The sequence below is a fragment of the Physcomitrium patens genome, chromosome 6 (genome assembly GCF_059467195.1).
Source record: "Physcomitrium patens ecotype Gransden chromosome 6, ASM5946719v1, whole genome shotgun sequence".
Taxonomy (NCBI): domain Eukaryota; kingdom Viridiplantae; phylum Streptophyta; class Bryopsida; order Funariales; family Funariaceae; genus Physcomitrium; species Physcomitrium patens.
The window spans coordinates 15274806-15346894 of record NC_143415.1 but is presented as its reverse complement, the minus strand read 5'-3'; the positions used below and the strand labels follow the sequence as shown (position 1 = coordinate 15346894).

The following is a 72089-nucleotide window of genomic DNA, read 5'->3' as shown; positions in this document are numbered from 1 at the left end:
GAGTTTAAGTTTGATGGAATAAGTCTTGGAAGGTATTCAATTAAATGAACTAAAAATGCTAAAAATTAAATCATAAAAATATGTAATTAACTTGTTTCTATTGTTAGATTAATTTTGATTATTATATCATTTTATTTTTTTCTATCTTATATATAATTTATATCTCCACATTAATTAATAATATACTCTAATCTAAGTTATAATCTAATTAAATCAAATTTAAGTGAAGGGAGAAAAAACCACTCACAATGCAGCCAACTCATTTTACAATAGGCTAAAGATTGGTCTAAATAGTAGTTGAGTTCTTTTGTGAAGATCAATGGAACAATTGTAAAGATAATACTCTAGAAAAATATCTGTATTTTTCTTTTCAAAAGTATCTTTGAAATTTTGATACTTACTATAAATACCACTTGATATCTTTTCACCATGAGAAATGTGTGTGGCATATAAAGCAAAAGATAAACTTTCTTTTGTAGCATGTATGAAAGCTCTCGCATCTACCAATAGCAATTTGGATGTATTAGACTTATGTATTTCTATTTAACTAACAAGATTTTAGATTAAACTATCAAAAAAATTAAGATTATAAAAAATCCAATCTATTTGAGGATTATACTTTTTTAAGCAAGATAATTCTCAAATAATCAAATTAGATAGAGATCTTATTACATTAAATATTACTATGCTATTATGATATTTAATTGTTACATCTAAAGGAACAGTCTCATATATAATATCTCCAAAAGATAACAAATGACCATCTATGACTTCTATATGTATAGATTTAATTTTTTTGACAAATAATTTTTCTTATTTTTTGGCAAAATCTTTGTGTATAAAATAGGCTGAGGCTCCCGAATCTAACAAAGCTAAGAATTTGTGATTTTTTGGTCATAAATAAACTTCTATTATAAAACAAGGTGAGGGATCTAAGGAGAGAATAAGACCTTTACTAGGAGTTATATAAGATTCTAGTGGTATGGTTCCTATTATAGTTGAAGAAACTCTATTCTCGATACATCATCTTCTTTGGCAACCATACTCTTCATTTTGTGGTTATATTATTTCTTTGGACAATATTGAACAATGTGTTTAGCTTCTCTACAATATAAGCATAATCCCTCTTGATGTTGTTGAGTCTTTTGCTGCTCCATAAGAGCTTTAAAATGTACCATAATAATTTGTATTGGTTCTAGCTTTAATAAATGAATTTCTAAAAACTTGAGAGCTATCATCATTATTTGATTTATTTCTCTTTAGCCAAGTCTTTGTTCTTGACATCTTTCAAATAATTGATTATTGCATGTGTGAGTACAATCAAAAGATTCAATGGTTAGTTATAATTAATTTTGTAATATTTTACATATTTTTATAAATTTTAATATTAAGATGATTAATTAATAGATTTAAATTAATTGTTTATTTAATTATGAATTTTATCATAAATTTAGGTTATTAATTAGATAGATACTTCTAATTATTAAATTGATTGATTATTAAAATTTTAAGAATAGGAAATTTAGAAGGTCTATGACTTCTTTCTTGATTTGGTTGAAATTCTCTTTTAGTGCCAAAACTAAAACTTTAGTAGAATTTCTCTTCTAATTCTTAGAAATTTTATCTTGAATTAATCTACAATCTTAATTTTCAACTCTAAGGCTAATTCCTAATTTGGCTATAGTTAGAAAACTCCTCAAATCTAATTGCTCTATCTTCTTAATTAATCTCTTTCCCCCTTTTTGTAAGGTGAAGCCCTACCAAATTGTTTCTAGGCTTTTAATTGAAGGAATTTTCTTCCACTTTATTACTGCCTCGGATTTTTCCTCTTAGTCACTCAATTTTTTATGCTTTTGAGCAATATTCTATAATCATCTTTTTCTAGTCACCAGCTTTTCAACAACACAAGCTACAAGTGATTTGAAGCTTGGACAGAATTTTGGCGAATTTCCAAGTAGAGGGGGTCTATTGCCCTTGGCAGCATTAGACTGCTGACTTCATAAATCCATAACTCAGTGACCTCTTATCCATATTCAATGTGGTTTATTGGAATGAATTCACTCTAAAGTCTAGTCTTCTAAAAAAATCAATTCACCAACTTTCAAGTAACAACAAATTTTCGATGAAGTTTTAGGTGAGAAGGGATCTGCTGCCTCGGCAGTTTAGAACAACTAATTTGGAAAAAAAACAAATCTTAGTGTTTACTTATGTTTTTTTATTGAAATTTTTTGGTAAGTTTTTCTGCCATAATCACCTCCTAATCACATTTTTTTAGTGCATGAATTTCTGGACTAAATCTTCACTTATCTTATTACCACTAATTAATACTACTTAATTGAACCTTTTATCTTGGTTTGGCAATTATTTGGTAATTTTAACTTCCAATTATCTTTCAACCTTCAATTTTTAATCTTATGTTATTTCAATATTTATATAACTTTTAACTTTAAATTTACCTTTTTATCTTCAAATTTTAACTTTTATGTTATTTCATTTTTATTTAACTTTTAATTTTGATTTTACTTTTTACCTTCAACTTTTAACCTTTAGATTATTTCATTCTAACTTAATTTTTAATCTTAATTTATAACTTTTACTTTTTACTTCCAAATTTTAAATTTGTTATTTATTTTTATCTTTTAATTTTTATTTTCTATATTAAAAAAATTATCTCCATATTAATACCAAATTTTAATATTTGAAGCTAATTACGAAAGAATTTCTAACTCTAGATGAAGTTTTGCCATTAAAACTTCATCCATAGATGATTTGTTGGATGTAACTCTAATTTGCATGGTTGATATCATTTTGGAAAGTCCTAGACTAGCACTCTAGTGTGGTATCAATTCTTTTTATTTTTATATTAATTCATAAGTTTCAAAATTCAGGCTTAATCGAGTAATTCTTGGAAGGCATTTACCTAAATGAATTGCAATTGCTAAAAAATAAAAAAATTTGTAATTGACTTGGTCGTGTTTTGTTGGATCAATTGTGATTATTATATTTTTTATTTTTTTTATTTATCTTATCTATGATTTGCATCTCTACATTAGTTTATATTAGACTCTAATCTAAATTATAATTTAATTAAATTAGACGTAAGTAAGGAGAAAAAAAACCACTCATAAAATGTAATGGCTTGAGCAATAAATTATTCTAAAGATTCTATCTTTGGCATTATTAGTAATAAATCTTTGACATTACCTTTCAATCCATATTGAAATTGATTGATAAGAGCTTTGTCATTCCAGTCTATGTCACAAGTAAAGTTTTAGAATTTAATAACATATATGATAGTTGATAGAGATCCTTGTTGTAAAGATAAAAACTTGGTCTTTGTTACTCTTTTTTAATCACTTTTTTTTAATGTGGTTGTAAATAATTTTAGAAATAAATTCAGATCATAAAAGAATTGTAAATCTTTTTTCTATTAAAAATACAAATGAAGAGAGAGCACTCCTTAAATTGAATCTGTTAGTTATTGGTTTTTCATCTCCTAAGTACTAAAAAATCCAAAAAAACAATGATAGAAGATAGAAATCTTCATTGGGCTTACTTTGCTTTATAACAAAGAATTTCTTGACTCTTCATCTTGGTTTTGATAGATATTGTTGATGAAAAGCTTTAACTTTGGCTGATGCATTTGTTAGATTCTTAGATGGCTCTTATGTGCATTCATTAATGTTATATCCATGCTAATGTACTAGATATTTGAACCTATTTTGGCACCGCCTTAAATCTAAGACTTCTTCCACCTCAAATTCTTCATTATTGTGCATTTCTATAGGAGGTGGTGGCATTTGTCTCCTTCCTTGTATATCCATTGTCTTATATGGCTCAAGTAAAGATGCATAAAACTCAAGATGGATTTTCATAGATTTCGGTAGGTGTAATTGATAAGCAATTAGATTGATCTGTTCATAAATGAAAAATGGTCCAAGTCTACAATAATCCAGCTTGTCACAAAGACAAATAGTTTTAATATTACAATAAAGTAATCATACCTTATCCCCTACATAGAATTGAGGTTGTTCCTTATAATAGATATTTGCATTGGCTTTTTGCATATATCTTTGACAATCAATTTTCCACATCTTTTGCCACAAGATTACCAACTTTTAAAAAGTCAAAAGTATCAAATTTTAGATAATAATCATAATTAGCAAAGAAAGGTGTTTGTTAAATAGAAGAATGTATCGAATTATTGTAAGCAAACTTTGTCAATGGCAAAAGAATTGTCCAATCATCTTGTTGATAGTTGATGGTACATCTCAACAACTGTTCTAAAACTTCATTTATCCATTTTGTTTATCTATGAATTTGAGGATAGAAAGCCGAAGATAGTTTTATATCTACTTTCAATATCTTGAAAAGAGTTCTTCAAAGTATTGATAAAAATTGTGTTCTTCTATCTAATATAATATCCTTTGATAATCCATAATAGCGATAGATGTTGTCAAGGAAGAGTTTAGTTATTCCTTCTCTTATGATAGATTTTGTATATGGTACAAAATGTGTCATCTTGATATAAGCTCCAAAGTCTTATTATATCCAAAATATTCTACTACAAGGAAATTGTGATAAGCTTCAAGAGCATGTAATCGTGTTTCTCCTTCTAGAACATATAAGCATTCTTGAAATAGAGCAGGTTCTCCTTAAACTCAAACTTTAAAGTATCTTGAGATTTAGAAGAATTATTTTTAATATCATGAATAACAAGGTCTGAGGACATACTTCTTTGAATCTGCTTGACAAAAGTTAAATCAATAATCAATATTGATTTCATTTTTTAGAGATAAAATTATTTTGGCTTCAATAAAATTATCTTTTATTCATCAAAAACTGCTTCTTCTTCTTTTGGTATAAGATAAGAATGTCTAAAAAGAGCATCACACAAATCTTGTTGTTTTTATGGCCAATGAGTGATATTGAACTCAAATCTTAATAAAAACATGCTCCAATAAGCTTGGTGATGATTCAAAATACATGCTGATACGAAATACTTGAGGTTCTTGTGATCTATTTATATGGTAACTAGACTTAAAGTGCCTTCTAAATAATGATGCCATTCTTGAAAAGAATCCAAGATTATAAGAAGTTCCTTATTGTAGATCTTATAATTAATCTCAATTGTTGAAAATTTTCTTGAATGAAAAGCTAGTATATGAAATTTGTCATTTACTCCTATTTATGACAAGTCTACACTCAAAGCAAAGTGAGATGCATGTATTTTCATAAAAAAATGATTTTGAGAAGTCGACGCAATGTGAAATTGGTGCACAAGTAAAAACTTTCTTCAAAGCTTCAAATGATGCTTGTCCTTCTTTATTCCACTCGAACTTATCTTTACAAGTTAAGTGTGTAAGTAGCACTGTAACTTGAAAAAAGTTCTTGATGAAAATCCAATAGTAATTGGCAAATCCTAAAAACTATTATACATCTCTTACTATTTTTGGAATCTTTCAATCCATGATTGTGTGAATTTTTTTAGAATCATCATTAGACCATTGTTTGAAATAATGTATCCTAAGAAGTCAACTTGAGTAGTATGGAATACACACTTTTTTTTATCTTGGTGTACAATCCTACATCTCTAAGTTTTTATAACACACGACGAACATAAATTTCATATTCTTCTATATTATTAGAATAGATTAAAATGTCATCTAAATAAAAAATAATAAAATTATCTAAAAACTCTCAAAAAATATCATTCATAAGATATTGAAAAGCAATTGATGTATTTGTGAGTCCAAAAGGTATGACATTATATTCAAAGTGTCCATACCTTCTTCAAAATATAATCTTCTATTCATCTCCTTCTTTAATGTGGACTAGATTGTATGCTCTTGGCAAATCTATTTTTGTATATATCTTAGCTTGATTTATTTGATGAAGAAGTCTAGATATCAAAGGTAGAGGATATCTATTTTTAATGATAATCTTGTTGAGTCCTCAATAATCTATACACATTTGTAAAGTTCCATTTTTTTCTTCACAAATAAGATAGGAGATTTTAGAAGAGATTTTGAAAGGAATATAAAATTCTTGGCCAAGTTCTCATCAATATACTTCTTGAGTTCAGCCAACTCATTTTGTCATAAACTATAGATTGGACCAAATAGCACCTGAGTTCTTTCTTTAAGATCAATTGAGCAATCATATGGATGATGCTTCAAGAAAATATTTACATTCTTCTTTTCAAAAATATCATGAAAATCTTGATATTGATTTAAAATTTCACTTGAAATCTTTCCATCATATAAAATAGGTGTGGCATAAATAACAAAAGACAATCCTTCTTTTACAGTATACAAAAAAGCTTTTATACTTACAAGTACAGATTTTACTATATTAGATCCATGGCTTTCTAAAGAATTAGAAAAACTCTTAATGATGTTTGAAAAGAAATCAAATTTATCAAAAATCCAATCTATTACAAGATTATATTTTTTTGCTACGATAAACCTAAAATGACTAGATTAGAGGGAGATCTAATTATATTAAAAATTATGGAATTATTATGACTATTTATTATTACATCTACAGGAAGTATTTCATGAGTAACATCTCCAAAAGATAACGGACGATTGTTTATGTCTTTTATATATACTGATTTAGTTTTTTATACTAATTATATATTATGACTTTTAATAAATTTTTTATCTAAAAAATAAGCTAAGGCTCCTAAATCTAGTAAGATAGAGGCTTTGTGATTATTAGATCCTAAATGCACATCTATTATAAAACAAAGAGAGGATTTTGAAGAGAGAATAGGACCTTTATTAAGAATTATACAAAATTTCGACCGCATGATCCTTATTATAGTTGGACAAATTTGTTTTCCAACATGTTTTCATCTTTAATAGCAATATTCTTCATTTTGTAGTTGCATCATTTCTTTGGACAATATTGAGTAGTGTACTTAGCTTCTCTATAATATAAACATAGTCTTTCTTAATGATAATGAGTCTTTTCTTGTTCAATAAGAAGTTTAAAATGTATTGCATCAATTTGCATGTCTTTTACTTCCAAATATTTAGATTGAGAAGTTGTTGGTATTATCATTGAATTGTAATAATATTGAGGTTCTCTTATACAATTCTTAGATCAAAACTCAAAAAGCCAATTATTATATTTTTTTAGCAAAGTCAATTGCTTGACTCAATGTTTGTGAATCAAGTAAATTCAGCATCAATTTCTTTACTTCATATTGTAATCCATAGAGAAATTGGTTGATGAGTGTTGCATCATTCCACTTGATATTTGTCGCTAATTATTAAAATTAAGAAGCATATAATGTCACTGATCGATTACCTTATTACAAGATACAAATCTTATTGGTTGCAACACAAATTTTACCATGTTTTCCATATATAGATTGAAATTTTGCTAAGAATACTTCCAAATTATCTAATATTAGATCACATTGTTCAAGAAACAATAAAAACCATAATAAAGTAAAATCTAAAAGTAGTGTTCTAATAAACCTAACTTGTGATCCTTAAATTAGATAACTTTGAGGTTGTAGTTCAATCATAAGTTATACCTAATTGATGAATCCTCAAAACTTAGATCTTGTGCCATTAAACTTCTTAAGCAATCCAATTTTTGGTTCCTTGAAACTTGAATGATGTTTTGTTGTAGGAGTAATAGTATGGCTTGGTGTAGATGTTGAAGCAACTCCAATCATCTCTATATCTTCATTGCTTGATAATCTTATTGCTCCTTGTGGTGGTAGACTGAGTTGATGCATTGCAAGCATTAACTCTTTCATTTATTCTTGTATTTGAGCCATTGCTCTCTTCATTTCAGCAAGCTCTTCCGTGCTAGCACAATAAAAAGAAAGGTGTATATTTTCATAGGCTATAATATTCACAAATCAAGAAAAAAATAAAAAATAAATAAAAAAATAAAAAAATAAAAAAACTTCTAGAAATAATATCAATTTAGAAGAGGGTAATCCATAACTTCTAATACGCTTATGTCTTATCAAGAAAAAGGACTAATCCACTCTTAATCAAGAAAGGATAAAGCTTTGATATTATATGTGTACTCTTGTCAATTTGTCAAAGGACACAAACTAAAAGAAGATACATAAATTTGTAGAATCAGTATGAAAAAGAAAGTAACAAAATAGAAGAAAGTATGTATATTCAAGGAAGAACTAAAATGGCTATTGTGAAAGACTAGAAAATATAAGACTCTTGAAACTAGACTAAATACAAAAAAAGAATTGACAAGAGTGAAGAAGGCCTTACTCTTATCTCTATATACACTACTTAACTAAAAACTATGTAGCGACATACTATAAAACTTCTAATATGCGTCCAACTTATAAGATACATGTTTAATTCATAAAGCAAGTTTCCTAGGTGTATGCCATATGTTCAATTTTTACTACAAGTGGTCAACATGTCGACATGTGGCTTCCTTGTTGGCCAAGTTTTCAACCTACCAATCACCTGTAGACATGTATAAAGATAAAGCAGTGTCTATAAAGCTTCTAGAAAGCTTTCCACAAGATATTATCATATTTATCTATTTTGACTTACTTTTATCTATTTTTATTATCTAGATAATTATCAAGATAAATATGTATGTCTGTGACAACAAGTTACCAACATATGCAATACATGTTCAATTTATTGGTTAAATTTATAATCTATCAATCAACTATGAATATATTGAAAATCAAATTCATATCTATGAAGCTTCTAAGATTCTTCTTCATAAGATACTATCAAATCTACTTATATTTATCTTCTATCTAATACTTCTTATTTATATAATTGTATACATCAGTGATACAAGGAAAGTTTTTTTTAATTTTTTGGTCACAAATAAACATCCATTGTAAAATAAGGTGATGAATTTGAAAAGAAAGTAGGATCTTTAATAGGTATTATTCAAGATTTTAACTTCTTGATTCCTATTGTAATTGAACAATTTTTTTTTGACACATTCTCTTTTTTACAAATCATGCTCATTATTTTATAATTATATTACTATTTTAAAAAATATTAAGTAATGTGCTTAGATTTTTTATAATATAAGCATAATTTTTCTTCATAATATTATTGTGTAGTAATACAACCATTAGGTGAAAGAAGAAAGAAATTATTTTATTATAGAATAACTTAATAAAAAGAGGATAAATAATAAAAAGATAGTAAAAACTTTTGTCTTAATATTTTTTTTTTATAGAAGAAACTTCTATTTACTTTGTAGGAATATAAATGAGCGAAATCAAAGTAAGTAAGATATATAATTTCTATATGTATATTTAGAAAAAGATTAGAAATAGGTTTTAATAAAAAATTATGTCAAATATAAAGAATTGATATCGGAAAAAAAAATTGGTTGTGAACCAAGGTTGAAATTAGACCTTGAGGTACAAAGCCATATACCTATAGTGGTTCTAAGGTTTTTTTGTTGATTGAAGAATAGAATTTGAGACCAAACTTGTGAAAAGATTTTTGAAAGTTGATTTCATGTAATTTGAAGGTATATTGAGGTTTTGAGAGCTTTTCATAGTGAGAGGTGTATTCGATGGCTTTGGATTTTAAGAAATAAAAAGAAGTTCACAAATTTGATGATTTTATAAGTATTATAATTTATTTATAAGTGAAAGTTTGTCAATTTGTCATTATGTTTGTTATTAATGTATGTAATAAATTTGATATCAATTGAATAGTTAGCTTAAAGGTTGTAAGAATTTTTGTAGATTATCATCTCAAATAATTGAAATTTAGGATTAATAAGGATTTTTGTGATTATGCAACATCTGCCAGTTTGATTGAAGCAAAAACTGATAAAATAACTTTAGACTTAAATACCTACACATTAAATATCTATACGCTAGATAATTTTTGGAAAAATTGAATAATTTGGTAAAAAAAAATATTTATTGAAAGATCAACATTCAAGTTGGAGAAGGATGACAATCAATATTTGAGAGATTTTAAGAGCTTTTCTTTCAATCAATGAGTTTGATTCTTCTCAAATTTTGTATGGTTATAAGTTACTTGTGTATTAAAGTTTGGTGAAATATTAGTCAAGATCAAAATTTTAATTAATATTTATTGAGGTTTCAAAATAATTATAATAATTAATTATAATTTACTTAGGATTTTTTTGAAGTTATTTAGAATTTGTTTAGAATTTATTTACGACTTGATTAGGATTGATTTAGGACTTCATTAGGATTTTTTTAGGATTTAGTTAGAATTATTTTAGGATTTTATGAAGATTTTTTGAAAGTTATATTAGAATTTGATTAGGATTTGATTAGAATTTCTATTTTTAATATTTCTTTAAGATTTTTTTGATATTTCTTTAGAATTTCTTTATAAAATATATATATATATATATATATATATATTTATATTTATATTTATATTTATATTTAAGGTTAATTTATGATTTCTTTATATTTATTTTGTAAGTTCTTTAAGATTATTTTGAAATTTAATTAAAAATTAATTAATATTGTTATAATTTAAGTAGAATTTGTTCAATATTTTATTAAAATCATTAAAATTTTCTTGTTGCAACTTCTATTTTACCTTTCATAGACAAGTGTCCAATGCATTCTCAAGCAAACTTCACAAAATACAACAACATTAACTCTTTTTTTGCTTTGTAAGTAGTTTAAAATGTATCCTATGAATTTACATAGATATTAGCCTTGATGAATAAGTTTCTAAAAAATTAAAAGTTATTCTAACTTGATTTTTTATTTTTCAACCAAATCCTTATTCTTTGTATCTTTCAAAAAGTCAATTGTTACATGCTATGGCTTGAGCAATAAATTGTTCCAATGAGTCTACGTTTGATATTATCAATAATGAAACTTTGACATTATCTTTTAATTCAAATCAAAATTTATTGATAAAGGCTTTTTCATTTTAATCTATGTTATAAGTAAGGTTTTGGAATTCAGCAACATATGTAGTAACTAATTGATAGCTTTATCATAAAATTAGGAATTTGGTTTGTACTACCTTTTTTCAATTACTTTTTCTTAATGTAGCTTTAAATACTTCCAAGAATAAATTAAGATCATATAAGATTTGTATATTATTTTCTATCAAAGGTGAAAATTAAAAAAGAACACTTTTTAATATGAGTGCGCCTATAAATCCAACTTGAGTATATTTATAAAAATATCAAGAAAGATGAAACATTACATAGAACTTGATTTGTTGTAAGAATCCTAAATTTTATGATCTTCTTCCATGAAAATTCTTTGCCATACTAATCTTTGCATCCCTTATATTTATAGTAGAAAGATTTTTTAGATTCAAATTAGAGGTTGATCAACTTTTTTTTTTTAACTATTCACTACCTTAGCATAAGCATTGAATATCATTATTAACTTCTTGCATAGACATAGGAATAATACCTCTATAGTTAACATTGGTAGTATGTAAAATTTCTACATAAAAAACATTAACAAGCTCATGAAGATTTATAATAGTTTCTAATCTATTTTTACTTTTGCCAAGAATAGTATCAAAATTTCTTCAAAGAAAGATAGTCCACAATCTTTAAGAAAAGAATCAATGTCAAAAAATAAAAAAAAAATATTAGTTTAAAGATAGATAGTCTATAACCTTAAAAACACAATGAAAGAAGTGGAATAATCTACTCTCTTATAAATTAAAAAAATTGTATGGCTAGTATGTTGCCATTAAAATAAGAGACTATGATATGTTTTTACAAATATAGATTTTTAGCAATCATAATATTATAATTAATAGCTATTTTGATGATGTTAATTCATATTAAGTACTTGATGTAGCTACGACTTTCTTTTGTAAATTTTCTATTTTTATAAATAATATTTATATAATATTAACACAAAATTAATATGCAAAGCCTAATAGGTGCAATTGTTGTTATACCAAATCTGATTTCTATACTCCTACTCATCATTGAAAGTTGTAGTTGTCACAATTTATTTTTATGCCAATTCAATGGCAACTCTTTTGTCTATATCTTGGAGTTGCTACTACATTAATGAAGTTTGCAATACACTATTTGCTATGTTTTCATAAAAATACTAAAATTATTATTAATATAAAAAATATTTTTAAGTTAAAAAAAATATTCAAAATTAATTTTTTTTTTTAAATTAACAAAAGAAAGAAAGAAAAGTAAAAGTATTTTTATGCACTTTTTAAGAACTCAAACATTATCCATCAATTGTTAATTTAATTTAATTTAATTTTTGGTAAATAATATCATTATTTTTTATATTTGATTTATTTTTCTTTTTCTTAACAAATCCATTTAAAATATCTCTACATATTTTTACATTTAAATGAAAAAATGACAAGATCAAACCAAAATAAGCTTACACCATCTTCACTACTAATTTGCCAGCATTTTGCAAAAGCATTAACCACCCTACTATATATATATATATATATTTATATTTGATTTGTAGGAATTAGAATTTGATGATAGTAAACAATCCCAATCTGCCTCCCTTCAAAGCACCAAAACGTGAACACTCGACATTCAAGCAGAGCTGCGTAGTACTTGTGCGTTCGTTAAAAGCATCAGAGGGAAGGAAGGTGCCTTGAGGGAATGCAGGCCATGCATGAATAGTGAGTGAGGTCAGGCACTGAGCTGGAGACCTGGAGCAGTGGCGACGCTCAGCCGCATTGTGAGCAAGCATTGTGAGAGGCCGCGAGAGAGTGTGCGAAGCCTCAGCCCATTATTTGCTTAATCTGGCGCACCGCCCTCCGTCGTGGACGCGGAGCGCCGCGCTTCATGCGTCCCATGTTCCGGTTCCCCTTCGCGGGTGCCGCCCTGTCTGTGCCTCCCTCCCCGCTTGCCTCTTACTGGCCCCGATGCTGATCGCACTCTAGTTTCCACACTTGTCCTACGTTGCTGTTGTTGTTGTTGTTGATGATGGATTACGGAATGGATTCAACTGTGCATGAAGTCTAGGCTTGGGATGCAGAACGAAAGACTGAGTCTGTGCAGCCCCTGCTGTCGACTTTTTTTTTGTGGGTGCCTCAGAAGCAAGACGATGATCCTGGTTGTTGACACGGCTGGATTGTGCTTAGATGTGATGGTGGCCGCATTGAGGAGGTCGCATTTCTACGGCTGCCCTTTTGTTGTTGACGCTGCCGAGTAGGGAGAATGTTGTTGAGGCTTGGCAGAATCCCATGTCTGGTGGAAACGGTTTGGACAATTGTTGTTGTACTCGTAATCCGCTGCTATGAAGCTCTTGTCTAGCACGGAGATTGTTCCACGAAGTTTAGCCGAAGTAGCAGACCGAAGTATATGCAATGTTTGATGTAGTGGTGTTACCGAAATCGCGTACGTTTCGATTGGGGACCCGTTCACTGCTGATTTGGAAGCGGTAGGTATTAAGGTAGAGGACTCCACCAGGTTGTTTCCAATGGCATTCGAGCTCGGGGAAAAGACATGAGCCCTCGACAAAAGTCTCCGAGTATTCATGCGGAGAATGCGCAGTTGGAGCACCTGCGCGCGGAGTCGAGCTTTCAATCATGAGAGGAAGAAGAAAACGGCAGATCTGTGTGAATACATGAGCAAACGTGCAACACTGGATGATGTAATAATAGTGAATCTGGCTTCGAATGTGTCGGAGTCACGTATTTTCGAGGTGACGTCTAATCGAAACGAGAGTGGTTAGGGATCAATGGCAGAGCTCTGGGGGTTGCTGCGTCTCGTTCGCTTCGTTTTTCTTGCTTGTGCAATATTGTACTTCTCCAGGTACTCCTACTCAACCTTCAAGGCTACAATTAAATCGTATAGAGGACTGGGCTTTGGTATGACGTTCATTTTCTGTGTCAATGGTGAAGCACATAGTGCCCAGACATCTATTGTCTGTTTTTCAAGAGTGTTGACTCTCTCCAGCCACCTGACTGGAGTAACCGTCAAATGCAGCCAGTTTTTTGAGACGACGGAGGAAGCAGAATTATCGTGTCCCGGGAAGGAAGTGACGGTGAACGTGATAGATGCATCATCTGCTGACTACCCATCCGCTCAACCATGGAAGTCGCCAAGAATTAAATCTGGTAAGAAATGAATCAGTTACCTTCGATTTCAATTTTGTATCGCAAGGGTCAAAGTTTCCAACGCGTCCTCCTTGGGGAAATAGAAGTTGCAGAAATGGGTCTCTCCCTCCCTCGATCAATCTCAAATGCAGATGGTGTGGTATCCCAGCAACTTGTGAACAGCGTAGCTGTGAATTAGGAGAGGTGGTTTCAAGGCGTCTCTTGCAAGGACCATCACAGCAAGTGATTCCTCGACAGCCAAGCCCACCACCCTTGCAGCAGATTCAGGCTCCTGCACAACTCCCTCCTGCCTCCACCCCGCCGCTTCCTCTTCTGCGACCATCCTCCAAATCTCCTACACTTCCAGTACCTCCTCTCCCGGCACCTCAATCACAGCCAAGTTTACCACCTCCGCGAGAGTCACCACCTTTGAGTGCCCTGACTCCATCTCCAGCCCCTTCTAGTGCACCAATTCCAATTCCAGCTCCATCTCCAGCTCCGTCTCTTGAAGATCCTATAGATTTAGAGCGTCAGGCAGTGTTGTACTTCATGAGTGCATTAACAGCAGATCCAACGGGCGTTTTCAAGCAGTGGAAGAACATCATCAATCCTAACCATTGCAACTGGTATGGCATCCGATGTGGTGAGGTCGGGGAGAATGTCGGTCGCGTCATCTCCCTCAGTCTTCCTGAAAGGAAACTGGAAGGGGTCTTGACGAAGTACATACGCCATTTCACTTACATGGAGACTTTGGACCTTGGTGGGAACAATTTGACAGGATCAATTCCGGAGGAAATTGGCGCTCTGAAGCACCTGAAGATCCTTCGTCTCAACGGGAATTCATTCTGGGGTCCGCTTCCGAGCAATCTCTCCTCATGCGTGGACATCGAGGAGTTCAATGTTGAAGGATGCAGCTTCATGGGAGAAATTCCGACATGGTTGGGATGGTCGCCCGCTTTACGGTCCGTTCACATGGGTGGAAACAAATTCAGTGGCAATGTGCCGATTTCGTTGCTGAACTGCACGTCCCTAAGGTTTCTTAACATTTCCTCGAATAATTTGACGGGGTCTGTGGATTCCACGGTGGGGAATTTGGTGCACTTGCAAAGCTACCTCGATGTCTCTCATAATCGGCTCTCTGGATTGATTACCTCAACGCTTGGAAACTTACAAGACCTCATCGGCTTGAACCTCTCGAATAATGCCTTCACTGGAACCATTCCGGAAAGCATTGGCAACTGCTCGAAGCTGCAAAGCTTGGATTTTTCCGACAATAAACTAAGCGGAGCCATACCTCCGTCCCTCAGCTTGCTCTCAAACTTAAAACATACCCTGAATATTTCACACAACAACATCCTTGGGCTGATCCCAAGCAGCTTCGGGATGCTTCATAACCTGACCAAGCTCGATCTATCATTCAACAATCTCTCCGGTCCTGTACCTGAGACGCTTGCGAACCTGAGCTCTCTCGTTTTCTTGAATCTCTCTTTCAATCAGCTCTCGGGGCCGTTACCAGACAATGGCATCTTCGTTAGCCTCTCCTCATCTTCTTTTCTCGGTAACCTGAATCTGTGCGGTAGGCTGGCTGCACGGCCATGTCCAAGCAATATTAACTCCCAACCGCTCCCCACTTATCATGACCATCAACGTAGAGGTGGCCCGACATTGATCACCGTCATTGGTGCTGCCGCGGAAGGGGCGGCCACCATCATCTTCCTTGCCCTCCTGCTTCGCTACCTTGTCCATCGCCGACAACCAGTTCAATCTGAGACGGTGACCCTCTTCTCAAAGTACTTTAAAGCTCTGAATCTCTCAGCGGAAGATGTTCACGCTGCTACATCCGTCATAACAACCCCCAACGGAAGTTTTAGTCGAAGTCTAAGCGGCACCATCCGCCGGGCCGTGGGGTTTAGTAGCATTGAAAAAGCCGTTCTCCCTGACGGCACCGTGTTCGCTGTGCTACAATGTTCCATTGCAAAGTTGGGGAAGAAGGATCGGTCCAGACTGGACGCAGCAATGCTGGAGCTCAGTAAAATCCGGCACCGCAACTTGGTCCGCCTCATGGGATACACTAAAAATCCCAGCAGCCTTTCCATGTTGCTTGAATTTATGCCCAACGGCAGCCTGGATTTGCATCTGCACCCTCCAGGGCACCATACCTGCCTGCTCAAGTCAGTCCTCTAGCTCTTTCAACTTGCTATGATGCAATTTGGTATCAATGCCGTGGCACGCTTTCATCTGGAATGTGGGTAGAATGAGCTTGTATATGCCTTCTAGGTGCTTTTTGAATTTTCTGTGATGGCGTATGAGAGCTTGACGAGGGTGCTGTGGCGATTGCGTGGGAAGCTGGAACGAGAGGTTGCGGATTATAATGGGCGTGACAGCGGGGCTAGTGCATCTCCACCAGGAGACTTGCGGCGATCCGATAGTACACTGTGATTTGAAGGCCGCCAACGTGCTGTTAGATTCAGACATGGAGCCCAAGCTTGTGAATTACGGCGTGGCGAGCCTATTCAAGCGTCGCAGTAGCGGAGACTCCACAGTTACTGCTTGGGTTGGATCCCCTGGTTACGTCCCTCCTGGTGATCATCCATTGAAATCATGCTTCATGAAAATCGTCTGTAATACTGTACAAAGTGCATGGGGCACAATTTAATCGTTCCATTTGTGACTTGGTTTTTAGTGTATAGAAGGTTTACTATTAGCCACACTGTGTGCATGCGGCCACATTTGGAATCCTCTGACACAGTTTCTCTTCATATGTGAACCTTCCTCCCACACAAACGTCTCTTCCCCCTCCCACTGCCTTACACCAAGGGGTGCATTATTTAGTTCCGGTTCTCAATGGCTGACATACTCATGCGTGTGGTGACAGAATATCAGCTCTTCCGCGACCTGACCAAGGCAGGAGATGTGTACAGCTACGGAGTGCTACTGATGGAGATCATAACTGGCAAGAGGCCGACGAGCGAGTGCGAAGTAGAAGTAGGAGTGATGAGTCTACCCACCTGGGTTCGGTCCTTACAGGCGCAAGAGCGGGAGCAGTATGCCATCGACATGAGCTTGTTCCAATCATCGGATGAGTCCCAAATCGCCCAGATATTACACATCCTGCACGCGGCGATTCTGTGTACTAGCCCTGCACCATCTGAGCGGCTCAACATGCTGCAGGTTCTCGGTAAACTCCAAGAGATGCCGCAGTCCACACTTCCACAAGAACTGGTTCCTGTCGATTCCGCCCCAGTGGGCTGCAGCTCTTGCCAGGATGACGGTGAGGACAACTGAATTGCAAATGTTGTTCTGTCCTCATATTCCACTCCATTCGAGGCATGTTCTTAACAAGAAAGAAACATTCCAGGGCGTGGTGGTTGCTTTTCTGTCTTGTTTCCTCTTATGTAGAATTATCCAATTCAGCTTCGTCAAACAGTCACAGTTCGGCGGATACCCTTGTGTAGTGACCGACACATTCATCAGATTCATTTTTAGAGCCCTTTTTAGAGGCTTGTGTAGATTACTCTGACTACCCAATAGCCGGCATTGTTCTCATCCTCATGATCGTAGCCGTGTCACCACCGCTGATAGACGACCTGAAACCAGGTTCCGTCAGTGGCAATGGCTACATCTGATCGATGATTTGTACCATCCACATTTGAAAACAACTTAGTGTATCGTTTGCTTTGCATCTGTAGATCTGCAGCCTTCCTCATCTGTATTCTAAGCTCGTTGTGTAGAGTTTTTGTTGATTTTACAACGGTTTACAGTCACTTTTATGCAGACTAGACAGAGGGGAAATGTAGCAATGGCCGGTGATGGATTTACAAAAACATTGGAACGACTGTTCAACTCAAACTTTGCCACTTATTGGCTGTGGAATACCATGACTGAATGGCTAAATAGACTAGCTCTTAATTTCTTCAAGCAACTATCTGTGTTTTTCATTTTGAGTTGTGGAGGCAATATGTGTTTCTTACATTTTCTTTAAGAGAGTTTATTCTTGTTATTTTCATTATTATCATTATTATTATTATTATTATTATTATGTTCACTTCTGTTGGATTGGTCAAGGTGTCAACTGTGTTATATTTTGTAAAGATTATCAATTCTTGTCATGGTTATGATGATTATTATTATTACTATAATATCATTACTATTATTCTAGATTTTTTTAATAATAGTATATCTTTTTTTATTGTTTATATTTTTATGAGGTGGTAGTTGAACTTTACTTAATTCATTTATATCTTTTTTTTCTTCATTTTCATCTATTAATTTGTTTTTAATTTTAATTTTAATTTTATTATTATTATATTTGACAGATTTTGACCAATGAAAAGAAGCTAGGATTAAAATTTGAGAAGATTCATACATTCAAGAAAAACAAGATTTTTCTTAAATTTTAGCAACAATGTAGTTATCCTATATTCTTCTCTGAATGTTTCTTTTTACTGTTTGTGACTTTTGATCTAAATTTAGTCATTTTGTTTGAAGTGTCAAATTTTGGGGTTGTTGTAGTTACATACTACATACTGCTACAATCCTTAAATATACATAATCTCATTCATCTACTTTAGCTTTATCTGCTAAAGTGTTCTTATTTTATCTTTTGATCATTTGTTTAAACTTTATTTATCTTTGCCCAACTAGAATACAACACACAATTGTAAATAATGTTTCGACTATGATTTCCACCCATTTGGATACATGGTGTTCTAAGACATCTTCACATGGCTCAAATGTTTCCAATCTAAATTTTTATACTCAGAAAAAGTTAAAAGAATCTCTTTCTTCTAAACATATGCATGCACACATTTGTCCATTCCAAGTGACCAAGATTGAAATGCACAACCGCGAGAGTCCGAATCCTACCACCACCAGCAACTCAGCGAATCTCGAGTGCAACATAAGATCAGGTTCAACAATGCAACGGTGTGTCCAACATGTTACCTACCCAAGCCCAGATGCCACACAGGATTTGAAGCCAAAAAAGCTCTAGAACAAAGCCAATGTGCAACTTCTGTGAGAAATTGTCCTGTGAATCCTGCGAAATTAGGTCAAAATGATTTCAAAGATCGACAACCTCAACAATGAAAATGGCAAATGCGACTAGCATGGGGAGGCGCTGGTCCTGTCGATGTCTTGCTGTACCAGGATCGGCTCTACGAGTTCGGTGCATAGAACGTCGGCCTTCCGTGGCCAAAGAGTCTCAGAAATGATCCAAGTTACAGGGATCATGAGTTCCACTGCGCAGTCTTGGAGTTCCAGACGAAAGGCAGTTTTAATTGATTTGGTCGCTGACTCTGGATGCAGAATGTCGATGTTCATGTTCTGGTTGACTTGGATTTTCGGAGGAGCTGCGTCACCCCCGAAGGCTGGCATCCTAGATTCCGACCCGTTCATCAGTGATACTACTACAGTGATTTTGTCTAGATTGCTAGACACTGTGATTGCAAGAGAAGGTGGTGACAGAGTGGGACCTGGGGCGATCAACATCGATCTCATGGACAAAAAGGTGTGGATCGAAAATTGCAATGCTGTAAAAGAAGCCGAATGGCGCAATGGAAAGCAGAAGCTGATAAAATAGATTAAGAATTATACTTGAGAGGATGCATGCTGTCGACAATGAGAATCGAGAGGGGAACATTATCATCATGTATTGGTCTGTTGTGGAAGAGCAGTGCTGTGCACGTCTGTCGGAGATGTTCACTGATAGTTGCAAGACGTTGAGGCTGTCGAATTTGTCCTGAGGGAGCACATGGCTGGTCCACCAAAAAGCTCCTTGAATGTGCTCTGTGCGACATCCTTAAGAAAAAGCAGCGCTTGTTCTTCAACTTGAGCGACTTGGTGGAGCGAAGTGAGGACAAAGACGAAGGCGATGGCCGTGATGGATATTTGAGGAGGGCGGACACGAGGAATATCATTGACACATTCTTGAAGACGCAAAGCCTCCGAGTGGATAGCGGCATTCACTTGCAACGCAAGTACGTCCACAAGTAGGAGGCAACCGCCCCTCCGACCAGATGAACATCTATCGAGGACAAGAAGAAGCAGGGAAGGCTCCACTCGATGCCATTGATGGTGGGGGGCCCATAAGACCAAAGACCACCCTTAGATAAGGTTGCAAGTTCTGGCAAATGAGATCCGATGGGGCAGAGATTCAGAGCTTTGCATCGAAGATGACGTGTTAAAACATGGTAGTAGACATGTGTAAAGGAGTGCAGTAATGAATGGGTTCAACAATTCGTAATGGCCATGTTGTGCCGCATACAAACACCATCCATCGTGGACATCCAGCCCTGTGAAACTTATCTGAATCAGTTGATGCACCCAACCAAAACCCAGTACCCGGAAGCGCTTTGGGAGGACGTGCTTATGTGCAACGAGAGCGATGGCGCGGCTCACTCGTTGGGAAATATCACCAGGACGACGATACAAAAGGCGAGGCTCAGATCGCATAGTAGTTGTCTGGAGTGGCGAAACACACATTTCATCACTGGCAACCTGTAGACCTGTCTGTAACGCGACATAGTCCTTGACCATCAACTGTCCGTAAAACTGTTTCATTGTAACATCAATCTCTCTTCAGTGCAACACTGAGGTGTTTGAGAAGTCGTGGAAAAACTAATTCGAAATGAACTCAGAACTAATCATGCTATTGCATTCGTTTCAGTGCACGATTTCAATGGGGTCCTCGGACCGATCCATGCCGACATGAAGCACGATGGAAGTAGTAGATATAATTAATTGTGTGCTGACATGATTCAGAGCTGCAAATGAGAGTTTTTACAACACCAAGGTCCCACACATGACCATTGAGCCTTCAATGAGCTGCATTCTCTGCAGGTATGGGGAGGGAGTAGAGACAGCAATGTTTGAGGAGCTTGCGGTGCCTGGGCTCAAGCGATTCTAGAATCTGCAATGGAGGCAGACAAGGAGTACCACAGGCCATGCTTGTTCTCTCGGTGCTGAATAGAATAATTGGGTGATTATTTGAGGTTCAGACACACACACTCACAAACAGAGACATTCGATTAACCAAAGCATCTAACTCGCAATTGGGTCACAAAGGAATGTCTCATGGGATGACTTTGCAGAGCATCTAATAGGCTGCAGTGTCTGATAAATTGGATGAAAAAGAAAACATTCATCAATTGGATGAAAAAGAAAACAAAAACAAGTGAGGTAAAGTGTGGGTGGTCAAAAAGGGGTTTTGGTGATTTGAAAGCTTCGTAAAGCACTGTTTAATTGATACATGTGTGGCATCACTCAGGCCCAATTGATACATAATCAACTATGATTTTTATGTAAAGATTTCGAATAGCCACACCATTCTTTTGTCATGTAAAATTAGTTATGATAGATATGGTTTATAACGAACAACTGTAGCCATGTAATTTTTTAGTACTTTGTAGCGGCTATTAATAAGATGTTAAAATGTGATCATTAACTGTTATTTTAAACTTCATATAAAGTTATGTCTCAAAAGAGTATTTTAATCTTAGCATTAATTAAAGCTATAAACAAAAATATTTTTGAGAATGATTATTTTACATTTTTATAGTATTGAAGGGATAAATCATGATTTGCAGAAAATTTTAAAAATAAAAGGATATATATATAGATATATATATAATCCGTATTGCTATATTTTTTTGAAAAGTTCCTGTTAATATTTAACCTGTGCTGTTCATTTTTTCTTGAGAGGTGCCATGACAATCATATAACAAACAATACCGTAGGATAATATGTAGAATTTGTTTAATAAGATACCAAATGTGGTATTTGAAAAATTCAGTCTTATAATGCAATTAACATGCCTTTTGCAAATTTTTATTAATTACAAGATATAAATGCAGATTATATGCACACATATTTTGACTTGCACATTCAGCTAGCAAAAAATGTGTTGATAATATGGTAAAACTTTTTAGTAAAACACAATGTATATAAATTGCTTTTCACATCTAAATATATTTTGATTTTTATATATTTTTAGATAATGTGTTTCAAAACATATATTGTTATTCATGTTATACACATTCAGTTGTATTGCACAAAATAAATTTGACTTTAAATTTGACTTTGAATTTATTTCTTAGTTATTACAAGATTAATTCAAATACAACATTTATTAATTATGGATGTTTTTTTTTACAAGTAAAAAATAATACATGTATTATATAATATTAGAAAAAATAATTTAAATTTTCAAGTTAAAAATTTCAATAATAAAAAGAAATTAAGAAAAAGAATAAATGTTTTATAAGAATTAGTGATTTATGACTTATTTAACATAGAACCAATAAATGGTATCTTACCATTTAGATATTACATAGTATATATTTTCATTTTATTCTAATGATATTAGATTTTTACAAATGTTAGATATCACTTCAAGTATTTTTTGCTTTATCTTATCAAAACCAAGCTCTGTTGGTCTAACATTTGTATTAACTAGGTTATACTTCAATATTGCAAAAGAAAAACTCTTTTGGAAATTTCTTATTTTCTTCTAAAGTTTAATTAATAAGTCAACAAAATAAGAATAATCAATTAATATATTAGAGTTAAATAAAATATCCTTATTGAAAAATATATCTATAATCATTGTACATAAATTTATTTTAAATTTTGATGTTTTTTTTAAAAAATTAAACTACTATTTAAATTCTACTCATAAAATGTCTCTTTTATTAAACTAGATAAAATGCTGGACAAGAAACTCTTACATACCTTCTACTTAGTACATGTTAGAATTTCTTGTTTATTATACATAAAAATATATATGTGTGTGTGTGTGTATATATATATATATATATATATAGTGCAAGTATTATTGTTAGAGATATTCTTATTTATTTCTATTTAAATAATCATAACAATATTTTAATGGTTGTTATTTTAAATATCCTTTAAAACTTCTGTGCTACAGATGAATAAAATTATCTATATTATTTACACATCATTATTAAAAGTCACATACATTTTTCTAAAATAATATTTAGGTTTTTATTTATTTCATTAGAATGTCCATATATAAAACAATATTTTTCATTATAATTTGTTAAATTTTTATATTCCTATTGTTTTCTGCTATAGATGTTTACATATAACATAATTTTTACATATGAGTGATGATATATACAACAATTTAATTTATAAAATATTTTTACATAATTTAAAATTTAAACATAGAATATTTAAAAACAACAATCCACATCAAGAAAGTAATCTTTTATTTATTTTTTCAAAATTAACTATGTATAAATAAGAAAAGTTTAGAAAATTATTTTAAACAACTAATTATAAAAATTTGACTAATTATAAATATCATAAAGTTCTATCAGTAAAAGTATTTCAAAACTGATTTGTTTATTTCAGAAGAAATTTTAAAACCACCTCCATACTTGTAACATGTGGATGAATACCACTTGTGGATTATCATTATTAAGGAATGAGTGAACGAAATTCTTCTTTGCATATTCATTTTGAAATCTCAAATAATAAAATAAACTTCAAAGAGTATGATATAAGTGGTACATAAGAGCCTTATTTCTAGTTACATTTTAAAATTTAAACCTAGTTGTCATTACAAGACTTCACCCTTTACAAACCATAATTTACCATTAATAAAACACCATTTTCAAGTTAAGTATCTTCACTTCAAGCTCATAACCCTTAAAATACCAAGATAATTGTGAGACAATCACCAGATTTTAAATCTGCCATGTGCTTGATTTGATGAACCTGTTCATCTTATTACTGACATCCAGCTTCTACGGATACCAGTGTGCGGGGTAGTTTCGAAGTGACCCATAAAACTATCATATGCTTTGCTGTGAGCAGGTGCAAAGCTGTGAAACACCATTGATTGAGGCATCGTTAACTTACAGATCTTGACAACAGATAGAGACCAGGAGGACAAGGGGCTTAGAAGCGGCAACGGCAGCCCACAAACAAACAAACAAAAAAACACTGGTGTCAACCGCCGGTGGACACAGCGGCAGAAGAAGAAGCCTGTGAATGCTAATTGCTGCAGCTCTCGTGTGTGAGGAGGGCGGTGCCAAGGGCCGCATGATCGTGGACGATAGCTGGGTGATCGTTCAAACTTCCTGTCGTGCCATATTTAATTCGTGAAGATATCAATCCGATGCACCGCAACCGCCTGCAGTAAGTCACCCGATTCCACACCACTCCACCATTTTCCTTTCTGCTCGGACTTTGCAGCCTGTATTTGGGCATTCTCTCATCACTTCGCGCTCAGCACTGTTTCTCGTTGTCTTAGTTTATACTTTTCTGCACTTGTTCGTGAGGCGCGTGAGAGAAATCCAGGTGAGGAATCCTAATCCAGAGGCTAAAAAACGATTCAGGTACACCAGAAACAATGTAGTGGGACTTCCTTACCCAATGCAATCTAATCGATACTGATCGAGATTTTGACCTCTTCGAATCTTACAACTTCTCTTGTTTTTGTAGTTGGTTTTTTATTTTTATTTTTATTTTTTTTGGTGCTTTTTAAACGTTTTTTAACCGACTGACTTTCGGCAAGATCAATGTACACCTGTGCATTCACTTGCTTTTTCGCAGGAAGAGTTTACTCTCCATTATGTGCCAAAGGACGAAACAAACTTCTGTCCTTTTTTAAATTCAGACTCACAAATATTAATCTGATTCTATTCTTTCTTTCTTTTCTTTTTTTTCTTTTGTGTGTGTGAATGTGTGTTGCTTCATCGCAGCATAGCGTGTGATGAAGAAGTATCTTACTGTCTGGCCAGGTTCAAGTGGAGGCACCACTGTTCACGTCTCGGGGGAGGCGCCGTGGTGCTGCTCAGACGTATTCTTCCTCCTGGTTCCTGGATGAGTGGAGGAGCCTAGAGATTTGTTATTTGTACTTGGGGAAGAATCCATGTCATGTGTTGACTCCCATTGCTCAAAGATTGTGTGTGTATCCAAACATGTGTAGAATCAGAGGACTCAACTATTGTGAAAGATATGTACCACCAGGAAGAAGCTGCAGAGTCTGCTTTGTTGATTGATCCATACCATGGCTATATAGTCCAACACCCTAAAGCCTGTAGAATCGGCTCTACCGTCTTCTAACTGAGAAAGTGTACCTCCAGCACCTTATTGACTTGGCTTGGCTCAGTGGCCACCATTATCTGCACATCAGCAGGGATATTTAAAAAAAAAAAAAAAAAAAACAAAAACAAAAACACTAAGACAGACACAAAACCATTGCTTTGCTGCAAATGCTGCTCTTCTCACTCGATCGGTGCGGTCTAGTCGTGGGGCTTTCATTCATCCACCGTCGTCATCCAGATCGATGATTTCTTCTATTTATCATCCACATGCCAGCATCCTCATGGATGATACATTCCAAGTTCCAAGTTTGTTTGTTTTGTTATGTTAATATATATATATACATAACATGGATATGTATATGAATCCATGTCATGTATATACATAAACGAATAAAGGGGATAAAAATGAGTAATTTGGTTTTTTTTTACGAAATAAATTGGCTGCAAAAGGTTGATGAGTTTGAGTTTTTAGTGAAAATGTGCTTCAAAGACAAATAAAGCATGCAAACATGTTTCAAATATTTTAAAATCCCTGACCTTTGAGTTTTGAGTCCTCAATAGTCAGTGTTATATCAATTGTCATATTTAATTAATAATCAACTTCATTATTCTTTTTGTAGTGCAAAATATATAGTATTCTTATTCTTCTTGTTTTCTTGCTTTTTATATTTCCTAACTGGTGCAACAATTTTGTGTTGAGTATCTCAGTTGAACAGTGACGAGTATACTCATATGACCTGTTGATTGCAAAAGTTCATTAAAGTGGTTTATATTTCAAGCATTAATTAAATTTTTAATAATTGAATTTGTATCATATATTTTTACGGACAGTTTGTTATTTTGTATGTAACATGTATCAAAATACAATCTTGTCTAATGACCCTTTCAATCACAATATGTTGAATAAAGATATTTCCTGCATGTACATTCAAAAACATAAAAAATAGTAATAATAACAATAATAATAATAATATAGAATAATCAATTATAAGAAGTAGTTTTTAATATGTAATCATTTAGTGTGTGTGTGTGTGTGTATATATATATATATATATATATATATTCATATATAAAAAAATAAAAAATGAAATTTATTGTGCATCAAATATCTACAAGCTAAAATTTTCAATTCCGAAAAAAATAAAAATAAATAAAAATAAAAAAATAAATGTCTGGGAAATATATATAAATTACTTTTTTAAAACTAAATTTATATTTAAAATAACTATTATATCCCAAATATTTTAAAATTCACGTCATCTATTTTCCTAAAATTATTTATTTTACTTCATTAAAAATAATATATTTTATATAATCTAAGAGAATAAAAAGTTTTATTAAAATCTTTTAACAGATAGTATGTGGTTGGGCATAAAAATTTAAATATATATATATATATATCAAAAAATTAGTACATACTATTTATTCAAATATATAATATTGCAATTAATATAAATTATGTACTAATTTTTTCATTTTAATAGCATTTTTATAAAAAAATCTATGATTTTTGTATACAATAAAAAAAATATAATTATTTCTAACAAAAACCAATTTCTATGTTTGTTAATGTATATTAAGTTCTTACTAAAAACACTAATAAATTAGAATATATGCTACTTAAAAATATTGATCTAATTTGGTATTTAAGTTTTTTTTAATATAATCTATTTCTTATAAGAACAAACTAGTAAATATTTTTCTATGTTGTAGAATTTTTTGTTGTCATAGTAGAGTTCAAACTTGGGCCTTTTTTATGTATTACATCTTCATAAGCACCATCAATTGAAAACTATGAATGTTTTTGTATATTTATTGAGAAATAAGATATATAACTAAAAACATATCTGTAAAAAGTTATCCAAATAGAATAGCTGTTTTATTAAGATTAATTAAACATATTTACAATTGTAGTATTATTGAGCTAGGCATTCAAGTTTATAGACCTCTTGCAGAAAGTTTTCAAGATCTGAATGCCCATCAAATTAGATGTATACTATGCTCCAAGGATGTCACATATAATATCTTTTCATTTTTTTTTCTTTCTTTTATTTTATTTTATTTTTGCTTAGAATCTTGGTAGAGGCCTTTTAAACTAAAAAGAAAAAAGCCTATCTGAATTTATTAGACATAAATTCAAGATATAAGTACAATATTTTTATTAATATCTACTGCCAAATTACTTATCAAAATATTGCAAGTAAAATGCATTCTTATTTCATCTAATCAACATCTTTCAATTCATTTTTATCTTTTAAAATTATTATTTTTAAAAAATAAATAAATAATAATATTTACAATACGAAAATAGTAATTACTTTATATAACTTTGTACAAATATAAGTCACAATTTTTTTATATCAAAGATTTAATTAAAAATATTACCACCACTAAAAAGAAAAATCTTTCTTTGTTCTTTTTCTACTCTAAACAGAAGTATCATATAATGATTCATATGCTTAACTTTATTATATAAACGTAGATGTAAAATAAAAATTTATGAAATCAAAGAAAAATTAATAGTTTATTTTCAAGAATTTATAAAATATTTTTATAAATAAATAAATAAATAAATATTTTTTTAATTTTGAAAATAGCACTATCTACTGAATTTTTGTGAATTATATATAGATATGTTCTTATTAATTTATAATAATAAAGATAATGCTACTACTTATTTTTTATATCTGAAAAATAAAAATAACAAGAACTTTACTATTGACTTTAGAATGTCTAAAAGATACAATAATATTTTAATAAAGGCACACATTTAGAAGTAATTTTATCTTATTTTGATGATATACACTCTAACCAAATTATTTGAATTGGTGATGGAATAATTTGTATTATTTGGCAATCAATTCTTGAATGTAACATAAATTATTAGACAATTGCAAAAAATTAAACTAAAATAAGCATATATATATCATGAGTCTAAAAATAAAAATATATTTATGATGTGTACACATTATTAAAATCATAAAATTATACTATATGAACTAGTGTAATATACAAGTTTTGACATGATACATACATAAAGATTTTTTTTTTCTCTTGTTAAATCCTCACATCTAACATGCATCACCACAACATTGCAAGATGGAACATTTATTGTTACTAGCCAGTATTACACATTTGTTTTTTTGGATTTGTTAACAAGTACTAGTTGCTTAATCAGTACAAATATTCTATCAATCATTTATAACTAATAAGCTATATTTCTTTGATATGTATATTCATAGAGTATTTACTATATTTTGAAATCTAATCTTGTTGTTTTGACATGGACCATACAATATAAATGCATATATATATATATATATATATATATCATGCACAAGAGAACTGTCATAGAAGTATACATGTAGTCCCTTTCAATCTGAGTAATTATTTCTAGAATTGGATTGAACTTTGATCACAAAAATACACACAGTATGACATGTCTGAAATTTGAATATATTTATGAGTAGAATAGAACAATATTTGAAAGACATTACAATTACTACTACCATTACAAATACACAGCAGTTGAATAATTTTGCTGAGACAGACAAACCATCATGCGTCAAATCCTAGAGCTCCATTCTCTGGCCTCCTCCGTTGCTAAAATTGTCAGAACAATCTCTCTTCTATCATGCGGACCAATTCATTTGTCCACAGTAGCCCAAAACAACACAATTGTGAGAAAGCCTAATTCTAAAGGGGGGACGGATGTGGTTCAACTCACCCAATTTGTAATTTTGTCACTCTTTTGATTTGGGTTTTTCTTCATTTATAAAAGATCCTGTGTTGTTAACACTCCATGTATAGCATTTGTGGGTATAGTGTAGAATAGAATAGAATAAAGTAACAGTAATTAGAATAGTAATAATAATAGTAGGAAAAAGAATATCATGTGGATATCATATTAGATTCCAAATCCTACATGAATCCTTGTTGGGCTTGGAACCAGTCTCTGATGCTGTCCTGCTGGGGTTGGTGCTACTGGACTTCCTAAACCTAAAGCCTAAATTGGTTTTTGATTGTGAAATTCAAAAATATTAAATTAAATTAAATAAATTGTAAACAAAAAAAAAAAAAAACAGGCCCGTTGATTCGTTCATGGTTGTGTTTGAATGAAAGATAATGAGAAAGAAAAGAGAGAGATAAGGGTTGGAATAGATTAATGCTGATCATGAGGATTTATTCTATGACAAATAACTTTTGGATTTCCAAACACGTTGCATTCAAGTCTAGATGCTAAATTTGTATTTTGTCTAATATAGATTTTCATGCATTAGAAGGATAGGTCAGAAATAGAATTTGGAAAGATAAATATAGAGAACCTAAATTTGAAAAAAAACGATTGAAAATATTTCAAAATATAACATGGAGTCTTGGTTCTTTTCAAAATATAATAAGATCCCGTGTCATATTTTGAAATGTTGGAGCTATAATAGACTTTATCTAACATCACAAAATAGTCGTTTTTAATCATAGTAATATATGGTTTTCAAGACTTAGACTCTAATTTTTGCAGAAAACATTGCAGTGAGCTTCAATATTTTATTACAGGTTATTTATTTTTCTCAAATTAAACCTTTTCTTGTTTCTTAAGTATAAAATAATTTTCATTTCATTTTGTAATAAATACCTCCTATTAATTTTTAATAGAACATACAAAAACAAAAAAAAAAAACAAAATACTGCGTGTTACAGATTACTAATTATTTGCCCTAGAGCAAAGATCATATCAATTTTATTCAAATTTCTATACTAAAAAAAAATCCAAATTTATTTAATATAATAATAAATAACTTTATCCTAATCCACCATCAATAATTATCTTATTTAATTAGAAGATAAGATATTTGAAATAAACATCCTACAACATATATATATATATATATATATATATATTTACATATTCGTGCTTACAATTAAGCATACAAGCTAGTATTTTAATATGAAATTGAGATAGTACAATTCTATTATTTACTATAGATGAATTTTTCTTCAAATAGACTATTTATCATCTATAATATTTGCTAATGCAATAAGTCTTCTTAAATACTATCATACTTGCCAATTTTATAGATAAATTGATTCAAAACTTTACATAATTTTAAACCTTTTTTCTCCTTGTAATGTTTTAAAAATAGATAATAGATTAAATTAGATCCGTTCATTTTGCATTTTCCATTTTTATTAAACTCCTATTGATAAAAAATAATTTAAAATAGAAGTATGAGAAAATAATAATAATTTAGTAATAAAAAAAAGAAATATATGTGTTGGAGTAAGTAAAATTGTAATACCACAATATGTTTTTAAGGAATAAAAGATAAAAGATAAAATCTAAATATAATATTTATTAGCTCTAATATTCTAACTGAATAAGAATGTTTCTAATTGTAATAGAAACTATAAAGCTATAGACTATTATATTATTTTATTTATTTTCATATATTTATTATTTTATACATTATTTTAAACTTTCTACATATTAATGAGATTCTTCTGTAAAATAAATCTCCAATATATAACTCGTAATTTCTTTTTATTGATACTGATTAGTTTAATAAAATAGTAATCAATATAAAAATTATAAATATAGCTCTCTACTCCTTCCTATTATTTAAGCATACAAATTCTAAAATTACCATTACCAATCTATGCCATGTAAAGCATTATAATATATATAAAAAAATTAATAGAGCTTAAGAAACCATCCAAATAATATAGAAGCTAATACTTATAATTATTTTATTTAACTCTTTGCTTTGAATAAGTTCTTTTCTTAGAATTTTGTAAAATTTATTTTACGTAATTAGTCATTAATACACATTAAAGAGGAAGATATAAATAACTTTGGTAAAATTGATATTCTTTTAAAAAATTATTTAAGATTGAAATAATCAACTTTATGCTTTTGTATAACTTCGACTTTATTAGTTGGTTTATTTTACCACCTCATTTTTTCTAATCATGTAAAACCTCTTTGTTAGAGATGATTGCTATTTGAAATAAAATTGAGCATTTTATTTGCTAAAATTGAGCTTATATTTGCTAAAATTGAGAATTTTAATAAAATTTGGATTAATTAACATACTAAATTTGTACATACTATATTTTAATCTAAAATAGATGGTTCAAGTAAATTTCTATTTTAGTTGAAACTTCTAGCTATATTATTATATAAATCAACAATCAATAATTATAACAACATTTCATGGCTTATATTAAAATATTAATGCTTGTATGTTCTTATTTTTTTATTTGTTTGTATGAAATATTTTTTTCTTCCAGTCTTATTGAGCTTTTTTATTCAAAGTGATTACAAGTAAACAAATTGACATTTTAAAGATTTTAATAGATTGTTGTGCAAAGAAAAAAAACTATTGTGTAAAGAAACAAAAATTTAAATCTTATTGGGATAATAGATTCTAATTACAATAGTAAGTTTTAAAAATTACAACTTCTTATAAGTTTCTATGTTGTGGAATGAGTTCAGAAGATTTTACTAATGTCTTTGCTCTGTAACTTCTGTACAGCTTGAAGGACCTTTCAAATAATTTTAGCCAAATTCTATTGGTTCCTTTAACTAATTTATATGCGTGTGGGTAATTTGGATTGATTCTCTTATATAAGATGGACAACTTTTGTAATAATATTTTTTTATTATTAAGTTTAAGAAGTAAGTGTCTTGGTCAATGACAATCTTTAAACAGTAATCATATTTGCAAATGACTAAGCTAAAAATAAATTTATTTAAGAGATAACATAAGCATTGTTTTAGTATTAAAGTTTTAGCCTACAATATACTAATTGGTAGCTTCAATTAATTGTTTACTTTCTGTACAACTCCTTGATTGTAGTCTAATAAAGTCAATATCTTATTTTTTAAAGTCTTTACTTGAAATGATTAGATGTAGTATAAAACTATAAAAAAAATATATCCATAGATTTGGTATGTTAAATATGAATTGTAAAAGTATTTACAACCTTTTGAACATAATTGGCTAGAAATAATCAATCATCAATATTTTACACATTATTGTATTTAATGCAATATATTGACCACACACCTCCTTGTATCATTAGAAGATGGATACAAAATTATATGAGGTTGGTATAAAAAACTTTAAGCTTAAAAAAACTTGATAACTATTTAGTTGGCCACTCTCTAAGCATCTTAATACTTATACAGTTTTCTTTTCTAAGCCTTAGTGAAATTATCAACAGATAACATTTAGCATCAAAAAAACGTTTCAAAAAAAAAAAAAGAAAAAAAGAAAAAAAAAAAAAGATATAATTGCAATACATCAAACATTATGTATGGTTTTTAATATCATTGAGTTTCTTTTAGATATTATGATTCATAGACTTTTATGTAGAAATTGTACAAACTTGTTATAAAATATTTATCACAAATATAGTTTCAAAAGAATATCAATTAAAAAAATTGAATGTATACATGAAATATATATATATATATATATATATATATATACATACATATCAATAGAAATATAAATAAAATTCAATTGATATACTATATAAATTATCATTTGATATAATAAATTTGAAGATAAATGAAAAAATATGTTACTAAGGAAATATTTATAAAGTCAAGTATTCAAAATTTTAAAAAGTGCTTACTTGTATTTTAACAAACCTTCAATTTCTTAAAAACCATATTGGTACTATACAATGATTTAATAGATATAATTTATTTAAAATTTAATGTCACCAATACAAAGAACTTATACTTATTAAATAAAAAAAATAAAGAAATTAATTTTTTGTGACTTATCATGAACTAAATATGATAAATGGAAAGTATCAATACTATTATTTAAAAATAAAACAATTTCAGAGAAATTCTGGAAATAAAATTTCCTTATGCAAAAAAATTATAATAAAATAAATACTATAAAAAATAAAAAATAATTTTAAAAATGTAATTAAATAAATTATATATATATATATATATATATATATATATGATATTCAAAAAAATTACCTCGAAATGAACCTAAAATCTCTTCAAATGTTAAAAATGACAATTAAATAAGATATTTAGACTAATTTTTTTTTTGTTTTAAAATTATTTTTAAAATTCTTATTAAATAATGTTTTACAAGTACTATTTAAATTTGGTGTTGGAAAACTATTAAAACATTATAAATTTAAAAACTTAAAAATAATTTAAAAAAATTACTTAAACTTTGGGAGCTGTAAAACAAATTGTAGATATATTTAGAATTATAAATACTATACAGAATATAACACTATCATATAAACAATAACAAAAATAAATAATAGCTTTTCAAAAGACTTAAAATTATTAGTACCAGGACAGAAATTAATATTATTATATGGGTTTTGTATTAAATATTGTTATAGACAACTTTAATAAGCAAAGCAACAATTAAAAAAGAAAAATTTTACATATTTAATTTGAAATCTTAAACCAATGATGGATCGATAGACCAAATTTTACTTTAAATCTAACATAATTAAACTGAATTTTAAATTTATTTTGTTTTTTATATTTAATATTAATTTTTTGAAATTATGTATTTAATAATATAATTTTTAAATTTATATATTTCAAAAGTATCTAAATTATTAAATACTAATAAAATTTCCTAAAAATCCATCAAAATAGTTATACATTAATGGTTTTGGAGTAAATATGATATCTTACTTTGAACAATTATTATAAATATGTACTTAAAAGCCTTCATGCTTTGTATTTTTTAAACATGTTACAATCATTGTATCAAAAGTACTATTGTTTAAGAAAAAAATAGAAGTAAATTCTATAAATTATTGACAATGAAAACTTAAATTTTTTTTAAACAGTTTAGATAGTCATGCAATACAAATGTATGAGCCAAAGTTTAAAAGCATCAATAATATGGTATACTTCAACCATTAATAAAATTTTAAACAATTTTTTTTTATTATATATTAATTTTACATTGGATCTTTTAACTTTTATAGAGAGAGACTTCATTTGATTAACAAGAAATTCTTTACCAAAACATATTTTTTTATTAACTGGAACAAGAATATTATTAGTAAAATTTTTAAAAAATCATTATTTAATGTTGACATCTACATATTTCAACTTTCAAGAGATATTATATATCAAATTAAGAACTAATTTTTTTTGTATTAATGTTTTGAAAGAGATTATTTCAGATATTAAGCTTCAATAATGGTTTTTTATATATATATAATTCATTTACAAAAGAATATCAAAGCAAATGTCAAATTTTTATTGAAAGAAGCATCTATACTTAAAAATTTATAATTATGAAAAACAATTTAAGTTTGCAATTTTTTTATTATTAATGTTAAATTATGATTTATATATAAAAATGGATGGATAGATAGATACAAATGTTTTTTCTTTTTCTTTTTGGGTTGTTATGAATCAATGATCGTATATTAACTTTCTATTCTAATCACAAAATCAACTACAATTAAAAATAATTCTAAAATTAATCATTATAAATTTTTTTTATTTAAGAATTTCTACACTACTCACAATATATTGTGATTGTAAGCACAATAATTAGATTTTTTGTACTAAATATACAAGTGAGTTGATTTTTGACTCACAATAATATATTTAAACCCATAGTAAAAAGTTTAAGATCAACTAAAAGCATACAAGAGAATATGTAGAATAAGACAAAATATAGTATTTCACTCTTTTTAATGATTCATAGAGGATACATATTAATAATCCATGTGATTTGTTTATACAATACTTCTTTCAAATTAAGTGATTTGTTTTAAATTTATTATCATAATAATCTATTTAAATATTTTTATCTGTAAAATAATATTTTTGTAAATCCTAATAACCATTATATCTAATATAACTTCTTAAACGTGGCTGAGCTAAAATCTATAAACTTAATAATTAACAATAGTATCTTAAATACTCTTGTTTTGTAAGAAGTCAAGTTTTTAAAGTTCTGATTTTTTAAAATTCTTATTTCTTTCTTAAGTGACATTTTTATATGCAGATCAGCAACAAGATTCTCTCTGACTTCTACTTACCATTCTATCTTCAATCTTTTTTAAATAAGTTATCAGGACCTTGTGTTCTTTGTTGTAAAATGTAATAATGATTGTTGCTTACAAATAACAATGGATCTGAATTTATTTTATTAATTTCTTCATAAAGTTAAATTTAATTTTTATATAATAGTGAACTATTTATATTTTCTACAAGGATTAATATAAATGAAAAAAATCCATTGTATAGCATCTAAGAATTTTTAAAATTATGCATGATAGAACATAACTATTTTTGTTCTACCTAACATATTTAATTTGAAAATATAGTTGAATAAAAATATAAATTGGAGACTAAGTTTCACCAATAATCTACATGTTAACATCTATTTATACAATTGACTTGCAAAAAAAAAATATTGATTAGAGTAGAGATTTAAAGATTGTATCAAAATTTGTACTTTCACTTGAAGATATAAATGTTTTTATTAAAAGCCTCAGGAAATGTATCTATTTAAATTTGAATTAATTATAATATTTCCAATAAAATAATTTTAATTTATTTTAATAAAACCATTTAGAACATAATATTATTATAATATTTTTATTTTATTTTATTCAAAGAAAAAAACTCCACAAAAAATAATAATAATAATAATAATAATAATAAAAACAATTGTATTGTTACCTTATTTAGACACCGCTCTTAATAGGATGTTCATACAAGTGTTAAGTTATACTTAAATTATACAATGTTGTTGTTGACATCTAAATCTACAAAATAATTTGACATGATAAACCTAAAAAAAATTTAATTGTCTTCAATAAATAGTAATTATCTTTTAATTTAACTTTAATATTTTTTTCATATTTTCTTTATAAACTTTAACTTTGATAAAATTATAAGAAATATTCCTATCACTCTAGTAACAAAAAAAATCTAAATTTTTATCATTGGTTACTAATTGTTTTCTTGTGTATATATAATAATTTAATAAATACATTCAAAAAATATATTAAAATATTTAATATAAATATGTGTTTTAGAAATTGGTTTTAAGAACTTAACAATAATTATTGCAAAAAATAAATATATAATTATAATTATAATTATAAAAATAATTTTAAAAAATATAAATAAATTTTATAAAAAAACAAAAACAAACAAAAAAAAACAAAAAAAATTGAACCAATTAAAAAGAATTTCATCCAAGATCTAATAAGACTCTTTTTTTATTATTTATTAACACAATAGAGCTCGTAACTTTATATACCTTTATATCCTTAAGGTACTTGAATATTTATTTAATTATATAATTTAATGATTTATCTTACTAAATATGCTAAATTAATATTTGTAGGTAAATCCATAAATTCAAATGCATGATAAGATTATTATATAATGCATTTACTAATTAGTTAGTACTTCTAATTAATAACGAAATATTTTTATAATTAAGTGTCACAAGACCTGTATAAATTCTTGCTTTCTAGAATATGCAATTGCACATATGTTTTAATTTTTAATAGTAAAAAAATTATATTCAAATTAATAATTTGGTAACTTCTAGGGATTTAGTAATTTCTATTGAAGTGAAATTCTAAATATCTTGCATTTTAAATTATAAAACTTTGAAATTTCAAAAATAATCAATATTTGATTTTTTTAAATAATTTAATTAAATAATAATAATAATAATAATAATAATTTTAAAAATCTATATATAAATGATTTAAATATGTTTTTAAAAATTTTAAAATTAGAAAATTAATTATTTAAAAAATAAATCTAGAAAAAATTTTAAAATCAACATATGAATGTATTATTAAAGAAATTAGAAAGTAAAGAATGAAGAGATGAATATAGATATAAAATAGAAAAAAATATTAGAATTGATAAAGTTACATACAAAGAGACTTCAAACTGGAAAAAAATCTAGATTATAAGATAATATGTGTTATGGGCTTCTAATTTGGGCTTCTAATTACTTCTATTTAATTTTATTTGGATAATATAAGCATCCATTACTCAAATAAACAAAATAATAGTTTAGACTACTAAAATAGTAAAAAAAGTGGGATGGAATCTTACCATTAAAAATTATACCATATAAGTAAAAAATATGTATTCAAATGCTTTGCAATTGGTCATCATTAAACATCTTCTAGATGTATGTATCTTTGTAATTAATTATTGGAAGATTTTATTTTTATAAAAAAATTATCTAAAATTTCTAACAAATATTAATTTAGTTTTTATTTAAATTCTTGATGCGATTTTTTTAATTATTAGTAATCATAGATATTACTTTATTAGAAGTAATTCATTATATAGAAGCATGCAGAAATTGAATATGCTTGGCCTTAAAATACTTATTAATTATCAATATATTCTTTAATAATGTATATAAAATCTAATAGCTTGTAAATCTTTGTAATAAAACTTTTTCAAAATAAATTTTAGATAATAGATTTTATAAATAATATTTAAAAATTATTAAATTTAAAAGATTTATAAAATTAATAATATAGATAATCTATTTATCTGAAAAAAACAAAAAATTTTAACATAAATTTAAGAATTTATAATAAATTTAAATTTTAAAAATTTGATATGTTATATTTAAGTAATAATTTATTTATTTTTTCAAATTTTTGATATACTTTTGATACTTTGAATAATAGTAATTCAAAATTTTGATTTTCACATGTTTATATATATATATTGAAATCTATGTAATGACTTAACATTTTGCAAGGTAATTGAAATACTACTAATTTAATTTTAAATATTTTTTTTATAAAGATGTTGTTAAATGATTGTGATAGAAAAAAAATAATTAATAATTAATATCTTCAATAAAAAAAACTAAATCATGTTGTATTAACTAACAAATATTTATTATAATATAATAAAAATTATTGTAATAATATTATAAATTTTTTATTTATTCATGATTTATTTTAATTTTATTATATTCATTCATATATATATATATATATATATATATATATGCACATAATTTTCAATAAAAATTGAATATAAATATAAATTTATCTTTACATTACCATACTTAATAAAATTGTATAATAAAAAAAAATATTTAATGATTACGAAAATATTTATAGCTTACACCAAAACAAGGTCTAAAAAAATTATTAAAGCAACCAATATGGTAACAAATTAAAAATCAAAAAATATATAAAAGTAATATTATAATAGCTATTACACATTATATATCTATTAGCTACTAATTTTGTAAGTGGAATTGAATGAATTCTTAATTTAAATTTATTTTATTATAAAAGACATATATTTCAATTAAAATATAATTTACTATCTTATAGAACCAAAGGAGAAGGTATCACTGACATATATTTTTATTCCAATTATTATATTTATCAATAAGTAGAAATAAATAAAAATAGATTAATTTCAAAATAACTTCTAGAATAACTTCTTAGAGGCTTCAAAGATATGATATTGACTTACACATATTTGTAGTTAATTGGAAGGATAAAAAACTTGATCAATAAGTTAATTGTAGATTACACATATTGGTAGCTTGTGGAACAAGGTGACTATGTGGTGTATGTATAGAAAACTTTCTTTGTAAGTTAATATATGTATTTTGCAAAGTCAACATGTATTGGAGGTTCTATAAAACATTGCCACATATCTCCTAATTAGATAGTATATATAGATGCAAGAGTAAAGTTTTCTATACTCTTATCAATACCTTTTAATTGTTAGTCTTCTTTTAAGTCTTTTTAGTCTTTTTTTCTTCGGCAATAGCCATTCTAATTCAATATATTACCATCTTAGTATAACTTGTGAATCTTTTTGAGTGACATAAGAGTGTATTGAGTTTTTTTTCCTTTTAAATTTATGACTTTGACAATATAATAAGAGTGTTAATTCATTCTTCTTATCTTATTTTAAAAGTGAATAGATTATCCAAATTTTATTATTGGATTTTTAAAATTATGAATTATCCACCTTTAAACATATAATTTAGTTTTCCAACATTGATTTTTCTTTAAAAAAAAGTAGATCATCTTTCTTTGTGGAAATTTTCATTTGACATTAGAGATTACAAATTATCCTCCTATAATTTGACTTGTGGATTTGCCAAGTTTTTTGAAATAGATAGAATAATCATAGATGCTATACTTAGTAGAATTCAAAATAGATTTGTAATTAATGCATATCTTCACGAGCTTATTAACATTATTAGGATAGAAATTTTATACATCACCAACACCAATACCAATCTTAGAAGCACAATTCCTACATCTATAGACAAAGGCCAAATTCTATGCCAAAAAATTGTGTAGTTGAAGGAAACAAATAGATTAGCCTCACAACCAAATTTAGGATATTTTGCTCTCATAAGTATGAAAGAAACAAGAATTAGTATGCATGAGAATTTTGATGGAACAAAATCAAAAATTTGAGGATTTTTGCAATAAGTTAAACTCTATTTAAGATTGCATCTATTTTAATATTTCAATAGATTTATTCAAGTTGAATTTACAGGTGCATTTTTTTCTAGAAGTGCTCTCTTTTGATTTTCACTCTCTTAGTTTATACCTTTGATTAAAAAAGATTTACAACTCTTTTATGATTTCAATTCATTCTTAGAAATATTTTCAACCACATTTTTAAAAAATGATTAAAAAAGAGTAGCAAAGATCAAGCTTTTAACTTTATAATAAAGATCACGATTAGCCACTATATATGTTGTCAAATTGCAAAACCTTACTTGCAACATTGTCGTAATGTAATACGACTATATAGTAAAATTATAATCAAAATTGAATTTCTAATTAATATCTAATTATCTTAGTTCAATTATAATTTGAGGTATCTAAATATGACTTTTATAAAAGCCTCTTAGGCTATTTTCTTATCTTAATAGTTAGTAGGTTGAAGGTTAGTTAATAATTTTACCTTCTAGGTTGTAGAGACTCTTCTACTACCTTAGAAAGACCATAAATTGATAAAATCAAGTCAAAAGAGATAAATAATTAATAAAGTTGGTACTAAGATTAAGTTGAGAGTAGGATTGGGCTAAAAAATCTTTAGGATATGTTAGATTGATACCCGGGGGTCAACCGTTTGTGAGACAAGGTCGAAATCAAACCTCTAGCCACTAAAACGACAACCTACGAAAAAATAGGGATTCATTCGAAGATCAGAGGATAATGTTTAAGAGTTAGCTTGAAGCTCTTTTCAAAGAAATAAGGATTGTTTTTGAAGGGTTTTTGAAGACTTAGCAATTATTCTTCAAAGTCAAGGTTTGTATTGGTGATTTGGGTTTCATACAATATAATTAGGACTAGCAATTTTAGCTAGTTCATACAGTTGGTGTACAATCTATAGTTTAAACTTTGATGATATTTGGATTATTGATTGTACTAATTGCAAAAAAAAATAATGTGGTAATCTAATAGTATGGTTTAGAGATATCTAGTTTTTAGCACAAGAGGATTTGAAAAGTTAGCAATTTGAGGTTGGGTAGAGTTTCTATGATACCTAGAGATCTACTAGTCGGATCAAGGTGAAATTTGGCATGGTGTTGGAGGACTTAAAGATCAAGGTAAAATTTGGCATGGTGTTGGAGGACTTAAAGATCAAGGTGCAATCCAATTTTGAGTTAAAGTTAACGGTTGAAGAAGGAGAAATCACTGCTGGGATTTTTGCTTCACTTTTCAAGTTGGTGGCCGAGTGACATTGGTGCAATTTTTGGAGGTTTTCTCACAATCTATAAGTTGGATTGGGCTGAAAATTCTTGAGCATATAGAAGACTTACATTGACAGTTGTATGCAAAATTTTGCATTAAGTTGATAGGCAGATTAGATGTTACAGCTTGTTAAAGCTCACTGATTAGGATTGAGGTTTATAAGAAAAATCTAAATTGCTTAAATATGAAAGTAACAAGGTAATTGGGATATATGTATGATTAAGGCTACTAAGAAGAGTGTTTTTTAGCACTTTTGAATTGAAATTCAGATTATATTCTTCTCGTATGGGTAAAACCTATTAGAATTTTTTAGATATTTGTAAAACACAACCTCACCTTCCATAGCTAGGTGCCCCGTGCATTCCTAAATAAGACCACATATAATACGACAATGTGGATTGGAATAATCAAAATCTTATCAATAAATTTTTATATAGGTTGAAAAGATAATGACACAGATTTGTTATTAATAATATCAAAAATAAATTATTTAAAATAATTTATTACTTAAGCTATTGTATGTAATAATTGTCTATTTAAAAAGCATCAAGAATAAAGGTTTGGCTGAAGAAAAATAAGTCAAGTAATGACAAAAATTTTGAAGCTTTCAAAAACCTATTCATTAAGGCCAAAACCATTGCAAATTCATATAATATATTTAAAACCTCTCATTAAGTAAAAAAAGACTTAACATTATTAAGAAAGTTTGTACTTATATTATGGAAAAGCTAAGGACACTATTCAACATTGTCTAAAGAAGCAACATAATTACAAATTTAAAAAATAAAATAAAATAAAATAAAAAATTTACCAAATAAGATAATTTGTTTGAAAAATGATTTTTTCCAACCACAATAGGAATTGTGCAATTAGAATCATAAGCAATACCTAATAAAGGTGCTATTTTCTTTTCAAATCCCTCACCTTATTTTACAATAGATGTATATTTAGAACCTAAAAATCATTTAATCTTTGTCTTATTAGATTCAAGAGCCTTAGTTTGTTTTATGGACAAAGACTTTGTTAAAAAAATAACAAATATCATTAATAAATAAATAAAATCTTTACATGTAGAAGTTATAGATGGTGGTTTGTTGTCTTCTAGAGATATTATCTATAAGATTGTTCTTTTAGATATGGCAATTAAAGATTATAATGGCATAGTAATTTTTATTATAATAAGATATTTTTTTAATCTACTTATTTTAAAATAATCATAATTGAGAAAGTATAACCTTCAATCAGATTGGATTTTTCATAATTTTAATTTTTCTTATAATTTAATCTAAAATTTAATTAGTCTAGTCAAAATACATAAGTCTAATACATCCAAATTCTTTTTGGAAAGTATGAAAGCTTTCATGCATGTAACAAAAGAAGGATCATCTTTTGCTATATATGCCACACCCATTATTGATAGTAAAAAGATATCAAGTGGCATTCTTAGTTAGTATTATGATTTCCATGACATTTTTGAAAAAAAATATAAATATTCTTCTATAACATCAACCATATAATTATTCAATTGATTTTTAAGATGAAATTAAACCATCATTTGGATCAATCTATAACTTATTGTAAAAAAAGTTGGTTGTAGTAAAAGAATACATTGACAAGAATTTGGCTAAGAATTACATATACCATTCAAAATCTCTAGCACGAGCTCCTATCTTATTTGAGAAGAAAAATGATGGATCTTTACGAATGTACATAGACTATTGAGAACTTAATAAGATCACTATCAAGAATAGATATTCCTTATCTTTGATTTCAAAACTTCTTGACCAACTCAATTACGCACAAATTTCTAAAAAAATAAATTTATAAAGAGCATATAATTTAGTTTGCATCAAAGATAGAAATAATTGAAAGACTACTTTTTGAACTAGGTGTGGACATTTTGAATATGATGTCATGCTTTTTGGATTCTTAAATACATCAGCCACTTTTTAACATCCCATACATGATATTTTTTGTAAGTTTCTTGATAATTTTATTGTTTGTTATTTAGACAATATTCTAATTTAGTTTTAAAAAAATAGAATAACATAAATTTTATATTTGTAGTATTTTACAAAAACTTAGAGATGGAAGATTATATGCCAAGATAAAAAAAAAAGTGTATATTCTACATTATTCAAGTTGACTTTCTATGATACATTATTTTTAATAAACGGCTAATGATGGATCCAAAAAAAATTGAGACTATCTTAGATTTGAAGATTTCAGGAATAATAAAAAAATATGCAATGCTTTTTAGACTTTGTCAATTATTATCAAAACTTCATCAAGAATTTTTTTCAAGTTACAACCCCACTTAGACATTTGACTTGTATAGACATACTTGAGTAAAATAAAAAAAAAAAAAAAAAAAAAAAAAAAAAAAAAATCAAAGTATTATTTGATGCTTTGAAAAAAGAATTTATTTTTGCACTAATCTTCTAACCTGTCAACTTTTTTTAGGCATTTTTCACAAAAATACATGCATCAAAATTTGCCTTAAGTACAATATTATAAAAAAAAAAGGATTTCATGACAAATTCCATCTTGTAGTTTTTTATTTCAAGAAATTTTTAGCAACAAGGTCAATTATAAAATCTATGATAAAAAAATTCTTCTAATTTTGGGTTCTTTTGAAGAATGGCATCATTATCTAAAAGGTGCTTTTAGTCTAGTCATTACATATACATCTCACAAGAATCTTAAGTACTTCATATCAGCATGGGTGTTGACTAAGTGCCAACCTTGTTAGAGCATGTCATTATCAAGATTTGTATTTAAAATCACATATCGACTTCAAAAATAATAAGGTTTGTCAGACACACTTTCTAAACGTTTTTATCTTCTACCAAAAGAAGAAGATGCAGCTTTGATCAATAAAGAATAATCATCTTAAAGCTTGAGCAATTCTATCTTTGAACAATAAAATCAACATTGATTGTTGATTCAACCTTTGTTAAGCAAATTCAATCAAGTATGTTTTCTTATCTTCTTATTTATGATATATAGATTATTTTTTCTAAGTCTTTTGATACTTCCAAGTTTAAGTCCAAAAATAACTTATTCTACCTCAAAGATTGCCTATATATTCTAAAAAGAAAAGTATGCTTACATATTCTTCAAGTAATTTATGACTTTCTAACAATAGGAACTTTTGGATACAAAAAGACTTTGGAGCTTATATCTAGAGATTTTTGGTGGCCACAAATATGAATGGCTGTGGAAGGTTGTGAAAGACTTTATTTAGTCATGTGACATTTGTTCAAGATCAAAAATTCCTTGTAATCAATTCTATAGACTTTTCTAACCATTGAATATATCAAAACAACTATAGTCTTCTATATCTATGGATTTTATTATAGATCTTCTAAGTTCAAGTTTACATGACTATAAATCATATCACATATACAAACATAGGTGCTTTTAAAATAACAATAAATTAAACATAATTATGTTAGAAAAAAAAATCAAATTTTTTTTGTGGTGTAATAAATATAAAAATATTTTGTGGTGTAATAAATATATTTTTATTTATTTTGATTTTTATGTAAATTATTACCACAAATTTTGTAAAATTAATACCAAATTGAATTTTACCTAAATATTTAAAAAAAGAACAAAAATTACAATAGTAATAATTATATAAGCACTTACATTAAAAATCAAAGAATAATTTTGAAAAAAAATACCAAATTTAAAAAAGCTTTTGTATTAAATTTTTTGAGTATTAAAAATTCAATCTATTTGCAAATCAATATCTATTTATAATCATTTTTGTTATATATATAAGCATGCAGATTATAAAACTGAAGTTAAAAAATTAAGTAGAAGAAAATGATAGTAGACCAGATAATTAATGTTTTAAAATATAAAGTTTTTTTTTTTTTTTTTTTTTTTTAACCAATTACAAAATAATTTACCAATTACAAAATAAAGCAATGAAGTCCTTAACACACCACACAACTATAAAAACATCTGATTGATGTTACTTACGTCTAAAAGTATATTGCAGAAGAGTCATACAGTTAAAACAATTAGTTTGATAATTTTTAGTTTTTTAAAAACTTCTACACATCAATCAAATGAATATGTATATAAAGTCAGAAGTATATACATATGACTAAAAAAAATTATATATATACATACATATCTATTTATTTACTTATGCAACTTATATAAAAAAAAAAAAAAAAAAAAAAAAAAACCATTTACCAGCACATATTCCGAAAAAACATTAAAGTGTTGCTTGCTTTCTAGATTTTGAAAAAATTTGAAAAAATACCTTATTTGATCTAGTTTCTTTGAAACTCGGCCCTGTTTAATCTATAAGATTTTCTTTTATTCAGAATAAATTTAGAAATAAATTAACACAATAAAAAAAACTTAATTAAGCTAATAATAACAATACCTAAAATTGGTAAATCTTTTTTAACTTCTTGAATTTTGTACATTTAATGACTGCAAAATCAATAACAGTTTTTATATATTATTTTAAATCTTTATGCATTTTTATATTATGATGTAAACAGTTGGAATAAATCTTCAACTCTTTATTGGTAATATTTTTGGTACATTGTATGATAATCTAATTTAAGAATTGATAAAAAAAAATATCAAATTATGTTACTGTAATTTATTTACATTGTTGGTTTAATTATTATTTAATATGTTGTAAACTAAAAATGTACAATCATATTACACATAATAAGTGAATATTTGATACAATCACGACTTTTTCTAGTCATTTATTTTAATAAAATCAATCATTTATTTAAAATTTAAGATAATTTTTCCTAAAGTTAATAGAAAATAAAATCATCACCACACACATTTTAATGTAATTTATTTCCTATATTAAGATGTAATTAGATATTAAAGCATATTCTTAAACTGTTTCGTTCTTCTCAAACTGAAATGAACATATACAAAGGGAGTGGAATTTGACTCAACCAAAACTTTTTGAAATATTTATATACTAAAGTATGGTTTCTGCCTTTGTGCTGTCATATCCTGTAATTGTTTGTATAGTGTTGCTCAATCAATAATAGGGTATTAATACAATAAGGTATTAGATAATTAATGAACAATGATGTGCAGTATCTGGATTGAATTCACAACCAAGATAATGGAAAAAATTTACTTCAACTATTTTAAAAAGTGTTTCAAATGGTCAATTGTCACCATCTAGTAGACATATCAATAGAAACATAAAGACATACAATACAAAAAGACAAATAAGCTGCCTAAAGAGAGACATAATATTATTGGTCATTTTAGTTTGACATGCCTTTCAGTTATTTGTTTTCTAACATACACACACCTCTCTCTCTTTTCCTACATATATATATATATATATACACAAACATACATACGGATTCTGGTAATTATATTTTGAATTGTTTTGGTTAATATTCCTCATGGGCATATGTTAAATGTACACAAAAATCTAGAATATGAACATTGAGTTTTGAGACTTATACATGTCCATGTTGATGATATTGTGTGTTGAGGAGGTAATGAGAAGATGCAAGGAAGAAGAAGAAGAAGAATGACAAGGGGGGGGGTCTTGCACCCTACAGTGGCACCGCAATGGAGGTGACAGTTCCACATAGAAAAACAAACAGAACAGAACAGAACATTCTGGGTTCTGTTAAACATGTGGAACCTTTCCTCAAAATATGTTGCCTTCATAAGAGGAGACATTCCAAAGAATCCACAATAATGAGGGAAAATTGTTCCATCCAAACAAAATAACAATAATAATAGTAATAATCATAATAAGAAGTGCAAAATTTTGTAACATTTAATCTAGAGTAAATGTCTCTTAGAAAATTCTTCTTTGTTTTTTGCAAGTTCTTTGAAAATATTGTACCCTAAACAAACATGAAAAAGGTATAATATGTGTGTATGTAGTATTGTTTCTATTTGGATATTCAGAATGACATCATTGAATTTTCATTGCAATTGCATTAGTATTCAAATTGGAAGATTCAATAAAGTACAATACAAAATTAAACATTAACAAATAAAATGAAATGAAATATTTTTTGGTCCATTAAGTGTCTCCATATCAAAAAACAACCAAAAGTTGTAAATAACATTTGACATATGAAAACCTTTTAAGAAATCAAATAACTGTCTTTGCAATTAGAACTCTTTTTAGGATTTAGATGAAATTCTTAGTGCTGAAATATATTTATGAAGCAACAATGGTGACTATAATAAGGTTCTTCTATACTGCATCAACTTGTTTTTGGAAAGTACATGGAAAAGAAAAAATTACAATTTTTTGGAACAATAATTATTGAAATATATATATATATATATATATATATTGTAGCAGAAATATGTACCATTAGGGACAAAAAAAACTATTAACGATTAATAAATTGGAGGTTTTTTTGCAGGTTATGCAAGGCTTTCTACTATGGATTATAGCAATAATTTTGGCCAATGAGAAGGCTTCATTGTCTCTATATCTTATACCTAAGCTTCCTTATAACATAGATAAATAGGTTTGTGCTTGCACATACACTTAAACACACACAAGGATATTAAAATCACACTCATGCAAGTGTCATTTTGGGTCAATACTTACAAACCCTTGAATCCATTGTCATCCTAGTATAAGTACTCTTTTACAACTATTTTATTATTTTCTATTTATTTTGGTTGGGCTCATGATAACATGTTAGCCTCAACGTGCAATACAAACACCATGAAATCTGAGTGATCCACTTCCCCTGCTCACACCGCATAACAAGCACGTTTCCAACTGAAGAGAATGTGGGAACGTAATCCTTTTTGCTTGGGCACGCCGTGCCCTTCACGACAACTGTCCCGCCCCAATCACAACATCAGCACATTCCCTGGCAGCGAAAACCCTAAAAGTGGACCAAGGACTTTTTCACCAGCCCTCTTAGCTTTAAATGTTCATTGCCTATTTTCTAGACCGGAACGAGCCTAGGCCACTTTTTTAAAAAACTGCCCGATCAGTAAATTTCAGGATACGGCATTTACTGCTGCTGCCGGGCAGGGTTACTCTCAGCCCTGAAATAAAAGGTAGAATATATATATATATACTACGAAGGGATCAGAGAGGTTCTGAAAAAGCGAAGCAAGGATGGAATGATGCTTCAATGATTTGCTGGTACTATTGTATTAGTGAGTTCCCTTAACTTCAGATTCCGCTTCAGTCCACCATATAAATGAAAATAAAAACACGAAGCAGGTTGTTGGCTTCCACTGCCATTGAACCTGAACCTGAACCTGGTCTCGATGCGATGCACAGACGCGATGCTGTCTCCCTACCTTCCTTCGCCGTTTCCATAGAAGAGAACGTGTGTTCTCGGTTCCCAACCCCATAGCCCCCAGTTATGACTGGCTCTATGCTTCCAGATCTGACTGATGGAGATCCCTGTCGATTTTCACCATCCAAATTCATTCATCCAATTTCGCTTGGTAACTGACGATGTCACTTGTCGTTCACGTCGTCCGTCGTCGATGCCCCCTGATGTGATAGAAAATCAGGATTCCACTTGGAATCGTCGTCGGGATCGTTTCCACGAAATGCGAGAGTTGTCTGGAGGTTACTTCTCCGATGTAAGGTGGGGCTTGTCTTTTGTGGACTGTGCATTTGTTGTTTAGTGAGGCGCGTTCTTGTCGTTTAATATGGCTGATTGTCCCACGTGCCCTTTCAGGAAAACAGCATGCATTGTGTGCTTTCTGCCCTGGAGTTGGAAGCTTCATGAATGAGCGGAGCCCCCTTCAAAACTTCGCAAAGTTAAAAGATTAACAATCCTTCGAAAGCATTAGTTTACTTCCTGCTCGAACTTGGGGACCTAAGTTTATTTGGCAGTCATTCATTTAGAATTTTATCAATAGTGAAATAAAAATATGGATTAAAAATGTAAAAAATCTTTCATGATTCTATGGTATTATATATACATACACAATAAACCAAGACCACACCACAAATAATATTCTGCTGTACATTTAAGTATTACCTATATAATGAAGTTCATACTTGTCCACCACTTGTTTGTAGATATTAAATTATTGTTATTGTTATTATTTTTATTATTATTTAGTTGAGATAATTCATTGACGTTTAGTTTCTGAAATGATTGGCCGGTACCTTTCAATCAAAAACAATGTTTTCCTTTTTTATTAATGTATGATTGTACATTCTATTCTTTTCTTTTCCGTTGGTTGAAATCAATCATACATGGCGAGATTCGTAGGTTTTGATTACTGTATTTTGGTTTTGTCATCGTTGTATTTTATTATTTTATTATTTTATTTTATTTCAATACTGGACCAAATCGATAAAACCAGCTGCAACAAAACAAGAGGTAGTTTCAGACACTGAGCATTTCACTGGAAGTTGTTTTATGCTGTTGGGCGTGGCATCTCCACATGGTTGCAAGGAACAATCTTACCCAGTCATTGTTCCCCTCCCTTTTGGCTTACTTACTCTACTCCAGAAGGAGTCGGGAAAAATAGCAAGAAAAAAACACAAAAGAAAACAAATGATGTTGGTGCTTAACACAAAAAGTGCACTGTAACTGTGGAGCATTTAGAACAATACGAATAATGCTACCTGTCAGTGATTGCAATTACCACCTCCAGATCAATGCGAAGAAGCACTGATAGAATGTCTGAGTCTGAGCACAGCATTTCCTCCCGATGCTACCCACAAAAGAGTATCTCACTCGGCCACCTGTTATTAAGCAGCCATTTCTTACTTTTCGCCTATCATCTAACCACGCGACGCGAAAAAGTTGAACAGCCATTTACTGCAAAGGTGGTTTGTGTGTGAATGTGTGAATTCCCCGCCCTGCCCGCTTCGCCTTGCGCTGCGTTGCCTTGCTACCCGGGCTGCTCACTCCTGCAGAAGCAGCAGCTGCTGCTGCAAACCCTGTCTCCTCTGCGGGGGCGCCACTAATGTGCTTGGAACCTTCTAGAAGTTATGAAATCAGCTTGCCCCGCTGCTTGCTCCCTTTTCTTCCACCGAATAAGCAGGCAGAAACGCCTCCACACAGTTGTTGTCGCCCCTCACCCCACCATAACGGGGAGGTTCAACAAGTGCCGCTCTGCCGTACTAACCCCCCACCCCCACCACTACCTGCTCTTTCCATGCACAAATCTTTCCAGTCAGAACGTAATGTGGATTTTATTTTATCAACGCTCTCTTGAGTTCATTGCTACCTGTCTTTTAGATACAAAAGCTGTTTGAAGTGGATGTACTTATTTAAGCTACGCTCTCTCTCTCTCTACCTCCATTATAGATGGATCTTGCTTTGCATTTTCAAAAGAATCGACAAGTCGCCATGTTCCCCCATTTGTAGTCCTCTTTTTCATTTCTTTTCGCGTGTTCTCTGCACCAGGAACCTCTTGCCAACCTTGCAAGTAAAATGAAACTATAAAGTTCCCGTGCAGACACGGGCTTTGGAGTTTGTGGCAATTTTGGGGAATTTTCACTTTTCACCTTGAATCTTTACTTTCTACTTTTTTAGACACAGCCGGAGTGTTCAATATTTTAGGTTTGATAGGCAAGTGCCACGAAGCATCTCCGCTGGCTGAATGTGTAACAACATCGGTTCCAACGTGGCAGACACGTGGAGCTGCCGCATCCTAGCTGGCAGCAGCGGGCTTGACAGCTGGGAGACCCTATTGGAGTCTTTATTGCTCTGCCCATGATAAAAGTCAGTGTTTTAGTTTTGGAATAGTGGATTGAACATGGAGCTGTTGATGAGTAATTAGTTATTTCTGTGCATTTTGATGAATTTTTTAAGAATGCTTGAATTCTATTTTGTCTGTTTAATGTTGATTAATGTTGGTGTTAGTTCTACAGCCTGTGTGTATTTATTGTACGTTGTTTTCAAAATGGGTGATAATTCATGTGATATTTTGTTTCAAAATCTATGGATTTTATGTCTACAGTTACAAATTTTTCAATACAAGAGTCAATTAATTTACTAGTTTTGCAAATGTCTCAATTTACAAAATGATTGTGAGTAATAACTCATAGTTATGTTAAAAGAATTTGAATTAAACTGTTTGGATTCTACAACTCTCAGAATATTTGGGGTTTTAGAAGTTATACATCAGTGTAGAATAAACTTTCTAAGTATTCCTCAATGCACTTAAATTGCCAACCCAATTTGAAACAAGCTTAGAAATAAGATACATGCTCTCATTATTGGAAAAGAGTGTGATTATAACTTTTATCAGAAAAAAAAAATATATATATATGATTATTAAATATACTTTACTTTCACTAATTTTATTCGTATATTTGTTTTCTTTAAATTATACAGAGTGTAAACACTAATCTAATCTGAGCACTAAACTGTTTCAAATAAATACTGGTATAGCTGATTTGTTGAATTCACCAAAAACTCAATTTTGAGTACAATAAGTTTTGAAAATATCATCCAAGTGAAATTAAATTCAAAATGTATACTCAGAAATTGGAAGAAAACTTCATACTTAAGTTAGATCAGATTCAAGATATGCTTGGATTTTTAAGTTAAATATTTGTACATGGACACATCTGATGTATTTTGTTGAGTTGTCTTCTTCTTTTTCATCTTCTTTTGATTTTTTTGCTTGATTGTTAATCAAGACTATTTTGAAAACTTGATTTTTTTTTTTAAAAAAAGGGTAACAAACACCAAACTTCATTTTATGCAATGAATAACTGTAATTAAAGAAAAGTGCAAAACCACAGTTAACATGGCCTCTTCTTTTTAAAAAAATTAAAAAATAAACACAAAAAGATAATAAAACAAACTTTGGAATCAACTTATATACATAATTTTTTTTATTTTAATTACAGTATAAATAGTTAATTACTGAAGCCACACCAGTTTGAATAGATAGATGTCCAACTTGCACTTTTATTGTTTCATTCATCTGCACAACCCATCTTAGTTTTGATTAGCAAACTGCCCTCCGGCTGCTCAGGGGGTGCAGACTGGAAACCACCAAAGCTAATGTAAATGATATGAGATTTCAAACAAAATTTTAGTATGAAGAAGGTTGGTGCCAATCTGTGGTGATTTTGGTAGTGTTGGGATAGACTCAAGTCCAATTCTGACCTCAAGCAAGGTAGACCATGTTTATATTCATTTAGTTAGTTAGTTATGTTTTGACTCCTCCCTAGTCCTTTCTTTGCCACAGTGCTTTGCTCTCTTTTGCCATAGCTCTTGCCTAGGCCCGCCACTGTGCTTAGATCCCAGGAGCTCTAAGGTCCAAATTTCATGGATGGGTGGGGTGTAAGCAAGGGCAAGTAAATATGAAAAAGACTGTTGAAATTTCTCAATATCCATTCACAGATGAGGAAAAATCACCACCATTTGACCTAGGTACTTACTCCTCTGCAGCCCAGCCATGCACACACAAAAGGAAGAAGAGGTCCAATGTTTTTTCAAAGTGTTAAAACATATTCTTTGCAAGATTCTTTGTAAGGTGATGAGAGGGACCTATCCCCATTCTCACCCAACCTTGAATGCCTCCTCCACGGAAGACACATCCATTGAAAGGGGCATAAAGGGCACAATGCCCTTTGCCAGAGTATATATGCCCTTGCTTGGAATCTATCTCTGGGCTGGGGGACTCTCATCCCCATGAACGCCCTGATTATGCACATTGCACCCTAATAATCCCTCTTTTATGATGGGGAGTAAAATCCTCATTTATCTACGCTTACCTGCTCAACCACATCATGTTTTTCCATTCTATATGTACACATATACACTCCTCTTCCTCCACATGTGGTGATTTTTAAGAGAGTAGATTTGTGTGTGTGTGGGGGGGGGGTCATGAGAAGCATGTGTGTATTTCATGGGATCCCACTTAACAAGGCATACCAATCAGGGTTTTTAATGCTTGCAGACAGTTGTAATGGGGAAGAAGAAGTAAAAGTAGAAGAGGGGATGGCTGGCAATGATGTTGCACATGTGGTGGGGTTTTTTCGAATCAAGTGTGCCTAGAAATAGAATTTGTTGGCCTCTTCCTCCATAAATTGACCCCCATATTATGAATTAGATCTCCTTTCTCTTTTTTTACTTCTCTTTTGTTTCTCCTTTATTAAGAATGTTAATTTTCACTTGGATGTAGGTGTAAGGATTGAGATCCTAAACACTGAACAAAGGTAGTGTAGGCAAGGTAACAAGTGGAGGGATTTGATTGCATCCAAAGGGAGAGAGCCACTTCCAGGTTTTGTTTCTGTGCACAAATTTTATGTGTTTACTGGGTCTGTGTACATTTTTAGGGTTTTAGAGTTTCCAGTTAGCTGTGTGTCCCTGTTTTATTTTATTTTTAATTTCATTTTTTAGTAATACATAAAATAGAGTTTTTGGCATGCTTGCTGGCTTCGTGTTATACTTTCATCTTTGAAAGTTCAAGAGCTCATTTGAGATCATTTTGAAGAGGTTTGTACGAATTTATGAACCAGTGCACAAAGAGTGAAAGCACAGAATATGGGTTGAGAACACAGCAGCATGGAATGGAACAAGGCACCGAACATGTATGGTAACTTTACACACACACACACACAAAACCTCCATGGCCAGTTTCACACATCATGCAAATGTTAACAAATGCTGATGATGCAAGAAGTCAACATCTGTAGACTGTGGACTTCTCACTTCACAATAAACATGATAGATGGCAATTAGCTAACAAACTGTTGGGTTCACACCATAAGTAATGCATTGGGTTAGTTGAGGGGACACCAGCAGGATTTTGTGAAGGAGATGAAAAGATTTAAAGTTAGTTCTGGTTTAGGGTTAGCCCAAAAGCATTCAGTCACCATTGTGCACCACTTATAGGGAACAAATGGGAACCTATTGGGGTGGAGGGAGGGAGAAAAATACTCTTGTGTGGATGCAATGGGAACATGGGGAACAGAGACACAAATCACCACATCAAAAGGGGGCTTTGCTGCACCCAATGAACCCAATTCTCATGCCCCACTTGCACTTAAGCTCTTTGTCTGATAGCACAGAGAAGGACAAAGGGGGACGCATAAAGACAAGAGGAAGAAGACAAAGGAGAGAGGGAGCCTGGGAAAATTGAAGGAGTGAGGCCCCACACCACCACCACTACCACATTCCCTTCATGAAAATACGAATGGTGGTTTGGCCCCAGTTGGAATATATACATCTCACTTTTTGAACCTCTATTTTTCTCTTCACAAGTGAGGGAAAAAAAGCTTCTCTGCAGGCCCTAAAAAATGAAAAATCAATTGGATAATCCTTGCATTCTCTTTTTTCCCCTGCTTTTGGTGATGGGAAAATTTTTACTCTTCTATTTTGGCAAAATTAATTCATTTTGAATCCCTTGCAAAATAGCTTTGATGGGTGGCATAATCCTGAGAGACGCTTGTTTAGTGTGTAGATGAAAGAGGGGGTGGGGGGTTCAAAAGTGGTCAATGGTTCATTGATTTCTAATGAGCTGAAGGGAGGCTCAATGCTTGAATAACAGAGCAGGTGTATTGACATTGATCCTGTTGTTGGATAGTGTGGACATTTTTCTTGCTTCCTGGTTGCCAACAAGGATGATGTTTATGGTTTGAGAAAGTTGCTTTGCATAGAGACAGTTGGATTTAATGGTTCAACCATTGTTGATATGAATTTTATTACAATTGCAAACCAGGCAATGATTTGGTTAGTGATTACAAGTTCTATTAAAATAATATGAAATTTTGTGGCAGATAATTTTCCTTTAAAATGTTGCAGAAGACTTCTTCACTTTGTCTAGCATAACAGTTTCTCTTGAAAACCCATCGTTACAAATTAATTTTGTTCATGGTTTTAAATTGTCTATTGTTCTTATTACTAAAATTGTGATTTCTGTTTGTGTGTTGTACATCCTTATCTATGAATTGAAAATTTATTGAAAGGTGCAAAATTTCAACCAGCACAATTTTGAAGAGGATCATAAAAGCAATCCATAATTTTTTTTTAAAAAGCAACATTAAATATATAATAAAGAAAGAACAGCTTTTGAAACAATCTAATCAGCATACATGAAATAATATTAAGGTTAGTAGCAAGTCATGTAAAACCAAAATAAAATAAAATCATGATGCACATGCCCACATCTATAAAAACCAAACAACAGAGAAAATAGAAGAGGATTGAGCTGTAAAACTTCAAATATCAATTCAATTACAGTAGATTTGGAAAATGTATTAAAGTATTCAAAGTATCAAGCATGACCTTAAAAGAAAGGTGAAGCAATTTGTAATAGTCTATTAGAACATGATTCTATATATTATGAACAAAAATCAATGAAAAACAGCAACTTGGTTATTCTTTTTTAATTTTTTAATTTTTTTTTTTTTTCCAAATTATCTGCCCCCCAAGAAAAGACTTTGAGGTCATTTCTTCATTATTTCTTCTAAAAACATTGGAACAGGTTTGTTAGTCTAGTGACAAGCACTTTGATCTGTTGTCCTTAAATTACACATTCTTTTGGAACTTATAATTTTACGATTTATTCTTTGAGCACACTTTTGAAATAGTACATATTCCTTCAAATCAAAATCTATGTTGTTGTCAACATTATAACTCTTGCATAGAAATTCATTGGTTGTAATTTTTTTAAAAAGACTTTGGTGCTGATTTCTAAGATGTTATCAAATCATGGAACATGCGTGTATATATATCAAATGATATTTTTGCTATCTTTCATACAAGAGTGATTGTGATTTTCCAATACATTCTATTTTTAAAAAACGTCTTCAAAGAACTTGGAAATAATAATAATAATAATAATAAAAGGAAATTGAAGCTCCATACACATCTTTCTTTATGATAATCAAGACATTAATTATTTAATGTTGAAAAGTAGAACTAACAAAACTTTTTTAATATCAACTATTTGTATGCATGAGAACATTTTTACATCACACACACTGCTCAGGGGTAAAGAATTCATTTACAAATACTTGAAAGTTAACCTTAAAGCAAGTACTTGTGGCTGTGCTTTGGAATGAGCAACCCCAATCTCATTGCAAGTTCCATTCAAAGAAAGTCATCAAATGAAGGATTAATGGGGTGGAGGGGCAAAGATGCAGATGGGCACAGGACTGAAGTCCACTTGTCCACAAGAGTTATGTATACTCCATGTTGAGATGCCACTTGGCATTTATATTAATCCACCCTGTTATTAGCCACCAGATGTTGAAGCCACATCAGCAATGGAGCTGGCCCTCATGCACCTGTAGCCAGTACCTTGACAACCTTGATTGAATATATCCAAGCTCTTAAAAAATAAAAAATAAAATAAAATAAAATAATCTGAAACCATGGTCCACCCCAACTGATTATTACCTTAAACAATGACTAATCATGTATGACTCAACTCAAGTACATATAATCCACATTCCTCACTTGTATTGAATTTCTTCAAGTGACAAGATATTCAAGTCCATTTACAATCGCTGCCATTCTTCCATCTGTTTATGCTTGCCATTATTTAATATGCGTGTGTTTTGTATTTAGAATACTAGCATAGCAAGACCTGTAATTTATTTGTCACAAATGCCATTGTCAAAAGAAAGTTTCCTGATCTTTCCACTACTCCAAGAAGTCTCCTGCAATGTAAAAAAAGAAAAAGAAAAAAGAAATTGTATTTGCACAAGTATTGTAATTGATTTTGCCTTCTCATCATACCACACTTTGGTTAAATTAGCAACATCTACAATGAGAGAAATACTCTTTTTTATCATCTGCATCTGTGGTTCAGGGTGTGTTGGTTTCATGGGGTTTGTTTTGTTTTTGTATTATTTTCAAGCATCCAAATGTACAGTAACATATATATATATATACATATATATATGTGTGTGTGTAAAAACATGCACCAACAATAAGTAACCTGCTACAGGTATATTCTTTTGGCATGCACATTGTTCATCCGACAGTGCTTTGTGGAATTACTTGATATGCATACATGCATAACTTGCTTTTATATCCCAGTTTTGAAGCAAATCAAAGACCTCCAATGGTAGTATGAATGGATGTGTGTGTTAATGTATATATATATATATATATATAATCCTTCCTGTGTGTATTGGCTATTAGAACTGTGCTGGGTGTTTGAATCACTTGGGAACACACTGAACCAGTAAGTATGGTTCTCCAAACCAAACCACCCACCAACATCTTAGTAAAGCTGAGTAATGGTAATCAAAGCACTGCTCTAGATTATGGGAACCCACAGCTTTGCCCAGCCACCACTCAGCTCAGGAAAAATCCTCTTCTCCTTGCTGGAAGAAGAAAAAAAAAAAAAAAAAAAAAAAAAGAAAGAAAGAAAGAAAGAAAGAAAGAGAGAGTGAAGAAGAAGGTGATAAACATCGCTGAAAGAGTACAAGCGTTGGAAGAATTTTGCCTTTGCTGAAGCTCTCGCGGGGATGAATGAAACAAGCTGAAATCCCTACTGTCAGTGACATATTAGAGCTTTGGGATGTGCGAGTGTGAATGCATACTCATAAGTGAGAATGTTAATCGTGCAGATGAATCGCGTGCGCGGGGGGGGGGGGGTTTGCTGGCGATAAAGGGAGCCACAGTAAAGACGAAGAGTGGAAAAATGTAGGTTAGGTGGCAGCCAGAGGCATTCATCGCCCGCGGCGGCTGCATTTAATGGAGCGCGGGGCCTACCCGAGCAATAGCAGCAGAAGAAGTAGAAGCAGGTCTCCTAATTCATGACCCTCGCAAACCGACCCACCACATACCGACTTGATCCACGCATCAGAAGCACTCCCCCTCCCTCCCGCAATCCCCATACCCCATCACCACCCCCAGGAATGGAAACGAAGCTGGATTCCATTAAACTTCTTGTTGGTCGTTTAGCCCTGCCTAATGCCACGCGGCTAGAATGGGCCCCAACCAACCAAGCCCAGGAACCCACCCTTTATTATTTTTTTGCTCGCTTTCGGAATTAGATGGATCTTGGGCTGGCTGGCTGGCTGGCTGGCGTGCTGCAAGGAGGTTCCGTGGACGGGAATGGCGCGCCTCGTCAGCAGCCCCTCTTCTCTCGATTGATTGTCTAACAACAACAAAAGGATTCCTTCCGATGCTCGTCCTCCTCCGTTTTCCTCTTTCATTTGAGAACGAGAGGATGCCCCATTTCGCGAATCCACCCGGGCAAATCGAGCTTGGTGGGGTATGGATGGATGGATTGTTTGTTTGTTTGTTGATCCGCAACGGCGTTGGGTGTAGCGGCGCACTATCGGCGGGTAAGGGACATCTAGTTCGGAGTCGGACGCAGTTGAGAACAAGCAGGAAAGGAAAGGAAGGAAGGAAGGTATATATATATATATATATATATGTATATACATGTGTAATTGTTGAATATTTTACATGATTAATAGTTGGATCATACACCACGGAATCTTTCGTAGATCATTATCAGTCTTAGTGTTGTTATTGTTATTATTATCATAATACTCAGAAGGTTAAATAGAATCGTGAAGAGAATTCAATTAGAAGTAAACATTATGCATTAATAACAACATTCACAACATATTAATAAAAAATAAAAATAATTACTAGAGTATTATGTATGCATATGATTGTTTTGGTTCATTTGCATAAACTAACATAAAACATTGCTTTAGCTACATATCATTAAGGGTGGGTGATACATTAAACTTTAAATATTTATTGGCTCGTATTTTTTCCCCAGTAAAAAAAATAAATTATAACTTGAATGATTCCTTTTTTGTAACAACGTTGCACTTTTAAAATTCAATATTGTTATGCAAAACTTAATATTATTGTGATTGGAAGTAATGTGTTGTTGGAACGACTCTCACGTGGTGATTTGAATTAAGCATATCAAATCCTAACACATACACCACATGTTTTATTTAGCACTATATATATATATATATATATATATATATAAACACCTGCATTTAAAATTTCTGCTTTTCTCAAACACGAAGAAAAAGAAGAAGAAAAATAATATAAAACAAAACAAAACAAAATTGAATGATTTTGACAATCATTTCTGATGACATGTTAAACCTAATAGCTATTGTTTAGAATATTACAATCCTTATTTCTTTTTCTTTTTTTCCGACTTCGTTGCACTAAAGTACAAGTACAAACAACCGTATATTCATGTACACTTTGCACCATTTAAAAAACAAATGTAAATTCAATATTATAATTTTAAACCACTAAGCAGGAAAAGCCCGGAGCACGGGGGGATGGATTAGGGTTTGCAGCTACGCAGCGGATCAACGAGGCAGCAACAGCCACCGTGGTCAGCGAAATGCGGTTCCGGACGGGAATAATACCCCCTGGAGTGTTGCGGGATTTGTCGCTGCTGGAGCCTGGCTGGGAGAGATGAAGCAGCGGCAGCTCCGCTCTGGCTTCTGTAATGGCGTTTTCGCGTTTCCAATCTTTACCCTTATTCTGGGTTACTGGCTCACTATTTCCAGCTGCTCTCTCTGCTTCCTCTGGCTAATGCCCATTTCCGGGACCCATCATCCTGCATTGTGGGCTGACAAAGTTGCTCGCTTTTGAGCCACAGCTGACCGAGTGCTGTTGGGGCAGCTGCGGCTGTTGCAGATCAGGGTTTGATCTTACGCACAGAGATGGTCGCCACTCCATCCAACGACGACGACTCCATCATCTCATCCCAACCCCAAGTCCCCTGAATTGGGCCCCGTCGAATCTTGCCTCCATCCATTTGGTCTCCACCTATGCTCCCACAAAACAGGGTGTGGTTAAATCGAAAGCTTGAAAATGAATTTGTGAACCTCGTACAGTGAAACGGACACAAGAGACAACTGTGGATTAGGCGCGGCACAGAAATGGCGGAAATTTGGGTCGAATGTTGCGTGGGAGTGTGTGGGAGCTTTTGAGCTCAGTGTTCAACGTTTCGCGTCGTCACATCCTCGCAAAGCTTCACAGCATCACCGCATTCAACATCTTCCTTCTCACTCCAGTAGAGCGTTTCAACGGTGTATATTATTTGAAACAACCCGTTGCATTCGCTGTAGAGAAAATACACTGAGAAAAGCAAGACTACTTAAATTCTGATAACCTCACGGCAAAGCGAACTTGACTGTATGGATGTGATACAGACATATTGTTTTTTACAACAGTTAAGATGATCTGGGTCATGGTTGTATTATTAATGAAACAAAGTTTTATATGTATTGATAATTGAGAGCACTTTACCATTCAAATCATATCAAGACGAACTGAATACATGAGTAACTATGTCCAAATATATATTCGCCTCATTAATTTCAAAATTAAAAGTAAAGTAGATATTTTGAGAATGGTTTATGACAAAAATACATGCTTAAACCATGTTGCCATGGGGGAGAAATTGCCTCCACAGTTTACTTTTTCAAAACCCACGTGGGTTCCTGTGTTGGGAACATGCTGTTTTGGAGCTCTAGCTGTATTGGCTTTTTTGGTGCTCCCAGACTGCATAGGTTCATGCCAACTCAGCTTACCTTGAAATGTTTCAAAGGTATCACCCCAACTGCAAAACATTGTTCCCCTTTTTCATTGCCTTCACCAAACTTTAATGTGGATTTTCGATGTAGGATTTGGATCTGTTCACCCAATAATTCATGTGCATATACCCACACATCTGGACTTGGAGTTCGATGTGATTTGTAGGGGTTCAAGTTTGATTAATTACATGTTCTTCTCACTCACAGTAGTGCATTACCAAATTACAGCCGAAGAAGCATTTGATAAGTCAGTGTTAATCATCCTTTTTGTTTATTATGTTTAAAATATTTAAAATAAAATACCATATCACATATTATAGTTTCTTTCTATATCTCTTCTTTCAAAGACAATGTGTTGTTCTTGATTATATGTGAATATATATCATAAATAAAGATATCCTTTTATTTTACATTACTTTTTTATTGGGAGTTTATGGACCCCAGTGCAGGAATGGACATCATGACAAAAAGTGAAGGACAGATGAACAAAGACAATGGATTGTTGTGAGTGGTGTTGCATCCTTACTCACCTCCTTACCTTCTCTCAGGAGTGGGGGGGGGGATTGGCTTTCCTGTGTTTTATTTTGCTTGCTACAGAGATGATGCCATGAGAGGATCAAAACTGGGGTGCACATATATTCATGTGTGCTTTGGATCTTCACCACCACTGCTCCCTCTGTAACACATGAAATGGATGAAATGGATGAATGCATGAGAAATTGAATGGGCAGAAGTGGGCTCCCTCACCACCCATTAAGTGTCAGTGAGAAATTAGGGTTTAGAGTATCATCCACAGTTGTGTTGCATTTTTCTCCATGACAGCACATGGGATCTGAGGGGTCAGCATGATCTAAAACAATGTTGATGTCCATTGTGATTTGGTACAGCATTCATGTCCTTTGACAATTGCACAATATTGAATATGGGTTTCAAGACTCAGAATTCACAAGAGATCCATGAATGGAAAATTGAAGCTACAGGAGAGAGTCCTTCAAAGTGTTATCAGTTTTTGGCAGTTAAGCAGGAACTTTGCACATTTGCTTCAGAGTTGCTCAGGGGAAGTGGGGAAATAAAATAATGTAAACAAAAAAAAACATAAAATAGTAAACAGTTGGGCATTATTTTGATTGAATGTATACTGAAAGAAGGCTTATTTTTTATCATTTTATTTGCATGCATGTATATTTACACACAAACATGCATACACACTGGCATTTGTTTTTTCCAACAGTTTTTCATACAGAGTGGTTGTGCACAGGGGCCTGTTTATTGTTGGCTTCAATGCAGAGCCTCAGAAATATGGCAAATTGGATCATCTCCAGTGTCCAACTAATTTGACTATAATAACCTTTTTCCAAAGGGTGGCCACATTTGCTGACCTGGCCCCCATGAGCCTTTTCACAATTTCTTCTCCTTTTTTAATCTTGCTTCTCCTAGTACTGTATTTTCCCACTTCTCCTACTTTTTTTTCTGTGTTTAATGAACTGCCAAGCTGGACAGTGTTGAGTTTAGGAAATGCCACATTGTGCTGTGCTTAACTCTTTGCCATACTGGTGACCATACCATGGTGATGTAGATTCAATCTCTATGCAGGTTTTTTTATAAATTGAAATGGGTGGTGATGCAGTGATGTACCAGGTCACTCTGTGACTCAGCAAAATAAACCCTTCACATGTGCTTGTGTTAAAAAGAGCTAAAACACCACAAGTTGTGATGGAGAATAAAGGCATTTCTTCTAATTTTGAATCAAAATTGATGGAAAAATGTCTGTGGTTGTCTGTGGAAGTGAGTGTAATTGATGGTAGTTATAAACATTCTCAGCCCATACATTTCTTTGTGTATCATTCTACTTATTGTATGGATCATCATGAGTATTGTCTGATTAGTTGATATACTATAAAATCCAAGATGTTTTCATTCTCAGCCAGCTACACATTACACATAAAATATGGTACATGTTCAAACAAGTTTTTAATACACAAGCATAACCATTGTGTATGCTAAAAAACAACAACAGCAATAAAAAAATACTAACATATAACTTAACTTTTAAAACTGTCAGAACATTTGACACAAGTTCCAGCTACAATATGTGACTCAGGATCTTATAAGAAGCTTACATTTCAGTATATTTGTTGATTTTTATCATTTACTGGCATTTGTATAACTGTGTAGATGTGCAGAGAAAGGATTAACTACAAAGTTAGGGTGAGTTCCACATATACTTGTATAGTCATACTTGAATTTTATCTTAATCTATATTTTTCCAGGAAACATGACTATAATACAAAATGACCAACTTATGTTCAATAGAAGTTTGACATAATTTATGTATTTGTGTGTTTAATTTTATAACCATGATAAATAACATTGATATCAAATACACATGTCACCATTGATTACTTGCTGTGAAATTTGTGGGTTTTTTTTTTTTTTTTTTTTTTTTCTATTTTGATTTGTAAGTACAGTTTTTTGTAAATATATTTAGTCACATATTTTAATGTTTGAGTGACCATGTAAAAAATCCATCAATATGATCAATATATTATTAAAATATACAATATTTCCAGTGAGAAAAATTGAAATATATATATATATATATATATATATATATATATATATTCACAAAGTATCATTTGATCAATACTCACGTCACCAGCATATTGATTTTAAAAAATAAAATAGAATAAAATAAAATAAATTGTAACAACAACCCTCCAAGCTCATCCTTTTGCTCAAAACTTAGTTTTCAGATGAATATATAATTGTTGCAAATTTTCAAGATGAAACATTTCAATTAATGAATATCAAATTAAAAAACCTTCATAATCCCAAAGAAAAAAAAGAAAGGAAAAAAGAAGGTTGAATATCATAATTAATCAATTAAATACACATATTATTGTGTAGAATGTTGTGATAAATTCATAAAAAAACCACACAATTTTGCAATGAATCTGACAATATTTTTATTTAAAAATAACAAGAAGAGGATATCGATGACTTGGGTGTGTACATTCAAGTATAATATTTATTTATTTATTTATTTATATTGTGTTTCTTAATTACTTTGAGGGCAGTCGAAGACTTAGTTTTTGTTTTCACTTTTGGCGTTGGCGTTTCCTTCAAAGCTGACCAACCCCCGAGGGACGGTTGATTTAACGGGGATTCGAAGTGAAGGGAAAGGATGAACAACAAATAAATTTAGAAAACCACTTTTTCTCCGCCTGCTGGGAATATTAAATTGGGGGATCATGCACAACTTTTGAGCGTTGCTATCTAGACCCCAACTTCAGCGAACTCTATGTCCCCCTATATTTGGCCCCCTCTTCCGCCAAACACCCACCCCCCCTAATTTCATACAAATCCCAATATGCCTTTCGAGGCTGCAGCCCCCCAATTGAACACCGGATCCAACTCTGCATGATACTCCCAGATCTAAAGGAAGGCCCAACTCCCCTCCGCGTCTCTAAATCCATCTCTCTTCCGCCGCTTTCTCTTGTCCTACTAATGGCCACACCCGTATTTGTGACAAATTTCCTCTACTCCCTATTTTCCTCCTTTCACTCTAAATAGAAAAAGAAAGAAATAAAGTATAACCCTCAATTTTGGTATTGGTTTTTCCCTCTTCGTTTGCTTGCAACGAGGAGCTTTGACAAGGAAATAGAAAAAATAAATAAAAATTGCAACTTGAAAAATGAGTCCTCATATTTCCAAGCTTCTAGATCAATTGGGGGGGGTATCCTCCTTATTTCAAGGCCAAGTTGGCGGGTGGCATTGGTGGTACTACTACCATTACTCCTCCCCCCCCCTCCTACTCCTCCTCTTCCTCCTCTATGTACACACTTAAATGGATTGGACTCAGACAATGTAACCCCCAAGACATGGAGGTATGTTATATTGTACTTTTTTCCATTGGATTATGCCTCACCCAAAATAAAATCCAGAAAAAGAAGAAGTGAAAGAAGAAGAAACAGCAACCAATATCTCAGTTTCTCCAGGTTAGTACCACCACCCCCTCAGAAAATGTGGGGGGGGGGAGCAGGCTGCTTAGCCAACCAACGGCTGCTGCTCTTGGAAACATAGGGTTTCAGGAGAGGGGGCAGACAGACAGAGGGCAGGCAGACCGAATTTTCTTCAGAAACTGGGGTAGCAGCTTGTGGCATTTTAGACAGTGAGTTCTATTCCTTCTCTCTGTGTGCTCCATACATCTATTAGTTGCAAATACAACAACACTTGCCACAAAGTTTGTGTAATAAAAGGAAAGGGGTCAACAAAAGGGTTAAGTGGGCAGAGGTGTAGGGGAACAACCAAATGGGGGGAGCAAGCCAGAAGAAAAATCATTGGGGTGTTGGGTCATAAACCCACATGCAAAGTTGATGAGAGGGGGTGGGAGGGACCCATGATTGTGTTTAGCATCACTGTTATGGCACCAGGTGACATTCACTTTGAGTGGGTAGGGGAGATGGAGGGTGACTTTGGAAGGCACAGTGAACACATGAGCTCTTGGGGGATGCTTTTCATGTGTTGGCACTGAAGATGAAAGACACAAGGGGGAGAGGAAGGAAGGATGGAAGATGGTACAAAAGCCTTTTTGTTGCCACCCAGTAAGGCAATGCCCACCCCCTGTCCTCACTATACAACAAACAAAGACAGAGTGAGAGAGAGAGAGAGAGAGAGAGAGAGAGTAGGTAATCATGTGTGACAGGCCTGCCACTCAAACTCACCCAGCCTCTCAAAATCAGACTGTCACTCCATTCCAGCACTCATCACAGGTACCCCTTCATTTCCCACCCCTCAATAGTGAATCCTCAATAGTGTCATTTTACTTGTGGTAGTATTATCACCCACACAGCGTCTGTGGAGCTAAAGAGGGGGGGGGGAGGAGGAAGGCAGGTTTTTCATTGGGATTCCTGCTGCTGGCTTATTATAGCATATGACCAGCAGCACAAAGCCAATTGGACAAAGATGTGAAATGATGAGAGGGAGATGAGGAAATGGGGATTTGGATAATGGATTTACCCAACCAGTCTGCGATGATGCATACTTAGGGGGAGAACCAGATGGCGATGGTGAAAAGTGAAGTGGTCAAAAGTCACAAAAAAAAAGGCTAGTTAGTGATAACTGGGGGAGACTGGTAACTTTCGGAGAAAGGCCCAGTTAGTCCGTCTGTCTCCCCCCTCGGCGAGACTCACTCCCTGACCGGGCAGAGAGTAAGGGTGAGGAGGGTTTGTCCGGTCTGGGAATACATATATGTTGGAGACATGCTCGCAGTAGGGTGGGGCAGCGGGCAGCTACCGGCGTGGGCAAGGCAAGAGACGGCAGGGATTGTAAATAGTGTTGGCATTAGATGTGGGCTATGGTGTTGGGAATAGAATAATGACCTATATTTGTAGAGGAGCGGGGACGAAAATGAAGAGGGGATGAGAGTGCGCCAGGACGGAGAGAATTCGCAGCCGTGTTTTGGTCAAAAGTCATGTTCATGCGCAGAACTTCGTTTCTCAAACACAATCATCAATCGACTGACTTCCGCTTCTTCTTCTCAACATCATCAAGACTAACCTTCCCCAGCAATTGGATAACCAAGCAGAGCGAGTCTGTCTCCTCGGCTAGATCTTGGGGTTTTGCGCCTGCTCCAGTGAGCTAAGAGCATACATAGGAAGCAAGCGGCGTGTGTGGGTGTGTGTGATAGTGCGTTTGTTTGTTTCTGTGAGTGTGCGTGTGAGAGAGAGAGAGAGAGAGAGAGAGAGAGAGAGAGAGAGAGCGAGCGATAGAGCACAGCGGGGTAGTGTAGTGTGCAGCGTTGTTGCAACGTTGGTGTGCTGGCGTGTGACGTTGTTGTTTGAGGACGTGAGGGTGCATCGAGATGAACTTCAAGCTGGTGAAGGAGGAAGCATACGGGAAAGATATCGAGTTACAGGTCACTTCCCAGGTGGGTTCCTTGGTAACAGTGTGTCAAGAGAGACAATGAGAGTGAGACTTGAACCTTGGTTCTTTATGAATGCATAAGCATGCGTGGTAGTCGGCTGTACGATGGCTACCGAATAGAAATGCAATTATGGGGGCTAGGTGGGAGCTCTGATGGTGGAGGCAAAAGACGAGCCCCACTTTAAAGGGGAGAATCGTCGTGAATGATAGCATGTAAAGCAGTGCAGAAGGGTTTGTTGGTGTAGAGCTTGAGGGGCTGCAAGGAAGCGTGTCCAAGTTTTGTAGAATTCATCTTCAGCCGGTGGTTCTTGAAGCTCCAGAGATTAGTGTTGTTCTTTGCAAGGGAATGGGGGAGGGGTTGTTCCGAGGAAGGCGATGTCGTTGTGTAAGTTATCCCATCTGTGGCTTTGTCTGGAGCTCTGAGTACATGTTCAAGAGAATACTTCTGGGCAGTTTAGGTGGCGGATATATGGTGATTTTAACCAGTAGGATGTGATCGGTGATTAGCGTAGTGTACGAGAAGGAAGTTTGTGTTTCGACCGCCGGTGGTAGCGTAGTTGGATACGTGGAGTCTGCAGTACACTGGATCACAGCTGCCTCCCGTGCTTCGCAACAGCAAGCTCAAGTTGTCTTGTCTGTCAGGGCCAATTTGCAAGTTTACAGGCCGCGTCAGTTCTAGCAGGTCGGGCGCAATGCTAGAGATTTTGAGTATTGAGCTTGAGACTGTTTGTTTTGCAGGTCAAAAATAAGTAAAGCATAGCCTGGTGAATACTGTAGGAAGTTCACATTGGTTCTATGTTCGCACGCTCTGATCATTCTCTTTGAAGAATGTACATCGCGTAAGATCGCATCGGAGAGCTTTCAGAGTCGGCGCTCAGGCAAGAGAGGATGCAATATTACGGAGGTATGCGAGGTTTCGATGAAGGGTCCACAAAAATGGACGAGTTGGACTGTGAACTATGGCATGCGTGTGCTGGTCCTCTAACGCAACTGCCTCCAGTTGACAGCCATGTGATGTACTGGCCACAAGGACATATTGAGCAGGTGTGTATTTTGGCGTTGGTTCCCTTCCTATACGAAATTATCGTTTTCCTATTTATCCTACTTGTCGCGCCTCAGGGTTTGACTTCTTCTTCAGGGATCCTCGTTACCACTTAGTTTGGGCTAGCTGGTTGCTTCCTTAATCAGAAGCGGTGATACTCGAGGATTGTTCTTCTCTCACCCTAGTGTTGACGAAGTCTACTGCTGTGCTGGGGCAGGTAGTTGCATGCACGCCAGATTCCGCAGGCGCTGCAGATGTCTATCAAGCATCGAAACAGTTTTCAAATCTACCCGCCCATTTGCTTTGCAAGATAAGCAAGATTGAGCTGCAAGTAAGTTGCACTCGAATATTTGGACAACTGACATGTATTGCCTTATTTATCGTGCCTAGCATCGCAAATTCTTTCCATAACGATGGCGCACTTTCCGCCAACTAATCTTTGGAATTTCTTGTAATAAATACGAGTGGTGTGGTTGTCCTAGTCTAAGTAATCACTTCGTGGTTGTGCAGGCGGATCCTCACACTGATGAGGTGTTCGCACAGATGGATCTCACCCCGCAATACGAGGTGAGCCTTAGCATGCAATCTTGCTCCCATCTCGTACACTTCAACCTTGTTTATGTTCGTGTGCTAACATCCTTCATGCTCACATTTTTGGGCAAGAGTAACAGTTCGTATGTTCTCATGGCAGACGGAGTTTACTAAAGAAATGAAAGATGCGCCACCTCCAACCATGCAAAAGAACGTCCGAAGTTTTTGTAAGACATTGACTGCGAGTGATACGAGTACTCATGGAGGTTTTTCGGTGCCCAGAAGAGCTGCTGAAGATTGTCTGCCTTTGCTTGTGAGTTATCTTTTCTTATGACCTACGTGTATACGTAATATCCCCAAGTATTGCTTGCTTGGTCCACTAAGTGCGTAACATGATTCTCGGTACCTCACGATGCGTGGTTGATGGACTTCTAATAATCATGGGAAGTGCAAGTATTTTAGAGCACTTTCATCTAATTATATTGTTTTTGGCCATTCCAGGACCACAGCATGAATCCTCCATGTCAAGAGCTTGTGGCTAAGGATCTGCATGGCAAGGAGTGGAACTTTCGTCATATTTATCGAGGTATTTATGTATTTGGTGATATTTATGTATTTATGGTATTTATGTATTTGAGAGTCACTTTTCGCATACCTGTATTGCTTTCTTTTAGAAGTATGCCATTGACTTTCAACTCCCAATTGTTTTTAGTGTTGTAGATAAAGTACAGTGTTCGTAGCCCAGCGATATTTTTCTTTAATTCTCTTTCTCTGTACAGGTCATCCACGAAGACATCTTTTAACAACAGGTTGGAGTGTTTTTGTCAGTCAAAAGAGGCTCGTTGCTGGGGACACTGTGATTTTCCTACGGTAAGTCTTGACGTCTTACTTCATTTCCTCTTGTTCGGATGGGAATTGTAGCCTGCAGATAAAATTTATTGGAATGCTGGCTTTCCCAGTTCAAATAGTGGACTTCATTTAGGATCTTTTGTGTCGTAGAGCACTCTCTGACTCTTAAGAATTCATGCTCTGCTTCATTAAGATACACACGACGACGAAGAATAGTTTTTCGTATGTACTGTGATTTAACTTGCTCGTCACTGATAATGGAAACATCTGTCATTCAGTGGAGAAAATGGTCAGCTCAGAGTTGGAGTACGTAGAGCATCTAAGCAACTGCCGCAAACACGCTCCACTCACTTCAGTAATGCGAACTTGCATCTTGGGGTGTTAGCTGCGGCATCTCATGCAGCTACTGAAAGGCTGCGTTTCAGCGTGATTTATAATCCCAGGTTTGTTTTGTACTTGAGATTGGTTTAGAATTTGATAAAACTGTGCGACCAGGAGTACTGGAATCTAGTGTAGAGTTGCCCGGCTGTATTCATGACTTTGATACCGATGTTCGTTTGAAGAACCTCCAACCTCCTGTGAATCTAATCCAGAACATATGATTTATTCTCCTTTTATTGCAGTTAGAAACTGAGAAATAGCTAATGTCCCAATGTGCGCAGGACAAGTCCATCTGAATTTGTAATACCCTATCATAAATATCTGAAGACCAAAGAGAACAATCTGACAGTTGGTTCTCGGTTCAAGATGAAATTTGAATCGGATGAGTCAACTGAGAGGAGGTACGATGCTTTCGTATTTTCTTCTAGTTATTCACCTTGCTTCTAGTTGTCTACTTTTACTACTGTGCTGGGATTCAAATATGTTGTGAAGAGTTTTGATGAAAATTGCATGTACGTGTCCAGGTACTCCGGTACCATCGTAGAAGTGAGTGACGCCGACCCACTGAAATGGCCAAATTCAGCATGGAGGTCCATGAAAGTGGAGTGGGACGAATCAGCTAGTGAAAGGCACGAAAGGGTATCACCATGGGAGATCGAGCCCTTTGTGCCGATCTCCACCTTGCCCACACCTTCTGTGGGGCCTAGGCCAAAGCGCCGACCACCTACCTTTGTGACAGACTCGTCCCCGCAGGGTACGTTTTCTTTCCTTGAATGAATGTTTGATGAATGTTCAGAATTTACCATCTCCCTACATCTGTCTAGGCGACATAGTTCCATTCCACGAAGGGCTAATGTATTCAGAACTTTTAGGTTTTTGTATGGCAGTTTTATTGATCTTGCACGCTTGCCACCTTCAACTCGACTGTACCCTAATGCTGTAGTTACTGTGATGTGCAGGAACCAGTCAAAGTGTGTTAGATCCTCAGCAGTCCAACAAGTTGGCAAGGATTCTACATTCTCATGATCCTCGAAATGAGTTGAGTATAGGAGATGACGATGACGGGGATATCGAATCCTCCCGGACCTCCTCATTGGCTGTCAAGCAGGAACAACCGCCCCGTACTGGACAACAAATTTGGTTACAACGTCCAGATGTTTCCTCCTGTGGCATGTCAGCTAGTCCATACTCTAGTCCTAGGCTACCATCTATGGCACCATTTGCCCCCCTGCCAGCAGACAAAACTGACCTGCAGCTGTCTGTAAAATCTGGCAGCTTGGATCAAACTCTCAGCAACGACGTGTCGAGTGTGTCCTGTGCGCCATACGTGGGTCCTGGAAACCATTCGACAGCTGCTCATCATTTTCGAGAGCCTTCTTGTAATAAGATTTTGCCAAGTTGGCTGACGTATCCCAAATCAACGGATGGTACTGGGGTCACGTCTCTCCCGGGTTCTGGAAGAACCCAACTGCCTATCACCTCGCTTAACAATGATCCGAAATTAACACCTGCACAAAACCTGTCCTTTGGATCATGGGATAAGGTTGAGCAGGAGAAAGTTCACACCTCTCCAGCACTAGAACAGCAGTGCAAGTTGTTTGGCTTTAATCTGGTTGATAAGGCGGTGCTTGCGCCTGTTTCGTCAGCGCCATCTCATTGTGAAGATTCTGAAGGATCTGGTCCCTGGTCTTCCACTGACCTCACTTCCCCTACCTCTGTCGATACCCACGTGAGCAAGCTTGCAAACGGAGCATACCAGCCGCCCACCGTTCCAGTGAGGAGCGGAACCAAAGTAAGTTTTTTTTTCTTCTTTTTCCTTCATTTCTTTCTCGATATTAGATTCTGATCTGACAATGTTTGGCGTTTTTGAATCTGGATTATTAACCGATTCCGTCATGCAGGTGAACTATTATGGGAAATTCGGTCGTACCGTTGATCTCAAAAAGTGTGACAGTTACGCCGCTCTCAGACGCATGCTGGCGACCCTTTTTGGCCTTGAAGGTCAACTGGATGATGTTACGAAGGGTTGGCAGCTTGTTTACACTGACCACGAAAATGACGTCCTCCTGGTGGGGGATGATCCTTGGGAGTAAGTCTCTTTACTCTGTAACGTGATTTGTTGTCAATGCGGTCCCAAGGCTTGAAACCTTTCCCTCATGTCTATTTTTTGAACATCTTGTTATAGTTCCGCGTTATCCCTCACCTGACTGTTCTGTCTACAGGGAGTTCTGCAATTGTGTGCGGAGCTTGAAGATCCTGTCTCCACAAGATGCTGCGGGACAGAACGTAGGAAAACTCCCCATGAACAACTGTGACGAGGACGATGATTGGCTTTCTGCAGTTCAGAGCAGTGGCTAGAAGGTGTCTCTCATTTTGGATGTGGCACTGAGTGTTCATATTGTCCCTTTTTGTTTTTGTGAGATTTTGACTGCAGCCCTCCAATTCAGAACTGGCGGCTAGGGACGAAAGGCTTTTCTCCTATGTAGTAGGAGAGTTTTGACTGCAAAAGCCTGATCCGTGTACAGCATTGCATTGCTACAGGCCGTAATGGGAACGTTTATGATAAATGTAGGTTGTATACAGCGGCAGAAGTATTACGAGTATCTATAGAGCCTTCAAGAGATGGAAGACGAACTGGTGTGCACCCTCTGGTGCTAGTATGACTCCATGCATTGTGAAGTGGGTTCCTTCAGGAATGCTATTGCTTTTCATCGTCTTAGATCGTAGATGTGAAAAGTCTTTCTAATGAGCACTTGTCTGTTGTGTTGTGGTACTCCTGATCTGTAGCGCTTGAAAGGACTAGGTGAAGAGGATTAGACAGGAGTAGCCAAAATTTTGGTTTTTTTAACGGGACCTCATCATATTCACTAAGTGAGTGTAAAGTAGTTAAACAGCACCGTCAACCGCGGAATTTCTGCATGGCACCATGTCATCACATGAATCACCGTAGCTTAAGTTGACGACTTGAGAATCAGATGAGA

At 32.4% G+C, this 72089-nt stretch overlaps 3 protein-coding genes and 1 long non-coding RNA gene across 5 annotated transcripts; 3 read left to right on the top strand and 1 right to left on the bottom strand.

Annotated features, from left to right (window-relative positions):
• The first annotated feature begins 12860 nt into the window (after nt 1-12860).
• On the top strand, nt 12861-18103 carry LOC112283343 (uncharacterized). The gene is made up of 5 exons (XM_024521930.3): nt 12861-13755; nt 13930-14060; nt 14209-16210; nt 16386-16621; nt 16915-18103. Exons 1-5 carry the CDS (start codon nt 13682-13684, stop codon nt 17322-17324), a joined length of 2853 nt encoding a protein of 950 aa, XP_024377698.1. The 5' UTR covers nt 12861-13681; the 3' UTR covers nt 17325-18103.
• A 524-nt stretch (nt 18104-18627) lies between these two features.
• On the bottom strand, nt 18628-20115 carry LOC112283394 (uncharacterized). Its single transcript, XM_024522013.3, has 2 exons — nt 19635-20115; nt 18628-19416 (listed from the first exon to the last, which is right to left on the bottom strand). Exons 1-2 carry the CDS (start codon nt 20000-20002, stop codon nt 19143-19145), a joined length of 642 nt encoding a protein of 213 aa, XP_024377781.1. The 5' UTR covers nt 20003-20115; the 3' UTR covers nt 18628-19142.
• A 31935-nt stretch (nt 20116-52050) lies between these two features.
• LOC141045552 (uncharacterized) lies at nt 52051-54645 on the top strand. The gene is made up of 3 exons (XR_012217765.2): nt 52051-52635; nt 53012-53110; nt 53349-54645. It is a non-coding gene; the product is annotated as an uncharacterized LOC141045552 (long non-coding RNA).
• An 11153-nt stretch (nt 54646-65798) lies between these two features.
• On the top strand, nt 65799-71854 carry LOC112283632 (auxin response factor 7). 2 transcript variants are annotated; one of them, XM_024522613.3, is made up of 13 exons: nt 65799-66309; nt 67044-67349; nt 67565-67678; nt 67858-67914; nt 68039-68191; nt 68380-68464; nt 68658-68748; nt 69006-69170; nt 69390-69509; nt 69633-69862; nt 70068-70900; nt 71010-71197; nt 71331-71854. In XM_024522613.3, exons 2-13 carry the CDS (start codon nt 67194-67196, stop codon nt 71464-71466), a joined length of 2328 nt encoding a protein of 775 aa, XP_024378381.1. In that variant the 5' UTR covers nt 65799-66309; nt 67044-67193; the 3' UTR covers nt 71467-71854. The 2 variants fall into 2 exon arrangements, with proteins under 2 accessions (XP_024378381.1, XP_090107534.1); XM_090251408.1 differs by lacking the exon at nt 65799-66309 and adding an exon at nt 66552-66690.
• The last annotated feature ends 235 nt before the right edge of the window (nt 71855-72089 follow it).

Bases quoted from the DNA above. Each gene is read 5' to 3' on its own strand.
- LOC112283343 (XM_024521930.3), top strand. From the start codon at position 13,682: ATGGCAGAGCTCTGGGGGTTGCTGCGTCTCGTTCGCTTCGTTTTTCTT. The intron at 16,211-16,385 runs GTCAGTCCTCTA...TTGCGTGGGAAG, and splicing joins CACCATACCTGCCTGCTCAA to CTGGAACGAGAGGTTGCGGA. The intron at 16,622-16,914 runs GTGATCATCCAT...GTGTGGTGACAG, and splicing joins CCCTGGTTACGTCCCTCCTG to AATATCAGCTCTTCCGCGAC.
- LOC112283394 (XM_024522013.3), bottom strand. From the start codon at position 20,002: ATGCCGCTATCCACTCGGAGGCTTTGCGTCTTCAAGAATGTGTCAATG. The intron at 19,417-19,634 runs GTATAATTCTTA...GTCGGAATCTAG, and splicing joins GACAGCATGCATCCTCTCAA to GATGCCAGCCTTCGGGGGTG.
- LOC112283632 (XM_024522613.3), top strand. From the start codon at position 67,194: ATGCAATATTACGGAGGTATGCGAGGTTTCGATGAAGGGTCCACAAAA. The intron at 68,192-68,379 runs GTGAGTTATCTT...TGGCCATTCCAG, and splicing joins AAGATTGTCTGCCTTTGCTT to GACCACAGCATGAATCCTCC. The intron at 71,198-71,330 runs GTAAGTCTCTTT...TTCTGTCTACAG, and splicing joins GTGGGGGATGATCCTTGGGA to GGAGTTCTGCAATTGTGTGC.